The sequence below is a fragment of the Bactrocera dorsalis genome, chromosome 2, assembly GCF_023373825.1.
Source record: "Bactrocera dorsalis isolate Fly_Bdor chromosome 2, ASM2337382v1, whole genome shotgun sequence".
NCBI lineage: Eukaryota > Metazoa > Arthropoda > Insecta > Diptera > Tephritidae > Bactrocera > Bactrocera dorsalis.
The window spans coordinates 81826973-81887920 of NC_064304.1; the positions used below are offsets into that span (position 1 = coordinate 81826973).

The 60948-nt window shown below is 37.6% G+C and overlaps 7 protein-coding genes across 15 annotated transcripts; 4 read left to right on the forward strand and 3 right to left on the reverse strand.

Annotated features, from left to right (window-relative positions):
• The first annotated feature begins 36019 nt into the window (after positions 1-36019).
• LOC105226596 (abasic site processing protein HMCES) lies at positions 36020-37715 on the forward strand. Its single transcript, XM_011205562.4, has 3 exons — positions 36020-36211; positions 36283-37021; positions 37074-37715. The coding sequence occupies exons 1-3, from the start codon at positions 36192-36194 to the stop codon at positions 37515-37517; spliced, it is 1203 nt and encodes a 400-aa protein (XP_011203864.2). The 5' UTR covers positions 36020-36191; the 3' UTR covers positions 37518-37715.
• Positions 37716-38236: 521 nt separating this feature from the next.
• Positions 38237-45417, forward strand: LOC105226595 (E3 ubiquitin-protein ligase Kcmf1). Of its 5 annotated transcripts, none has more exons than XM_029550314.2 (7): positions 38237-38375; positions 40250-40862; positions 40973-41397; positions 41527-41787; positions 42065-42346; positions 42422-42633; positions 43136-45417. In XM_029550314.2, the coding sequence occupies exons 2-7, from the start codon at positions 40847-40849 to the stop codon at positions 43689-43691; spliced, it is 1752 nt and encodes a 583-aa protein (XP_029406174.2). In that variant the 5' UTR covers positions 38237-38375; positions 40250-40846; the 3' UTR covers positions 43692-45417. The 5 variants fall into 5 exon arrangements, with proteins under 5 accessions (XP_029406174.2, XP_029406173.2, XP_049305290.1 ...); XM_029550313.2 differs by having other exon boundaries at positions 38249-38425; XM_049449333.1 differs by lacking the exon at positions 38237-38375 and adding an exon at positions 38716-38855.
• A 562-nt stretch (positions 45418-45979) lies between these two features.
• On the reverse strand, positions 45980-48625 carry LOC105226593 (uncharacterized). Of its 2 annotated transcripts, XM_049449334.1 has the most exons (5): positions 48244-48625; positions 48092-48185; positions 47820-48023; positions 46566-47763; positions 45980-46351 (listed from the first exon to the last, which is right to left on the reverse strand). In XM_049449334.1, exons 2-5 carry the CDS (start codon positions 48092-48094, stop codon positions 46230-46232), a joined length of 1527 nt encoding a protein of 508 aa, XP_049305291.1. In that variant the 5' UTR covers positions 48095-48185; positions 48244-48625; the 3' UTR covers positions 45980-46229. The 2 variants fall into 2 exon arrangements, with proteins under 2 accessions (XP_049305291.1, XP_011203862.2); XM_011205560.4 differs by having other exon boundaries at positions 48092-48625.
• Positions 48626-48778: 153 nt separating this feature from the next.
• On the reverse strand, positions 48779-51531 carry LOC105226592 (E3 ubiquitin-protein ligase Iruka). The gene has a single exon (XM_011205559.4). It carries the CDS (start codon positions 51003-51005, stop codon positions 49917-49919), a length of 1089 nt encoding a protein of 362 aa, XP_011203861.2. The 5' UTR covers positions 51006-51531; the 3' UTR covers positions 48779-49916.
• Positions 51532-51776: 245 nt separating this feature from the next.
• On the forward strand, positions 51777-52596 carry LOC105226591 (proteasome subunit beta type-3). The gene has a single exon (XM_011205558.4). The coding sequence runs from the start codon at positions 51923-51925 to the stop codon at positions 52538-52540; it is 618 nt and encodes a 205-aa protein (XP_011203860.1). The 5' UTR covers positions 51777-51922; the 3' UTR covers positions 52541-52596.
• A 269-nt stretch (positions 52597-52865) lies between these two features.
• LOC105226590 (MYG1 exonuclease) lies at positions 52866-54529 on the reverse strand. Of its 3 annotated transcripts, none has more exons than XM_011205556.4 (3): positions 54184-54529; positions 53768-54119; positions 52866-53702 (listed from the first exon to the last, which is right to left on the reverse strand). In XM_011205556.4, the coding sequence occupies exons 1-3, from the start codon at positions 54245-54247 to the stop codon at positions 52952-52954; spliced, it is 1167 nt and encodes a 388-aa protein (XP_011203858.2). In that variant the 5' UTR covers positions 54248-54529; the 3' UTR covers positions 52866-52951. The 3 variants fall into 3 exon arrangements, with proteins under 3 accessions (XP_011203858.2, XP_011203859.2, XP_019845927.2); XM_011205557.4 differs by having other exon boundaries at positions 53768-54073; positions 54184-54285; XM_019990368.3 differs by having other exon boundaries at positions 53768-54111; positions 54184-54272.
• Positions 54530-54662: 133 nt separating this feature from the next.
• LOC105226589 (uncharacterized) lies at positions 54663-57947 on the forward strand. Of its 2 annotated transcripts, none has more exons than XM_011205554.4 (6): positions 54663-55218; positions 55295-55720; positions 55801-56376; positions 56448-56849; positions 56929-57318; positions 57402-57947. In XM_011205554.4, the coding sequence occupies exons 1-6, from the start codon at positions 54979-54981 to the stop codon at positions 57630-57632; spliced, it is 2265 nt and encodes a 754-aa protein (XP_011203856.2). In that variant the 5' UTR covers positions 54663-54978; the 3' UTR covers positions 57633-57947. The 2 variants fall into 2 exon arrangements, with proteins under 2 accessions (XP_011203856.2, XP_011203857.2); XM_011205555.4 differs by having other exon boundaries at positions 55301-55720.
• Positions 57948-60948: the final 3001 nt, after the last annotated feature.

Genomic DNA, 60948 nt, shown 5'->3' on the forward strand with positions numbered 1-60948 from the left:
GGTGGCAAACTTCATGCAAAGGACGGTGGACCTACCGACTGATTTCGGACATACTCTCGTGGATAGGTAGGAAACATGGAGACCTGGGCATGATTGCTTCAGAAGCTATCTATTCAAATATCGTCATGACTTTAGTCAATACTGTTCGACGTGTACAGAGTGTATAGAAGACTCTGAACACGTATTCTTTTATTGCCCACGGTTTTCAAGTATAAGGGAAATGTTGAAAACCACCCTGGGAGGTAGTATCACGGTGGAAAATTTGACTGCAGCAGAGCGGCAAATCTAATTATGACAAAGTTGAGACATTTAGAACAGATTAGGCGTCAGTCAGTCCGTGCATTAGAGGAGACTTAAGCGTCTTCTTCTCTCCCATGAAGTAATACTTTGTCCAGTGGTCCCGTGGGAGGGACATGAGGTTAGGTTTAGCGGATTAAAGTCCCGCACTCCGGCTTTCGATGCTTTCTCCTACTATAAAAAAAAAAACCGTCATTGTCATTTGGCCCGTAACGCGTCCTCTGTTATATTTTCGTTTCGTTAAAAAAGTTTCATCGATTTGAACTATTTTGCCCTCTCCCCCGAGACAAAACTCTGCGTCTGAACAAATAACCTCAACAATTTCCCCTAGGTACTGTAGTAATCCACAACAGTGTTGCAACTCAATATCGGCTCCTCATTTTTCACCAATTGGTTAATTGAGCATGCACAGTCGTCACTTTAATTTTGCTCACAAAACAGCAAATTATTGCTAAAATTTCTTTCGGAGCCAAATGACACTGACACCCATCCAAGAATGTTCCTCGAGCTGGACTTATGCACTGTCTACAATGCTTCGCTACTTTTTTTCGTTGGCTTTGAATCGCTCCTAAAAATCCATCCTAATTTTGATTTTTTACTGGGAACTAATCCCACTTCCTCAAAAAAACTGCAACGATTGCTTATTGGTTTGAACAAGCTGTCCAAAGGATGAAAAAATAGAAAAATTCTCTAATTTTGAATTTAAATCCGGATGAGGCATTTTCGCAAAAATCGGAAAAAATCTCTAGATATCACAACTACTTAATTCACTTCGCTTCACTTCACTTCAATATAAAAGAATCACCGTTAAGAAATTCCAACGGATTAGAAAAATCTAACGGAAAATTTTCTTTGTTGAAAATTTCGGAGTTTCCATTGGCAATATAAAACCGGTATTTACTAAATATAGTATTGTTGTGGAGGCAAAGTAGTTCGTAGTAAATAGTATTAAATAAATATGTACTTTAAATTACAACCATATACATACCTCTTGCAACTCTGTATTCCTTTTCTATATTCTCTTTTGTTATATCCTTTTATAAACTGAAAGAAATGTTTATCCATATTGAATAAATTCAGTCGTTATTTAACCCAATCATATGGTCGTCAACAGCTGAGACCACCTGATCGAAATATGTAGTTGATTTTTCGGCACAGAGATTTAAATAAAAGGACTTAAAAATAGTAAAGAGGTTGCAGTATAGGCGCGTTAGCAATATTTTTTGGGTGTTAGGTTCCCCAAGAGGCCTATTTGTGATAATTTAAACAAAATCGATAGATTCTTCAAATTTTTTTAATAAATTAGAAAAGATTTACCAATATTTTATACAATAAATGTAATTTTAATCAAAACTAGGTAAATTTAATCTTTATGAATTTGTCGGAATACAATGGTCTTCGTTGGACATTGTTAGAGCGCAGCGCGTTTCGGTTTCACACTTACTTCACAATAGTTCCTCACTTCACAATATTCCTCACTTCTCACTAATAACTTCACTATTAACTTTTTAACACAACTTCACTAGATCAAGTCCTCAACTCGACTGTCTCTATGTACGTCGTTTTCTTCCTTTTAAACCTACCACCGAACCACGCTCGACGATAGCGACGCCACGCTGTCGTCCCGCTATAACGGTACTCCTTGAAGAGATGACATGCAGCAAACCACACTCGACGGTGGCGACGCCACGCTGTCGCCTCGCTAAAGCGGTACTTCTTGAAAAGACAACCAATCACAGCACAACTAACGGCTGATCGAATAATGAGGAACTTAGACTTCTAAAGAAATTCCCTAAACTGTATACACATACACTCACACACGCATACCAATATCCACACACTATTAGGGTGCGCCGACACGGCCATCCTGACAATTACACGACCTCGTGCAATTTTACCATATATGCTATGTTAACTTTCAATCATCTTATTATAGTTTATTCAAATATAACTTTAAATTTTTCATCTTATAATTTCGATTGACTAATTACATCTTCATATTTCTGTTTCCTTCTTACTAATACAAAGTATTTTTCTTTAACACAGCTCATTTTCACATTGTCATTAACCACATAGGTTTTAAATTATAATATCCAATGCGCCACACACCATGATCAAAACAATTGTTTTGCACTTGTGCCCACATTATTATTACAAACATCATTATAACAAACATCATTATAAGCCCTTAAGGCAACTATAATGTCTCTTTCAACTTCCTTTATTACTGTCTCTTTCAACAGTGTCTCTTTCAACTTTCTTTATTACTGTCTCTTTCAACAGTTTCCTTCAACTTCCTTTATTACTGTCTCTTTCAACAGTTTTCTTCAACTTTTACATTACTGTCACATAATCAATTCATTACTTAATCAAATGCGCCACACGCCATGATCAAAACAACCATTAGTCTGTTTTGCACTTGTGCTTGCATTATGATCTGAGTACTCTGCCATTGTCTTTGACCAACCATTCATATACTTTGTCATTCTTATTCGTTTACTTCACTCTCTTTCGTGATTTCAACATTCTCAACATCTTCATTCTCATTTGTTTTCAAACTTCAACACCCTCAATACTTTCACTATTTTCATTTTCACTTTCCTCACCGTTCGCAACAACATCCTCATCATCACCATCAAACACATTCGGTTCCTCGGGCACTTGCGCCTCTGGCAACCTTCTCAAATCCTCGCCTGCATATCAACAACTCACCCCATTGGTCAAGAATTCCAAAATGTACCTGTCACCTTCTGCAACCTTTACTAATTCAAGTCCCTTGAATTTCAGACTTAACTTTGTCTGACGTCTTCCTTCACTTTTAAGTAACACAAAATCTCCAACTTTGTGTCTAACATTTTCTATGTCACCAGGTGGAAGTAATCCTAATGGACGTGCCACCTTTCCCAATAACATTTCTAAAGGACGGCTGATTGTACAATTGATTGCCAACCGCACCTTTTCCAACACATCCCGCCAAGACCGTGCTCCAGTTTCAACCATATAGCATTAGCATATTTTTGTTCTCCTTTTTCTTTTTAACGTGCTCGAGACTATAATTAATATTGAACTGGGAGAACTTGGAACCGCAATTTTATTCAAAACTTGGCACTGGTCGCAATCACCTTTTCAATAACGTCATGTCAAGATAAATGAATTTGAGTACTTTGCTAACAATGAATGTAGTTCTACCCCATCTCGTCCCCCAAGCCCAGCACCAATATCGGCCGGCTCGCTTCCAGTATATAATTTAACCATTTTGGTTCATGAAATTTTTAATTGGATTGATGAAATAACAATATTAAAACCCAGATTGAGTATTTTACGGCCAATGACAATGTCATTTTGCACATCATCATCGCCTATTGCATAAAACAAAATTTCAATACAATTATCGTCAATTTTTACGTTACTTAATATTTGTACAGTACTACATATTCCATTACTGCCTATATGTTCTAGTATAACAATGTTATTCAATATTTTACCAGAAAATTTTATACTTAGCTTTTCTTTCATTAACGAACTTTCCGATCCAGAATCAAAGGTGATTTCAAAACTTTGGTCTCTGTGGTTCAGGCATTCGGTACTGCACGCTGCAACGCGGCACTGTTCCACTCGCTTTCAGTAAAACACTTTTATTAAGCTTTTTCTATGACAACACTCGCAATTTTTTTTTTTTTTTTTTTTTTTAACCACTTTATTTTCTCTTTGTTTTACTTAACTTACTCACTTCTCACATATTTTATCACTTTGTACACCTTCGCTGTAAGCGCTTTCTTTTTCATTTTGCATGAACTTTAAAATATTTACCGCAGCACTTTGCACAACTATTTCACTGTTAACACTCGAAGCAGTTACACTCTATCGCCCGTCCGTCCGTCCGATCACACACACTTCTCATAAAGCCAACTCAACTACGCACATTACCTTCTTCGAAGTACTTTTCAATGCACAACAACACTATTTGCACGAGCGCATCGCAAGACAGCTTTGACATTTTCTCAACTCGGTCCATTTACTTGCAACAAGCCATCCTGCAACGCGTCCATCTACATCGCGTATCAATCCACATTTCATGCTTTGTCTGGGCCGAAGTTGGGCAGTTGCACAGACCTGCTCCGCCCCGCATCAGGTACAGCCAGATCCGTAGCCCGCACAAGCTCAATCAATCCACCACTCTATAACTCCATCATGGTACACTATAGTCCATCCAATGGTTGAGGCAAATGGGCAGATTCCACTTCTGATGTCGGAATACCATGGACATGGTCGTAGCGTAGCGAGTTTCGGTTTCACACTTACTTCACAATAGTTCCTCACTTCACAATATTCCTCACTTCTCACTATTAACTTTTTAACACGACTTCACTATTAACTTTTTAACACAACTTCACTAGATCAAGTCCTCAACTCGACTGTCTCTATGTACGTCGTTTTCTTCCTTTTAAACCTACCACCGAACCACGCTCGACGATAGCGACGCCACGCTGTCGTCCCGCTATAACGGTACTCCTTGAAGAGATGACATGCAGCAAACCACACTCGACGGTGGCGACGCCACGCTGTCGCCTCGCTAAAGCGGTACTTCTTGAAGTGACAACCAATCACAGCACAATTAACGGCTGATCGAATAATGAGGAACTTAGACTTCTAATGAAATTCCCTAAACTGTATACAATAAATGTAATTTTAATCAAAACTAGGTAAATTTAATCTTTATGAATTTTAATAATCGGAATGTATTTGAAAATTTAACAAAAACGTATTCAAAATAATAAATTGGATAGCATAACACGGCAACACACTCTTGCCTTTTCTAAGGCATTTGGCCGTTTTAGTAGTAGAATATTTAGGAAACCCTAACGATCTGTCTGGGCTTTTGCCCTGAGTCTTCCCTCATTCTATTGCATTCTTAATGTAATTTCTGTCATTCTACAAGCTTTCGCCTGTGTATGTATGAGTGAAAATGATATGATGAAATGTTTGGATCAATGAGGTGTGAGTCCCATGGCGGTGCGAAATATTTTGTGACAAGGTAGTGTGAAATATTTTTCATAACACAAAAATCACACGTACTGGATGTTTTTAAAGAATATAGAGAAAGAGAGAGAATATACATAGAAGTTGAGACATTCACGGGAAAGAAAATAATAGCGTTGCAATTGGACAACGGGCGTGAATATTGTAATAATGAATTTAATACATTTTTAAAAGAGTGCGGAATCAAACGTCGACTTACAGCACCGTATACTCTGCAGCAAAACGGTATGGCTGAACGTAAAAACAGAACTCTTGTTGATATGGCCAGGTGCATAATGAAACATGTTGTGTAACAAGAACAACGGGTGAAGTTCCATACCGAGTATGGACCAAGAAAAATTCGACAGTGGTCGGATGTGGGAATGAAGAGTCGGTAGACGCGTCTAGGTGAGGTAGGTGTAGGTAATAAACTACGGGGGAGAGGCCGACCATCGTATGTACGTACGTTGCAAAGGGGGCGACCACGAAAAGTGTATCGCCAGTTAATCGCTAATAATGATTCAGAGGAGGATGTACTGATCCAGATGATTTTTACAAGTGCAACGAAGCACGTTTTATAATTCATGATCCGCAAACTTTGGCAAAGGCATTGAAGTGCGAGGAAGCGCCTTTATGGGTAAAGGCGCTTGAAGACGAATTTTTGGCGCATATGAGAAACAAAACTTGGCAAATAGTTGAAAAGCCTTTGAATCGTAAAGTAATTGGTAACAAGTTTGTGTTCCTTACCAAAGATGAACATTTAAAGAAATTTCGACTGGTGCAAAGGGTTATGCTTAACGACCGGGGCAAGATTTTCACGAAGTTTCCTCTCCGGTTGCACGGTCAACTTCAGTACGGCTCTTTACAGCACTGAGTACAGAGCTGGATCTCCAAATACATCAGATGGATGTGGTCACCGCATATTTGATTGGAGATGTAGACGAAAACACCTACATGGATGTTCCAGATTTACTTATGAGTGTGTTGGAGAAAATTCAACGAGGTCAACCTGTGGTCAAACAGCAAGGGGGTGGCAAGCAGCTCCACAACGAGAAAACCCTGTATGCCTGGTAAAGAATGCATTGTATGGTGTGCGACAGTCAGGGTTAATGTGGTATCACAAATTATCAGCAACTCTAAACAAGATTGGATTAAAATCAACGAAATTTGATCCATGTTTCTACGTACGTCGAGAAGGTGGTAACATTATGTTGGCCATTATATACGTAGATGATTTGTTGTTAGCATCAAGTAACGAAAGTTGGTTAAAAACAACGAAGAAAAAGAAGAAAGGATATCGGTTACTTCAATCGTTGTTTGGGTAAAGATTTTCATCAGAATCTAGAGAAAGGCAAAATATTTATATCGCAGAAGACATAGCCGGAATCGATAGTGAAGCAATTCGGATTGTTAGAGTACAATCCTTCGAAAACACCAATATAAGTGAATTGCAAACTTACCATTCCTACAACAAAAAATGAGGCGATTATGGCGAAATATCCATACCAAAGCTTAATTGGCGCTTTGATGTATTTAGCGGTATCTATAAGACCAGATATAGCGTATGCCGTAAATTTTATGGTCAATTTAACAGCAACTACACCGAAGAGCATTGGAAGTCAGCAAAAAGAATATTACGTTACGTCAAGGGCACAGTACAACAGGGTTTACTGTATAAGAAGACAGGTGCAGATTTGTATGGTGTAGTCGATGCTGATTGGGTGCAAATTCAACAGACAGACGGTCGCATTCAGGTTTTCCATTTATATATGCTGGGTCGTCTATAAGTTGGGAAGCACGGAAGCAACGTACTGTTTCACTTTCCAGTACTGAGTCAGAGTACATCGCCATAACTGAAGCGGCTAAGGAAGCCCTTTATTTGAAAGGCGCTTTGAAAGAGGTGTGAACTGAGTGTGCTAGCGTAAAGTTATTTAACGATAACCAGAGTGCACAAAAGTTTTCAATATCTTAGAATTTCCACCCTCGGATGATATTGATGTACGCCACCATTTTATCCGAGACTTGTTCATCAAGAATGCAATCAAGAAGAAGAAGAATAAGCTCTCTACTTCGAGAAGAGGTGTTGTGGGGGCGGAGTAGTTCGTAGTAAATAGTATTAAATGAATATGTACTTTAAATTACAACCATGTACCTCTTGCAACTCTGTATTCCTTTTCCACATTCTCTTTTGTTATATCCTTTTATAAGGTTGGTACGCAGCTCTCAAGTAATTGCTCAAGAACAAAAATACATTATTTCTTAAGTAATTTTGACAGCTGGTTACGCATTGTGAAGGATCCACATTAGAAGAGCAAGAGAGAATAAACAAAGTAAACAAACTTTGTGCGTATGTATGTATGTATGTGTATGGTAACACAAATATTTTTATTGAGATTTAAGGAATGTTGTTGATGATTGGTTGGTTTTATACAACATTTCAAAATGGAACATACTTTATAATAATGATTTAAACTAATTTAGGATGAATTTGACGATTACTTCGAATTTCCTGCAAGAAACAATTGTTGATTTGATGTTTCTTTGCAAAACCAGGTTTGCCATATTCACATTTTATTGAAAAAAAGTATTAAAAATTAGTACTAGCTTTCTTAAGAGCTGCGTACTAGCACAAGTAACTTTATCGCAGGAACGTTTCTGGACCGTTTCTTAAGCGTTTTTTTATATGAAGTTTTTACGTTTCTTGAGAGCTGCGTACTAAGCTATAAACTGTAAAGACATGTTTATCCATGTTGAATAAATTCAGCCGTTATTTAACCTTAAACCTTCTCGGACCAAGTATAATATACTTTTCTATATTTTTTAAATAATATATGTAATATAATCCATATAAATATATGAAACAATATTTCATTTTGAATCATTTATATCTCTAAATATGAAACAGATTCTTGATTATATTTTCAGGACACAAAGTATGGCAACACTGCTATTTGTTATAAATGTAAACACACAAATCTCTTGAAACTTTGAATGTGCAAAATAGTTTTTAATGTACATTTATTTTATTAAAAAATATACAATTAGTGTAAATTTTTGATATATACGAATGTGTACAATGTAATTAAATATATACATACTAATTAAAAAAATGTGTGAAAAGTGGGTTAAACATAGTGAAATAACGAGCATTGTTTTTACAAATTTTTGAACTTTAACCCTGCTTAGATAACGTTATTTTTAAGTACTGAAAAGATAACGTACGTCTGAGAGACGTATTCAAGTTTTCGTAATTTAAGGATGTCAATGGAAACACTTTTGCAGATATTTTTTTACGTAGATCTTTTATTTAATTATTATACTTTTATTTTGGATATTTGTTCTGCAGTTAACGACTGAGAAAACTGAAAGCGAGAATATTCCATTTTAACGGTTGTGAGAGAGAGAACGAAAAATAAAACAAGTGTACGTATCGCCGACGTACGTTATCTAAGCAGGGTTAAAGTGAAAAATCTCGAAAACTATGAGTCTGAAGACGGTATATGTGTGTACATTTTTTAATCCTAAGGACCTCCACTATCCATCCGTACCACCAAATCGCGGCGCCGAAAGAATCGTACTATTGCCGAGCTCTTTATCGGAGTAGATATGTATGTGTTAAATTACATAACACCTTTCCGGCTGTAAAGCACTTTATTTGGTAGTTCCTACAAAATAAGTCTATTGCGACAACCAGTTTTATTTTACAAGACAAAAAATAATTACCGGAATAAAATTTTTGCTCGTATACAAGCCATAGAGAACTGCGACCTTTGGTCTATTGTGCCCTCTCCTGACTCACATTGACTCACTCAGCCCCAGCGCATGAATGAAATCCAACAGCTTGCCAGGTGTTAGTGAGGCAATGTGATCCCTATCCGGAAATATCGTTCCAAGGGCCTTCGTCCTGCGTCTTCAAGCTGTGCAGTCGATCAGCAGGTGCTCCGGGGTTTCAGGCTCCCTATCGCAGAACCGGCAACTTGCACCAGAGGATAGGCCTATGCTATGCAGGTCCTCCTCCATCCATCCGTTTGCAGTGGCCAGTGTACCATGCAACCAGTAACCTGAGTATGTTCCTTGGGAGGGTTATCACCGTTTTGAACCTTTTCAGGTTGTAACCCCCCATTAGCAGCTTGGCATGTCTCATAACGTGAGTTTGGTGCCAATGCTGCCCCCTGTCCACTGCTTCCTCCTTACGGAGCAGCTCTTTCATGGTATGGGGACCCACCCCCATGAAGAGTTCGGGTCCTACCATCTTGGTGGAGGCTGCGGAGCGGGCGAGCTCGTCGGCCAGTTCATTGCTGGCTATACCTCTGTGACCAGGTACCCAGATTAGGTGTACCTGGTTCTGTTCTGCATGGCTGTTCAGCCTTTCCCTGCACTCCTGCACTAGTAGCGATTTGATCTCATAGGAAGAGATCACCTTTAGCGCCGCTAGACTATCGCTGAGGATGGCTATTCGCTCATTACGATAGTTGCGATGGAGGTTAATATCAATACACTGGCTTATTGCAAAAACTTCTGCCTGAAAAATGCTCGGGAACTTTCCCATATGTATGGAGAGCTTAGTGCGTGGGCCCACAATCCCTGCGCCGATTCCCTCCGACATTTTTCAGCCATCGGTGTACCACCTTAGCGTGCTATTCCTCAGCATCAGTTCGAAGTTGGAATCATCCCATTAGTCTTTACTGCCAAGGGTGACCTTAAATCTTTTCCTGAAGTTAACCGTTTTTGTAGTGTTGTCCCACGGGAGGAGGGCTAAGGGTAAGCGGCCACTTATCTTCTCCATCCTCCGGGACAAGACTACCTTGCCAATTCCACACCCCTCCGCCGTTATTTGCAGAAGTGTGTGGTTGGCTACCTGACCGATAACCAAATGAAGCGGTGTCAGTTCAAGCAAAGCCTCCAGTGCCGCCGTTGGACAGGTTCGCATTGCACCCGTCATGCAGACACAGGCTAGACGCTGTAGCTTCAATAGTTTTGTCTTAACCGAAGTTTGAGACGCTATTGAGGCCCATGCCACCGCCCCATATGTGATTATCGGTCGCACTTAGGTGGTGGTGTACAATCAGCTAACGATCCTTGGCTTACAGCCCCAGGACTTTCTCGCCAGTCGATTTCACACCATTAAAGCTTTTGTCACTTTGACCACGGTCAGGTTTACATGCTGTTTCCATCGCAGAGTGGAGTCAAGCATCAAACACAGGTATTTGAAACTGTTGGTCATCTCTATCTCACTTCCTCCAAGTGAGAGATTCGCCATTATTACAATGTCGTCCGCATACCCCTGGCAGCGGATCCCATTGTCCGTTAGCAGTGCTAACAGGTTGTCTACGACTAGACTCCATAGTAGGGGATAGCACACCTCCCTCTGAGCAGCCTCTAGTTGTGCCGAGACGGATCCTTTTATCGCCTACTGTGGTCTCAGCAACCCTGGTGCGCAGTACGGCTTCTATCCATCTGCGCACCGGTGCTGCCATATTCCTTTTCTCCAGTGCCCTGGCTACACTCTTGTAAGACGTATTGTCAAAAGCACCTTCGATATCCAAGAACGCGCAAAGCATCACTTCCCCATGCTCCAGTGAACTCTCTATCTCAGAGGTCAGCTGGTACAGGGCAGTGCTCGTTGATCTGCCCACTCTGTAGGCATGTTGAGCCGCATGCAGCGGTGCTCTCTTCAACGCCTTCATCCTTATTTCCTGGTCCACGATCTTCTCCATGGTTTTTAGTAGGAAAGATGTTAGGCTGATTTGCCTGAAAGATTTCGCCAGTGAGTAGTCTTTCCTACCTACCTTGGGTATGAAGATCACCTTCGCTGTCCTCCATATCTCGGGGATATGCGCCATTGCGAAGCTCTCTCTCAGCAGCCGTATCAGGTGGGGCAATAAAAATTGCTCCCCCTGTTGTAACAGCGCCGGAAAGATGCCATCCACCCCCGGAGACTTGAATCTCACAAACGAGGCCATTGCCCACTTGATGGAGTCCGCCGTAAACAGCTGTTTGGCGATACTCCAATCCTCGCGGGATGGCCTGTGTTCGATCATGGAAGGACACTGGTCTTCCCGAACTCTCTCCGGGAAGTGTGCCCGCAGAAGCTCCGTGGCTCTGTCCTCTGCGCTGGTCGTGAACGTCCCAACGTTCCTTTTAATTGCTATTACTGCATCGTTTGTGCCCCTTGCCAGAGCCTTGTGCAGCCTGGCTGCTTCTGGCATAGTGGCGACATTTTCGCAGAATCTCCTGAAGCTGGTCTGCTTTGCAGACCTGATATCCTTATTGTATATAGTGAGATAGCTCCGATATTCAGCCCAGACCCCTGTACGTTTCGACTTGTTGAACAGGCTGTACTTTTTTCTGGAGGTCTGCTAGTTTCCTGGACCACCAGGGGCAGTTACGTCTGTCTCCGGGCACTTTTAGGGGCAACTGCCTTGATAGGCGTTAATCAAAGACCCATTCAGCTCGGATAACCTAATCTCCAGACCCGGGCCTGAGACGCTATTATCTGTCTGCCCAATACATAATATACAATACATACACCCAATAATAAATAAATAAACATTATCCAGCTTTATCAGCAAATAATGAGCTTTCAAAATATACATATAAATAAATAAAGTGTGATTTTTACTGAAAAACATTCGTACAACGGTAGCGGTTATTTAAATTTGGATGCAACTTATAAAGCAACATCAGCAGCAATTACAACAAAAGCAACAGCAGAACAAATAAGAGTAAGAAAAATACATATTATTTAAAATATAAATATAAAAATATATTAAAATTTTTTATGGTAAGTAAGAAAATATAAAACAATGTGTAAAAATTATCGCACAATAGTGTTACAAAAGTAGTATTAAGATGTATTTGTATTGCTGTATGCATCCCTTATTATAAACAATAGCTGTAGGTATATGGAATAGCATTTGTCTTGTTGTAAACATCTGGCGCCGCACTGTCTGCTTGTCTACTTAAACAATTGCTGAGTCTGGCGCCGCGGCTGTCTGCTTGCGTCTGGTGCCGTATAGCATTATGTTCTGGTAATTTCCAGACGCATTATTCTAGAAGGACACGTCGGCATCAGCGAGAAGTGCGTGGCTATATAAGCCGTGGCAGCGCGAACGTAATCAATCAGTGCTAAGAGTAAACTGCTATAGTGTAGACGAGTTGTGAAATAAAGAGTTGTTGAATTAAATTAAACAGTGTTGATTTTATTTGTCAATCCAGAGATACGAACCTAACAAAGTAAACTTGCAAGCAGTAAATTCGTAACAATTGGTGTCAGAAGTGGGATTGTCAAATAATCCAAATTCAAGATGGTTAAATTCGGAGAATTGAGAATTCAGCAATTAAAAAAGGAACTGGAGGAGCGTAATTTGCCGATAAGCGGGCAAAAGGCGGATCTGCAGGCACGATTACGTGAAGCAATGGAAGAGGATGGAATTAATGTCGACGAATTCGAATTTGATGGCCCAGAAACTTCTACAAAGGTAGAAGAAAAAGTAGAAGAACAACGAACATCATCAAGTGTGGACATGAACATGCTGTTAGTGGCTATTAAGCAAATGGCAGAGAATGCAGTGCAAACGGAAAATCGTCTGGCACAGCAAATAGCTGAAAATACATCACAAATAGCAGACAATGCAGTGCAAACCGAAAATCGTCTGGCACAGCAAATAGCTGAAAATACATCACAGTTAGAGTCTCGCCTTACACAACAACATCGTTTGGTACAACAGATCACGGAAAATACTACACAACTACAAAAACAAGTGCAAGAGAAATTTTCAAAATTTGAAGACGAATTAAGCACTTTAAAAAATGACGAAGAAAATTTAAAAGCAGAAGTTCTTCAATTAAGTAATCGTGTGCGAGAACTGCAATTGCATGGCCCTGCACCATCAACAAATAATCAAAGATTGAAGGCACCCACATTCGATGGAAGTATTCCATTTCAAATTTTCAAACTTCAGTTTGAGAAGACAGCAATGGCCAATAACTGGAATGCAGCGGACAAAGTGGCGTCCTTGTTTTTATCATTGAAAGGGCCTGCGGCAGAAATCCTTCAGACTATTCCAGACTGTGAACGGGACAACTATGAGGCATTGATGAGTGCGATAGAAAGACGATATGGTAGTGAGCACCGGAAACAAATATACCAGATCGAACTGCAAAATAGGGGTCAGAAGATGAACGAGTCATTGCAAGCGTTTGCAACTGAAATAGAACGACTGGCTCATTTGGCAAAAGCAAATGCACCTGTGGATTACATTGAGAGGGTAAAAATTCAATGTTTCATAAATGGAATTCGTGATGTGGACACCAAACGCGCCACATATGCATTGCCAAAAAGAACGTTTGCTGAAACGGTTTCGCACGCCCTTAACAGGAAACAGCTTCCCTACTAAGTAAACCAGCACACAAAGTACAAAGGGTTGAAATGGAACAACCGGCGCTGATGGAGGAAATATTGAAGACTCTGAAGACAATTGCTGCACCGCGAGTAAATACAACAGGCAGATGTTTCAACTGTGGAAAAGCGGGTCATTTTGCCCGAAATTGCAATATAAAAGTAAACCCATCAAAACGGAAACAACCAACAGATAACGAGGACGGAGCATCCACATCTCACAAGTCGTTAAACTAAAACGGAACAGTTCAAAGGGGCGTGAGCTGGTTCCCACAACTATTTGCCCCGCCATCTCGATATCACAAATAGGTCGCCATGACAACAATCTTACTATCAACGGTATCGTAAATGGACGACTGTCAACGCTTACTTTGGATTCTGGTGCCACACATTCAATTATCCGACCGGATGTGGTAAGAGGAACGGTTGAACCATTAGTCGGTTGCAAGCTTCGAACGGCCACCGGAGAGGAAGCAGCTGTCGCGGGAAAAGTGTTTTGGCGAAGTGATGATTGGTACCCTGGAAGTTAATCACACCTTCATCGTAGCAGAAATCACGGATGAAATTATAATGGGAGTAGATTTCATGATTGATCACGGGGTTACTTTGGATTTAAACAAGCAAATGCTGTTTTGCCAGAACATGGATATGCCTATAAACACCGGATATGTGACCAACGTTGAACGTAAGAGGGTGATTGTTGATGATAATCAGAGTATTCCACCAAAATCTGAGGCGATTGTATGGGCTAAAGTGAATGGAGGAGGTGGGACTGAAGAATTGTGGATTGTGGAACCAACAAAAATAGATACACCCATATTGGTAGGAAGAACGCTTGTGAAAATTAGAGAAGACGCCACCATTCCGGTCAGAGTAGTGAATGAATTCAACACGCCTATAAGGCTGAAGAAACACTCCTAAATAATTTGCTGAACGAACTGCATGGAAATGAAAAATTAAAAGCAGAAAAACTATTAGAAAAATACGCATCCATATTTGCAAACGAAGGAAACACAGGAAGAACCGGCATTGTCAAACATCGCATAAATACCGGAGACGCTAAACCAATCCGACAAGCTCCGCGTAGGGTTCCACTAGCAAAACGTGAGGATGCTAACAAAATTATTGAAGACATGCACAAAAATGGTGTAATCGAACCTTCAATAAGTGCATGGAGCTCACCTATCGTCTTAGTTAAAAAGAAAGATGGTAGCACCCGTTTCTGCGTAGATTATAGGAAGTTGAATGATGTCACAAAGAAAGACAGTTATCCTCTACCAAGAATCGACGATACATTAGATACCTTGTCTGGAGCGAAATGGTTTTCTACATTAGATCTACAAAGTGGATATTGGCAAGTCGAGATCGATGAATGTGACCGTGAAAAGACCGCTTTCAGTATGGGCGACGGGTTATGGGAATTCTCTGTGATGCCATTTGGCTTATGTAATGCGCCTGCAACGTTCGAGCGACTGATGGAACATGTGTTAAAAGGACTCAACTGGAAGACATGTTTGGTGTATCTTGATGACATTATCATCATGGGAAAAAGTTTTGATGATCATCTGAAAAATTTAGAGGAAGTCTTTCAGCGAATAGCATCAGCCGGATTACGCTTGAATCCCAAAAAGTGTTCATTATGGAAGAAGCAGGTCACATATCTCGGACATAAAGTGTCAACTGAGGGGATTCACACCGAGGAAGGAAAAATAAAAGCAGTCAAAGATTGGCCTCGACCCACCAACATACATGAACTCCGCAGCTTCCTTGGCTTATGCACGTATTACCGCCGTTTTGTACCTGGATTTGCGAACGTGGCTAGAAGTTTACATGATTTAACAAAGAAGAATCGCCCGTTTGTATGGCAGTTGGAACAAGAAAAAGCGTTTGAGCAGCTGAAAGAACTACTTTGTACGGCACCGATGTTAGCGTATCCAATACCTGGAAAGAAATTCATCCTGGATACAGATGCGAGCGCTTATGGAATTGGAGGTGTCCTGTCTCAGCTCATCGACGGACAAGAAAGAGTAATTGGGTATTACAGCAGAGTGCTCGGGAAACCAGAGAAAAACTACTGTGTGACGCGAAAAGAACTACTAGCTGTGGTGGAATGCGTAAAACATTTCCACAAGTATTTGTATGGACAACGATTCTTGCTGAGGACTGATCATGCAGCATTAAAATGGTTATTACACTTTAAGAATCCGGAAGGCCAAATTGCACGATGGATCGAAAGATTACAGAATTACGACTTCGAAACGGAACATCGAAAGGGGATTCACCACAAAAATGCGGATGCATTATCACGTCGCCCTTGTCCATTGGAATGTAAACATTGCTCCAAATCAGAAGGAAAAGAAGGTATAATCGACGTGCGATTACTGAATATAGAACCTGAGGATGATTGGACTCCTCAACGCATCAGAATCATTCAGCTGGGGGACCCTGATCTTGCAAAGCTGATAATAGCCAAAGAAAATGGGGTACGACCACCAAAGGAACAAATAAGTAGCGAGAGTCCAACTGCAAAAGCATATTGGGCCCAATGGAACAGCATAAACCTCGTTAATGGATACCTTCATCGTACCAGGGAAAGTGAAGATGGCAAACAGTCTCGTCTGTTGATCATAGTACCGAAGTCCATGATCCCGAAAGTGTTGAAAGAATATCACAATGGACCTAGTGGAGGGCACCTTGGAATTACAAAAACTATAGAGAAGATTAAACAACGGTTCTACTGGATCGGTTGTCGAGATTCCATAGCAGAATGGATAAGTAATTGCGTAGAGTGCATGGCAGCTAAAGGTCCTAAAGCCAAAAGTCGCGGTAGGCTACAACAGTACAACGTGGGATCACCATTTGAACGAGTCGCAATGGATGTTGCAGGTCCGTTCCCAACCAGTACGGCCGGAAACAAATATCTACTGGTTGTCATGGACTATTTCAGTAAATGGCCAGAAGTATATGCCTTACGTCGAATTACACTCAGATCAAGGCAGGAATTTCGAATCTTCCATTTTCCAAGAAGTCTGTACATTATTGGGCATCCACAAGTCGTTAAACTAAAACGGAACAGTTCAAAGGGGCGTGAGCTGGTTCCCACAACTATTTGCCCCGCCATCTCGATATCACAAATAGGTCGCCATGACAACAATCTTACTATCAACGGTATCGTAAATGGACGACTGTCAACGCTTACTTTGGATTCTGGTGCCACACATTCAATTATCCGACCGGATGTGGTAAGAGGAACGGTTGAACCATTAGTCGGTTGCAAGCTTCGAACGGCCACCGGAGAGGAAGCAGCTGTCGCGGGAAAAGTGTTTTGGCGAAGTGATGATTGGTACCCTGGAAGTTAATCACACCTTCATCGTAGCAGAAATCACGGATGAAATTATAATGGGAGTAGATTTCATGATTGATCACGGGGTTACTTTGGATTTAAACAAGCAAATGCTGTTTTGCCAGAACATGGATATGCCTATAAACACCGGATATGTGACCAACGTTGAACGTAAGAGGGTGATTGTTGATGATAATCAGAGTATTCCACCAAAATCTGAGGCGATTGTATGGGCTAAAGTGAATGGAGGAGGTGGGACTGAAGAATTGTGGATTGTGGAACCAACAAAAATAGATACACCCATATTGGTAGGAAGAACGCTTGTGAAAATTAGAGAAGACGCCACCATTCCGGTCAGAGTAGTGAATGAATTCAACACGCCTATAAGGCTGAAGAAACACTCCTAAATAATTTGCTGAACGAACTGCATGGAAATGAAAAATTAAAAGCAGAAAAACTATTAGAAAAATACGCATCCATATTTGCAAACGAAGGAAACACAGGAAGAACCGGCATTGTCAAACATCGCATAAATACCGGAGACGCTAAACCAATCCGACAAGCTCCGCGTAGGGTTCCACTAGCAAAACGTGAGGATGCTAACAAAATTATTGAAGACATGCACAAAAATGGTGTAATCGAACCTTCAATAAGTGCATGGAGCTCACCTATCGTCTTAGTTAAAAAGAAAGATGGTAGCACCCGTTTCTGCGTAGATTATAGGAAGTTGAATGATGTCACAAAGAAAGACAGTTATCCTCTACCAAGAATCGACGATACATTAGATACCTTGTCTGGAGCGAAATGGTTTTCTACATTAGATCTACAAAGTGGATATTGGCAAGTCGAGATCGATGAATGTGACCGTGAAAAGACCGCTTTCAGTATGGGCGACGGGTTATGGGAATTCTCTGTGATGCCATTTGGCTTATGTAATGCGCCTGCAACGTTCGAGCGACTGATGGAACATGTGTTAAAAGGACTCAACTGGAAGACATGTTTGGTGTATCTTGATGACATTATCATCATGGGAAAAAGTTTTGATGATCATCTGAAAAATTTAGAGGAAGTCTTTCAGCGAATAGCATCAGCCGGATTACGCTTGAATCCCAAAAAGTGTTCATTATGGAAGAAGCAGGTCACATATCTCGGACATAAAGTGTCAACTGAGGGGATTCACACCGAGGAAGGAAAAATAAAAGCAGTCAAAGATTGGCCTCGACCCACCAACTTACATGAACTCCGCAGCTTCCTTGGCTTATGCACGTATTACCGCCGTTTTGTACCTGGATTTGCGAACGTGGCTAGAAGTTTACATGATTTAACAAAGAAGAATCGCCCGTTTGTATGGCAGTTGGAACAAGAAAAAGCGTTTGAGCAGCTGAAAGAACTACTTTGTACGGCACCGATGTTAGCGTATCCAATACCTGGAAAGAAATTCATCCTGGATACAGATGCGAGCGCTTATGGAATTGGAGGTGTCCTGTCTCAGCTCATCGACGGACAAGAAAGAGTAATTGGGTATTACAGCAGAGTGCTCGGGAAACCAGAGAAAAACTACTGTGTGACGCGAAAAGAACTACTAGCTGTGGTGGAATGCGTAAAACATTTCCACAAGTATTTGTATGGACAACGATTCTTGCTGAGGACTGATCATGCAGCATTAAAATGGTTATTACACTTTAAGAATCCGGAAGGCCAAATTGCACGATGGATCGAAAGATTACAGAATTACGACTTCGAAACGGAACATCGAAAGGGGATTCACCACAAAAATGCGGATGCATTATCACGTCGCCCTTGTCCATTGGAATGTAAACATTGCTCCAAATCAGAAGGAAAAGAAGGTATAATCGACGTGCGATTACTGAATATAGAACCTGAGGATGATTGGACTCCTCAACGCATCAGAATCATTCAGCTGGGGGACCCTGATCTTGCAAAGCTGATAATAGCCAAAGAAAATGGGGTACGACCACCAAAGGAACAAATAAGTAGCGAGAGTCCAACTGCAAAAGCATATTGGGCCCAATGGAACAGCATAAACCTCGTTAATGGATACCTTCATCGTACCAGGGAAAGTGAAGATGGCAAACAGTCTCGTCTGTTGATCATAGTACCGAAGTCCATGATCCCGAAAGTGTTGAAAGAATATCACAATGGACCTAGTGGAGGGCACCTTGGAATTACAAAAACTATAGAGAAGATTAAACAACGGTTCTACTGGATCGGTTGTCGAGATTCCATAGCAGAATGGATAAGTAATTGCGTAGAGTGCATGGCAGCTAAAGGTCCTAAAGCCAAAAGTCGCGGTAGGCTACAACAGTACAACGTGGGATCACCATTTGAACGAGTCGCAATGGATGTTGCAGGTCCGTTCCCAACCAGTACGGCCGGAAACAAATATCTACTGGTTGTCATGGACTATTTCAGTAAATGGCCAGAAGTATATGCCTTACGTCGAATTACACTCAGATCAAGGCAGGAATTTCGAATCTTCCATTTTCCAAGAAGTCTGTACATTATTGGGCATCCACAAGACACGGACAACAGCGTTACATCCACAATCAGATGGAATGGTGGAGAGATTCAACCGAATGCTCGAAGAACATCTGCGGAAAATCGTTGATAAAGATCCACGGAATTGGGACAAGTGCATCCAGATGTTCCTGCTGGCGTATCGTTCAGCGAAGCACGAGACAACTGGTTACACGCCAGCAAAGATTATTTTTGGATCTGATCTGCGACTCCCTGCTGATCTTAAGTTTGGAACGAATCCTACAGCTGTAAGAAATGATGGAGATTATTGTTCTGCCTTAAAGGAAGAAATGAATGAATTGCATCTAATGGTAAGACAGCATACGCATCTGATGAGCAATAAGATGAAGGACCGGTTCGATCAAGCGGCAAATTCAAAAGGTTTTGAAGAAGGTGATCTGGTCCTGTTGTACAATCCACTTCGAAAGAAAGGCTTGTCCTCGAAACTGCAGACAGCCTGGGAAGGACCCTATATGGTGATGAAACGACTTAATGACGTGGTATACCGCATACAAAGAAATGGAAAAGCACGATGTAAAATGAAAGTAGTACATTTGGAGAGGCTCGCCCCATTTGGTTCAAGAGGACTTGTGCCTAATCGGGACGATTAGGCTTTAGTGGAGGGCAGTGTTACAAAAGTAGTAATAAGATGTATTTGTATTGCTATATGCAGCCCTTATTATGAACAATAGCTGTAGGTATATGGAATAGCATTTATCTTGTTGTAAACATCTGGCGCCGCGAAACAATAGACATCTGGCGCCGCACTGTCTGCTTGTCTACTTAAACAATTGCTGAGTCTGGCGCCGCGGCTGTCTGCTTGCGTCTGGCGCCGTATAGCATTATGTTCTGGTAATTTCCAGACGCAATATTCTAGATCGTCGGCATCAGCGAGAAGTGCGTGGCTATATAAGCCGTGGCAGCGCGAACGTAATCAATCAGTGCTAAGAGTAAACTGCTATAGTGTAGACGAGTTGTGAAATAAAGAGTTGTTGAATTAAATTAAACAGTGTTGATTTTATTTGTCAATCCAGAGATACGAACCTAACAAAGTAAACTAGCAAGCAGTAAATTCGTAACAATAGTGTAAAATAAAAATTCAATCGCGCGTATACAGAGTGTTGCAAAATCGAAGTCAAATAATAATGTTTCACTAAAACAGTGACTCCAAAAATGATGAAATTGTTAATGTGTCTCGACTAGATTTCTTTGAAACTGTTAGATAGGCGTCTTCACTACAAGAGTAGACAGTACCTCTCAAACTATACAAGATCAATAAAAATACACAGTACAAACTTCTTACATAAAACTAAGTTGAATAAAAATAAAGACGAATATTTTTTTTTTTATTATTTTCACTTGAAATAAAATTCTCTCAAAATGGAAGCATCCGCCATACCATTTTTTCAATTCACTTTGAACTGTATTAACGGAATTGCAGACTTTGATGGACGAGATCCAAACCAACTAGCAGACTTCATTAAGCAAATTGAAAAGATATTACCCACAATTTTTTGATGGAGGTAATCAAAAAATTTTATTAAATTTTCTGTAAGGAAGATGCGTACGAAAAACTAGGGAAATAATTCACAGATATGGACAAATTAGTGATTGGAAAACATTGAAACAAATACTTCTGAACAATTTCGGGGAAAAGAGAAGTTCAGCGGAACTTTGGATGTGTTGAAAACCATCAGTCTCGACTCAATAATAAAAAAATACTATTTTAAAATAAAAAAATTAGGAATAAACTACGTAATAGAATATTAGCGCATAATGCTCTAAATTTCTCAACGAATGAAGTTAATAGGACAGCACTGAAATCATTTAAGGAACATCTCCCAGAACCCACTAAAACTATGATTATAGCAAGAGACCCGGATAGTCTAGAAAAGACATACAAAATAATATTAGAAGCTAGACATCAAGGCTTCACAGCGCAAGGGCAACAAAGGAAAGATCCTAACCCTAATAGCTATCGTAGAACATATTTCAGGGATAACGTTAACAATAGAACATTTTCCAGACCCAACCAAAATATAAATAACATGTTATAATAGACATAACAATTATATGCCGCAAAACAGGTATAACGGTAGCTATGCCCCAAGGAATGTAGGTAATAATTATAACAGTGGCAACGGATCAAACCAAACTAGAATGTCAAACCAGACAACAAACACAAATTTAACCAACAGGGAAATTTCAACCCACAAATAATCTTTAATAAACAAAAATCCGCGAATCAATCGCGGAATTACAACCTATCAGGAAATTATAATCGGCCCGCAATATCAAATCGCAATAAACCAGAGCTTATGGATATTGGCAATGCAAGCAAAAATTTTCAGTGGGATCCACAAAACAATTACCCTATATAATAATAGATGCACTCATAAGAAAGTTATATTTCATCATTGACACTGGAGCAGAGTTCAGTTTGATCAACGAAAATGTTTGTAACCCGAAATGGAAGAGGGAAGTAGATGTGCAAGTCACAACAATGGGAAGAAAAACGGAAGTTAAAACACTTTGCAGATTCCCAATATTTAAAGAATTTAATGAAAAAGAAATCATATGTGAATTCCTGGAATGTAATTTTAACAAGAACTTTGACGGACTCATTGGTAACAATATCTTAATGAAGGTACATAGATGCTATAATAGACTACCCAAACAGAATTATAAAAACAAATAAAAAAATACTGACTTTTTATCTAACAAAAGAAGAAATATATAACGAAATGAGCTATAAAAACAATGAGGTGGAAATCTTCTGTAATGACATAAAAGATAAATGCGTCACAGAATTCGTTGACACCAATCACATTAACGTTATAGACGAAAATAAACTTATAAATATACTGAAAAGATATAAAAGCGTATTTTACATCGAAGATGATAATTCAACATTTACAAGTTCAACAAAACACAGAATAATAGCCAAAAATGATATTCCGGTTTACTCTAAAATCTACCGATACCCAGAAATACACAAACCGGAAATAGAAAAACAAATAGACTAAATTTTAACCCAAGGTATAATTAGGCATCCTCTAGTCCTTTCAACAGCCCTATTTGGCTGGTACCAAAGAAGCTGGACGCAACCAATGAACAAAAATGGCGTCTTGTGATCGACTACAGGAAGTTGAACAGCGTAACTACAGAAGACAGATTTCCAATTCCAAATATAGATGATATATAATTTTTGACAAATTAGGAAGATGCCAATATTTTTCCACTCTCGACTTAGCCAAAGGTTTTCATCAAATTGAAATGGACGAACGCGACATACATAAAACAGCTATCTCCACTGCAAATGGACATTATGAATTTCTAAGAATGCCCTTCGGATTCCGAAATGCACCGGCAACGTTCCAAACGCAAATGAACGATATATTAAAAGAATATGTCAGCAAAATCTGCATTGTGTACATGGACGATATTCTAGTATTTTTTTCTACAAGCGTAGAAGAGCACCTAGAATCATTGAGCAAAATTTTAACGAGAATAAAAGAAAAAAATCTAAAGATCCAATTAATTAAATGCGATTTCCTAAGACAAGAAACGAAATTCCTAGGTCACTTGATTACAAAAGATGGTATTAAACCAACCCCCCAAAAAGTGGAAGCAATAGAAAAGATTCTACTTCCAAGAAGCGTTAAGGAAATAAAAGCATTTTTAGGTATTACGGAATATTATTGGAGATTTATTAAAGATTACTCTAAAATAGCATACCATTTAATAAAATATTTAAAAAAGGCCTCAAAAATATATAATATATATAATATTTTTTCTTTAAATTAAAAATGTTGATAAAAAATTACCCCATTTTAATCCACCCAGATTTCACAAAAACGTTTACCCTTGTGACAGATGCGAGTAATTTTGCTCTAGGAGCAGCCCTTATGCAAGATAACAAAACAATTTCATTTGCCAGCCGTATTTTGAATGGACATGAGAAAAATTATAGCACTATAGAGAAAGAGTTGTTAGGCATAGTGTGGGCCACTAAATATTTTCGCCCATACCTTTTTGGTCGCAGATTCACCATTAAAACAGACCATCGTCCGTTGGTTTGGTTAAATAATATAAAGGAACCTTCAAAATTACAAAGGTGGAAAAATAAACTCAATGAATTTGATTTCGAAATTTTATACATTAAAGGTAAAGAAAATGTAATTGCAGATGGTCTAAACAGACTAAATTATGAAAATAATAATATGATAGAATGAAATTTAAATGAAATATTCAATGATGACGACATAGATACTGTACATAGTGCAGAAACGGATAGTACATACTTCATAAAAATAGCAGAAAATGCAATCAATATATATAAAAATCAACTTATAATTCAAAGAGCGCAAAGGCAATCAATAACAAAAAAATAATACATCAAAGGAAAATAAGAAACATAATAAATGTAACACTTGAAAGCGGCATTTTAAAAATAATGCAAGAGAACCTACCCGAAAAAGGATTAATCGTAATTTACTGCCCAGATGACAAATTCAACAGTTATATATACAATTTTTCGCAAACAATGCAAATCTAAAAATAATGAAATCAAACATAATTTTAAAAGATGTAACAGACAAAGGAGAACTCTTAACATTGATAGAAGAGAAACATCTGGAAAATAATCACAGAGGAATAAATGAAATATTCGAGGAAATAAAAAAAACACACTACTACCCCAAATTACAAAAAAAAAATACAGAAATACATCAATAATTGTGAAATATGCAATAAGGCAAAGTTCGACAGAAACCCTATCAAACATAGTTTAAATATTACGGAAACTCCTAAAAAACATAATGAAATTGTTCATTTTGATATTTGGTACTAGAGATGAGCGATATTGCGATTTTTAAATCACTGTGATTTTATATTGCTATTGCGATCGCAACTAAGTCGACGTTCAAACGTCGTTGTTGTTGTTGTAGCGGCAGATTCTGCCAATTTGACACTGTTTGGCCGAATAAAAGTCCGGGTCTGTTCCACTTACCACTTACGTAGGTTTTCCGCCTTTCTTTTCACTACATTTTCGCAAATATTGGAGCGGTTCGGCTACCTGACACTTAGAGCGTATTGCATAGTTCATTTGTATGTTGGTATGATGGTTTCACACATTTCTTAGAAGGAATTACCATTAGTGTGGTTGATAATTTGTTTGTTTAGAATACCAGCGTTTAATATTTTCAAGACCAAATAATTAACGCGAGTTTCCTAACCTTTGGGAAAATATTAAAAACCCGTAATTTTTTTATTCCATCATTTTTTCTGAAATTAATTAGTTACAATTCTTGTTTTCATCACAAAATGCTTTATATAAGAACGTTACACTCAAAACTTCAAACCGCTATGACGAAAAATAGCATATACGATATATACAATACCCTGAAGAAAGTTGTTACTTTTCTGCTATTTGCTATTGTGATCGTAATTCACAGGTTCGAACTGCGATCGCAATCACTGGTTCGAACTGCGATCACAGTTTCGAACTGCGATCACAATCACTGGTTCGAACTGCGATCACAGTTTCGAACTGCGATCGCAATCACTGGTTCGAACTGCGATCACAGTTTCGAACTGCGATCACAATTCACTGGTTCGAACTGCGATCACAGTTTCGAACTGCGATCGCAATCGCAGTTCATAGAAGCGAACTGCTATTTATAAAAAGTGATCGCAGTTGCGATTTGCGATTTTTCAATCACAGTGAAAAAATCACCGGTAGTGAAATATCGCTCATCACTATTTGGTACCCACAAAGAAGCATAATGTACCTTACAAGCATCGACAAATTAACAAAATATGCACCAGCCAAATCATTAAAGGACAGAATTTGGATATCAATTGTAAATGCCATAAAGGAAAGAATTCAATATTTAGGCAAACCGGAAACTTTAGTAACAGACAATGAATTAAATACAGTACCAATAAAACAATTCTTAAAAGATAATAAAATAAACCTACACCTAACGACCACTTATAATAAAACAGGAAACGCAGATGTTGAAAGATTACACTTAAGACTTTTTAATGCTGATGCAAATAACAACGACAATCTGAAAGAGAAAGTATTCAAAGCAATAACTGCTTAACATACATACTTACATTCTACGACAAAAAAGATGCCAATTGATTTCATAAATAACTTACTTTCCGAATAAGAACTAAACAAACTCGCGGAAAAATTATAAAAGCAAAAAGAAAATATAATAAATAATATCAATAAAAAAGAAAACAGGGTAAACATACAAGATTTTCAGAATAAATATATAAATAATCATAGAGTTAACAAAACACAATCAAGATACAAGGGAGTAGACAACTTTAAAGAAGAGGGAAATCATTTAATATCTAAAGATTCAAAATTTAAAAAAGCATACAAGACTCAAGTTAAACGAAAATTTAAATTTCAGGATTAATATGGCGAAAATTACGATACTTTTAACGATAATAACGGCAATCAATGGACTTCTACAAATAAACAAGCTTGAAAACCAATCGATATACGCTAAAATAAGAATCAGAGAGATAGAGATAGTGAATCAAACCGCAACGGTAATCCATAAAATACACCCCAAAAATTTAAGCAGATTATAAATAAAATTGAAAATAACTTAGAAAATAATTTCAACCAATATAACAGGAATGACAGGGAAATATTATACGAAGAAATAAAGTCTCTTAAAGCAAAAATAAACACATTAATGTCTATAGGAAATAACAGAAAACGCAGAGGACTATTTAATGTTGTAGGAACTACATACAAATGGCTCTTCGGAACAATGGACAATGAAGATAGAGAAAACATACTACAACATTTAGAAATAATAGAGAAAAACAATCATAAGATAATAGGAGCGGTAAATCAATAAATATAATTATATAAATGACAACTTCAATAAATCCATTAATACATTAAAAAGAACTATAGAAGACGATAGGACAGAAATGCTAAAAACCTTTGAAAAAATAAATACGTTTTTAAATTAAAACACGTAGAGACAGCACTCCTTTCATATACTTAAATATGACGCATTATTTTTAGCTATAAAAATACCAATTACACACGTTAAAGCAGATCTAATAGTAATAACGCCATTACCTAATAGGCAACATTTTGAAATGATAGGAGAACAGAAATATGCAATTACAATAGGAAACAAAGTATATAAATATACAAAAGGAGCCCTTTTAAAAAACTTAAAAGAAATTAACGTTTGTCCGTTTAACCAATGTAAATACTGTTACGAATTTACTCTTGCTAGTTTACTTTGTTAGGTTCGTATCTCTGGATTGACAAATAAAATCAACACTGTTTAATTTAATTCAACAACTCTTTATTTCACAACTCGTCTACACTATAGCAGTTTACTCTTAGCACTGATTGATTACGTTGGCACTGCCACGGCTTATATAGCCACGCACTTCTCGCTGATGCCGACGTGTCCTTCTAGAATATCGCGTCTGGAAATTACCAGAACATACGGCTATAGCCACGCACTTCTCGCTGATGCCGACGTGTCCTTCTAGAATATCGCGTCTGGAAATTACCAGAACATACGGCTATACGGCGCCAGACGCAAGCAGACAGTCGCGGCGCCAGACTCAGCAATTGTTTAACTAGACAAGCAGACAGTGCGCGCCATATGTCTATTGTTTCGACAAGCAGACAGCCGTGGCGCCAGATGTCTACAACAAGACAAATGCTATTCCATATACCTACAGCTATTGTTCATAATCAGGGATGCATATAGTAATACAAATACAACTTAATACTACTTTTTGTAACACTGCCCTCCACTAAAGCCTAATCGTCCCGATTAGGCACAAATCCTCTTGAACCAAATGGGGCGAGCCTCTCCAAATGTACTACTTTCATTTTACATCGTGCTTTCCCATTTCTTTGTATGCGGTATACCACGTCATTAAGTCGTTTCATCACCATATAGGGTCCTTCCCAGGCTGTCTGCAATTTCGGGGACAAGCCTTTCTTTCGAAGTGGATTGTACAACAGGACCAGATCACCTTCTTCAAAACCTTTTGAATTTGCCGCTTGATCGAACCGGTCCTTCATCTTATTGCTCATCAGATGCGTATGCTGTCTTACCATTAGATGCAATTCATTCATTTCTTCCTTTAAGGCAGAACAATAATCTCCATCATTTCTTACAGCTGTAGGATTCGTACCAAACTTAAGATCAGCAGGGAGTCGCAGATCAGATCCGAAAATAATCTTTGCTGGCGTGTAACCAGTTGTCTCGTGCTTCGCTGAACGATACGCCAGCAGGAACATCTGGATGCACTTGTCCCAATTCCGTTGGTCTTTATCAACGATTTTCCGCAGATGTTCTTCGAGCGTTCGGTTGAATCTCTCTACCATCCCATCTGATTGTGGGTGTAACGCTGTTGTCCGTGTCTTGTGGATGCCCAATAATGTACAGACTTCTTGGAAAATGGAAGATTCGAAATTCCTGCCTTGATCTGAGTGTAATTCGACGGGCACTCCGAATCTTGTTATCCAATTTTCTACAAACGCTTCGGCTACTGTCTTCGCTTCCTGGTTTGGTAAGGCATATACTTCTGGCCATTTACTGAAATAGTCCATGACAACCAGTAGATATTTGTTTCCGGCCGTACTGGTTGGGAACGGACCTGCAATATCCATTGCGACTCGTTCAAATGGTGATCCCACGTTGTACTGTTGTAGCCTACCGCGACTTTTGGCTTTAGGACCTTTAGCTGCCATGCACTCTACGCAATTACTTATCCATTCTGCAATGGAATCTCGACAACCGATCCAGTAGAACCGTTGTTTAATCTTCTCTATAGTTTTTGTTATTCCAAGGTGCCCTCCACTAGGTCCATTGTGATATTCTTTCAATACTTTTGGGATCATGGACTTCGGTACTATGATCAGCAGATGAGAATGTTTGCCATCTTCGCTTTCCCAGGTAAGATGAAGGTATCCATTAACGAGGTTTATGCTGTTCCATTGGGCCCAATATGCTTTTGCAGTTGGACTCTCGCTACTTATTTGTTCCTTTGGTGGTCGTACCCCATTTTCTTTGGCCATTACCAGCTTTGCAAGATCAGGGTCCTCCAGCTGATTGATTCTGATGCGGTGAGGAATCCAATCATCTTCAGGTTCTATATTCAGTAATCGCACGTCGATTATACCTTCTTTTCCTTCTGATTTGGAGCAATGTTTACATTCCAGTGGACAAGGGCGACGTGATAATGCATCCGCATTTTTGTGGTGAATCCCCTTTCGATGTTCCGTTTCGAAGTCGTAATTCTGTAATCTTTCGATCCATCGTGCAATTTGGCCTTCCGGATTCTTAAACTGTAATAACCATTTTAATGCTGCATGATCAGTCCTCAGCAAGAATCGTTGTCCATACAAATACTTGTGGAAATGTTTTACACATTCCACCACAGCTAGTAGTTCTTTTCGCGTCACACAGTAGTTTTTCTCTGGTTTCCCGAGCACTCTGCTGTAATACCCAATTACTCTTTCTTGTCCGTCGATGAGCTGAGACAGGACACCTCCAATTCCATAAGCGCTCGCATCTGTATCCAGGATGAATTTCTTTCCAGGTATTGGATACGCTAACATCGGCGCCGTACAAAGTAGTTCTTTCAGCTGCTCAAATGCTTTTTCTTGTTCCAACTGCCATACAAACGGGCGATTCTTCTTGGTTAAATCATGTAAACTTCTAGCCACGTTCGCAAATCCAGGTACAAACGGCGGTAATACGTGCATAAGCCAAGGAAGCTGCGGAGTTCATGTAAGTTGGTGGGTCGAGGCCAATCTTTGACTGCTTTTATTTTTCCTTCCTCGGTGTGAATCCCCTCAGTTGACACTTTATGTCCGAGATATGTGACCTGCTTCTTCCATAATGAACACTTTTTGGGATTCAAGCGTAATCCGGCTGCTGCTATTCGCTGAAAGACTTCCTCTAGATTTTTCAGATGATCATCAAAACTTTTTCCCATGATGATAATGTCATCAAGATACACTAAAACATGTCTTCCAGTTGAGTCCTTTTAACACATGTTCCATCAGTCGCTCGAACGTTGCAGGCGCATTACATAACCCAAATGGCATCACAGAGAATTCCCATAACCCGTCGCCCATACTGAAAGCGGTCTTTTCACGGTCACATTCATCAATCTCGACTTGCCAATATCCACTTTGTAGATCTAATGTAGAAAACCATTTCGCTCCAGACAAGGTGTCTAATGTATCGTCGATTCTTGGTAGAGGATAACTGTCTTTCTTTGTGACATCATTCAACTTCCTATAATCTACGCAGAAACGGGTGCTACCATCTTTCTTTTTAACTAAGACGATAGGTGAGCTCCATGGACTTATTGAAGGTTCGATTACACCGTTTTTGTGCATGTCTTCAATAATTTTGTTAGCATCCTCTCGTTTTGCTAGTGGAACCCTACGCGGAGCTTGTCGGATTGGTTTAGCGTCTCCAGTATTTATGCGATGTTTGACAATGCCGGTTCTTCCTGTGTTTCCTTCGTTTGCAAATATGGATGCGTATTTTTCTAATAGTTTTTCTGCTTTTAATTTTTCATTTCCATGCAGTTCGTTCAGCAAATTATTTAGGAGTGTAGGACTTATCTGCTGAGGCTCAATCGTAGGCTTCTGTTGTGACCGTTCGCATCGTGCTATTGCACTTATATTCTGGCACTGTCCAATTACTGCTCCTTTCTTCAGACTTATAGGCGTGTTGAATTCATTCACTACTCTCACCGGAATGGTGGCGTCTTCTCTAGTTTTCACAAGCGTTCTTCCTACCAATATGGGTGTATCTATTTTTGTTGGTTCCACAATCCACAACTCTTCAGTCCCACCTCCTCCATTCACTTTAGCCCATACAATCGCCTCAGATTTTGGTGGAATGCTCTGATTATCATCAACAATCACCCTCTTACTTTCAACGTTGGTCACATATCCGGTGTTTATAGGCATCTCCATGTTCTGGCAAAACAGCATTTGCTTGTTTAAATCCAAAGTAACCCCGTGATCAATCATGAAATCTACTCCCATTATAATTTCATCCGTGATTTCTGCTACGATGAAGGTGTGATTAACTTCCAGGGTACCAATCATCACTTCGCAAAACACTTTTCCCGCGACAGCTGCTTCCTCCCCGGTGGCCGTTCGAAGCTTGCAACCGACTAATGGTTCAACCGTCCCTCTTACCACATCCGGTCGGATAATTGAATGTGTGGCACCAGTATCCAAAGTAAGCGTTGACAGTCGTCCATTTACGATGCCGTTGATAGTAAGATTGTTGTCATGGCGACCTATTTGTGATATCGAGATGGCGGGGCAAATAGTTGTGGGAACCAGCTCACGCCCCTTTGAACTGTTCCGTTTTAGTTTAACGACTTGTGAGATGTGGATGCTTCGTCCTCGTTATCTGTTGGTTGTTTCCGTTTTGATGGGTTTACTTTTATATTGCAATTTCGGGCAAAGTGACCCGCTTTTCCACAGTTGAAACATCTGCCTGTTGTATTTACTCGCGGTGCAGCAATTGTCTTCAGAGTCTTCAATATTTCTTCCATCAGCGCCGGTTGTTCCATTTCAACCCTTTGTACCTTGTGTGCTGGTTTACTTAGTAGGGAAGCTGTTTCCTGTGTGAGGGCGTGCGAAACCGTTTCAGCAAACGTTCTTTTTGGCAATGCATATGTGGCGCGTTTGGTGTCCACATCACGAATTCCATTTATGAAACATTGAATTTTTACCCTCTCAATGTAATCCACAGGTGCATCTGCATTTGCCAAATGAGCCAGTCGTTCTATTTCAGTTGCGAACTCTTGCAATGACTCGTTCATTTTCTGACCCCTATTTTGCAGTTCGATCTGGTATATTTGTTTCCGGTGCTCACTACCATATCGTCTTTCTATCGCACTCATCAATGCCTCATAGTTGTCCCGTTCACAGTCTGGAATAGTCTGAAGGATTTCTGCCGCAGGTCCTTTCAATGATACAAACAAGGACGCCACTTTGTCCGCTGCATTCCAGTTATTGGCCAATGCTGTCTTTTCAAACTGAAGTTTGAAAATTTGAAATGGAATACTTCCATCGAATGTGGGTGCCTTCAATCTTGGATTATTTGTTGATGGTGCAGGGCCATGCAGTTGCAGTTCTCGCATCCGATTACTCAAATGAAGAACTTCTGATTTCAAATTTTCTTCGTCATTTTTTAAAGTGCTTAATTCGTCTTCAAATTTTGAAAATTTCTCTTGCACTTGTTTTTGTAGTTGTGTAGTATTTTCCGTAATCTGTTGTACCAAACGATTTTCTAACTGCGTATTATTTTCAGTCATTTGTTGTGTAAGGCGAGACTCTAACTGTGATGTATTTTCAGCTATTTGCGTCATTTGCTGTGCCAGACGATTTTCTGTTTGCACTGCATTTTCTGTATTTTCAGCTATTTGCTGTGCCAGACGATTTTCTATTTGCTTAATAGCCACTAACAGCAAGTTCATGTCCACACTTGATGATGTTCGTTGTTCTTCTACTTTTTCTTCTACCTTTGTAGAAGTTTCTGGCCCAACAAATTCGAACTCGTCCACATTAATTCCATCCGCTTCCATTGCTTCACGTAATCGTGCCTGCAGATCCGCCTTTTGCCCACTTATTGGCAAATTACGCTCCTCCAGTTCCTTTTTTAATTGCTGAATTCTCAATTCTCCGAATTTAACCATCTTGAATTTGGATTATTTGACAATCCCACTTCTGACACCAATTGTTACGAATTTACTCTTGCTAGTTTACTTTGTTAGGTTCGTATCTCTGGATTGACAAATAAAATCAACACTGTTTAATTTAATTCAACAACTCTTTATTTCACAACTCGTCTACACTATAGCAGTTTACTCTTAGCACTGATTGATTACGTTGGCACTGCCACGGCTTATATAGCCACGCACTTCTCGCTGATGCCGACGTGTCCTTCTAGAATATCGCGTCTGGAAATTACCAGAACATACGGCTATAGCCACGCACTTCTCGCTGATGCCGACGTGTCCTTCTAGAATATCGCGTCTGGAAATTACCAGAACATACGGCTATACGGCGCCAGACGCAAGCAGACAGTCGCGGCGCCAGACTCAGCAATTGTTTAACTAGACAAGCAGACAGTGCGGCGCCAGATGTCTATTGTTTCGACAAGCAGACAGCCGTGGCGTCAGATGTCTACAACAAGACAAATGCTATTCCATATACCTACAGCTATTGTTCATAATCAGGGATGCATATAGTAATACAAATACAACTTAATACTACTTTTTGTAACAATACGAATATAAAATGACACAATGATCGAAGATATCGAAGACGATACTATCCTGATTAAAAATGCATATAAAATAAAAATGGAACAAGACTGTGACAATAGAGAAATTGTACTCGAAGGAAATGCATTAATAAATTTTTATAATTGTAAAGTTGAGATAAAAAATAAATCATTCAAAAACCAAAAAGTTATTGTAGAAGAAAGATATATTTTCCCTGAAAAAGAAACTGATGTATTACAGTTTGAAAAAGTAATACATTTCTCAGAGATAATAATAAATCAAAAAAAAATATTAACAAATTGGAAGAATTAAAAATACGCAAAAATGTAAACTATGGCATAAGCATACTAATAATATTATTAATAGCAATAGGAATATTGGTAAAATGTATAATATATAAGAGAAATAAAAATACGAATTTAAATGTAGAGCTACAAATTCAACCTCTTTCAAATGAGGAATACACAAGAAAAATAATTGGTCCAATGTCAAGCTCAAAACTATAACTGTTACTTACTAACTGTGATAATGTAACAGTTTTCCAGTGCTGACTAGTATTTTTCCAGTGCTGACAAGAAGATTGTGCAAAATCAGAGTCGCACGGACAGATTTAGCGTGGATCAGTTTCAAATCATTTCAATGAAGTGATTTGGAACTGTCATTTTTGTATGGCGAAATCTTGATAAATTTTTAAGATTAGTGGGATAATCCATTCAACGGCCGAAATCGTGTGATTAAGTGTCGGTCTGAACATAGTATAAGCTGCACAGATTGAAATAAAGATTGGTTCAGTTGCAGCAGGAATAAAGGGATCTTCAACTTATTCCAGTGTAAAAGTACCTCAAAATTAGCGTTTTTTATAACATTTTCCAATATGGCCAGATTGAACGAAATAATAATTTTTGGGCATTTATCAACCCAACCCCCAACATTTAGTAGGAATAAAAATTAATATATAGTGGTTATTTATTATATGGAGAAACTATTTAAAACTACTTTATCTTTATTTATGGCATGTTAAAACACCATATACCATATTAATATGGTATACCCATACCATATACCATAATAATATGGTATACCCGCACTACAATCGCATTCACCTTCGGGATCGCATATAACGCTCTCACCATCACAATCGATGGGACACTTATGCTCTTTGGGCAATTCTAAGCGCGGCTTCTTTAGTACGTACCCACTGACATTTGTACGGTCCCTGTCCACATTCAACATTTACAACACCGGTCTCCAGTTCCACATCACAATCGCATATCAAACGTGAGCAGTTGCATTTATAACAACGTGGTAAATTTACAGACGTACTCGAAACGGTGCCATCATCCATTCGGAAGCCTTTAGTAGACATACCCATTCACATCACAAGTCTGATCTAGGTCAATGCCGCTTACAACGGGTAAAACTCGCAAGTTCGTGAAGTCTTCTTCATTGATGGGACCATGTAGAGCATCTTGTAGACGCATTTAAATAAAGATTCATAATTCTTTTCTGCTGTAAAGAACATGCCTCCGTAACTGGCATAGATTTGCGCGGTGCGCTTGGCATCGTGCACCCATGAACACTCCTGTGAGTGCACCATTTGCGCCTCCAACATCGGATTGCGTATGCCACCATCACTGGTGCCATGATAGAAAGCCTTTAGACAGAGAAATAACAAAAAATAAAAAAGGTTAACAAGATTTTTAGAGTAACTAGATCGAGCACTTTTCGTTTTTCTTTACCTTGAAAGCACACTTGATGATAGAGTAAGTGAATTGCGCCTCCATTCCACTCATTAAGCACTTGCGTCCGAGATCATGTATGAGATCCTCCTTACACATACATACGTATAAGTATTACATACTGATATGCGTACACATGTAAATATGTGCGTATGACATTCCAACAAACATACTTATATGCGTTCACATGTAGGTATGTCACCCGCAAAAATTACAAATATTGTTCTACAAAAACAACAATCGTTTCAAGTAGCATCAGCAGTGTCACAAGCCAATAGCCATGGCAGCCAAATAGTTGATGCCCAAATTTGTAAAAAAAACACAACAATAACTTTTCATAAACCCAAGCGCACTTTCAACAGGCAAACTCGCTTCATTCATAAAAACAAACTCCATTACATCTCACCGAGTATGCCTTTGCAATCAAGCGTCTTTTCGCGACGATGACAAAAGCTAAAAATCATAAATTGAACAACTTTCTGATGCAAACTCATGCAAAACGCAAAAAAACACGGAGTGACAAAAGTGGCAACATAGCAGTTGTCGATTTATAATATTTGTCAATTCTAAAATATTTTTCCGCAGATCGCAAAAATCTGCGTCGATATGTATGCACGCTCATACATCTTCATACATATTTACGCAAGTTTGTTGCCGAAGCTGTTACAGTGGCAAGGGAAGCGGTGACAATCGGCGATCGTTCGCTTATTTTTTCGGCACAGCTCGGATTTTCTACCAACTGTTATGGTCTGTTATATTTGTTTACATACACACATACATAAATTCATTATATACATATGGGCACATGTGCGACTGCTTGATCTTTTAAGAACTTTTAATGTAAATATGTAAATTTAAAATTAATCACAATAAACCTATATTAATTATTTGGGTAATAATACATACCTTACTCTATTACTTATATATTTTTAATGATTTTATGGAATCATCATGAAATACATATGTATGTATGTAGGTAAATTTTAACATACATATGTACATACTTATGTACTAAGTATATGCTTTGATACCAAATATATACGAATCATATATAAATTATATGCCGAATTGGTTGCGCATAGGAAATAGACAAATCTGTAGGCGTAAATTTGTCTACATTGGAATTAACATTATTTTTCTCATTTAACACTGAAAATGCTCAATTCTGCTATTTTCGTGGTCAAACACGCTTATAATATTCCTTATCTCTGCCGAGTACCCCTTCGAAAAGTTACGATATTTGAAACGTGAACCTTCTCTATGATAGACGTTCTCTGTACAAACCATTCGATTATGGAAGTGTCATCACTTCACAGCTGTTCATATTAAACCGATTAACAAAATAAAATATATCGATAAAATGCGGCGTTTTGCAAAATCCAACGTATTCATTCGAAGAAAAATATTGTACATGAAAAAGTTTGCAATTATAGGCAAAGAATATACATGTTTGATGTTAAAATAAACGTTACTACATACGTAGTTATTTGGTATAAGCAGGAATTATTTCGATATGTGTGGAAGAACTTGCTTGTAAATGCTTACAACCAATACATATATATTTATACGGTATATTAAACAAATTTATTTTAACATTTTTCCAGAACATTGGAACCAAAGGATGTATTGTGCGCTTGTAGATATAAGTCAACAAAATTAGTTAATACTACAAACGAGGAAAAGACCGAAAGAAATGTTGCACCAAAAATTGATGAACAAAGCTCTAATTCCATTCTTGAAAGTACATTACTTACTCCAGAGTGGCGATCTGAGTTTAACTGTGGTCGAACCTATCAACCCTCATATAACATGACTCCTACTGATATTACTCCTGTAATAGTATCTACTGATCATTTTTGTGACGATAGTAATAATGAAGAATTCAATGCCCAATCTCAGGTAGTTGTGCCTATGATGTGGGGTATGATACCATTTTGGCACAAAGGTGACTATCGCCGACATGGTTTATCAACCAATAATTGTCGGTTAGAGCATATGCTGGAATCAAAATTATATCGTGGCCCATTTCGAAGAGGTCAGCGATGCGTGGTTCTATGCGAAGGCTTTTATGAATGGCAGACCACAAAATCAGCTAAACCCTCAGAACGAGCAGCACATCTATTATATATGCCACAAGCGGAAGGTGTAAAAATGTATAACAAATCCACATGGACTGCTGATAATGTCAATCTATTGAAAATGGCTGGTCTTTTCGATATATGGGAGGATGAGAATGGTGACAAGATATATAGTTATAGTATAATAACATTTGAGTCTTCAAAAATAATGTCTTGGCTACATCATCGCATGCCTGCCATACTAGAAACCGAGCAACAAGTGAATGTAAGGAATTTGCTTGAACTTGTAAACACTACTAAACTCGTCTCTTTTTCAGGATTGGCTTGACTTTAAACGGGTAACAGACGATGAAGCCTTAGCTACTTTGCGTCCTGCCACTAAATTGGAGTGGTATCGTGTATCCAGTTACGTCAACAATTCGAGAAATAAATCAGAGCAATGCAATAAGCCCATAGAGTTGATTCAGAAAAATGATTCTCCTAAAGATTGCAATAACAAAGGTAAATCCTTATTAAATTGGTTGAATGTGCGAAAACGTCGAGAGGAGCAAGCAAAACAATTAAGTGAGGATGAGAGTACCAACGATTGTGGAGGTGGGAGCGGTGGAGGAAGTACGGCGAGTGAAAGCGATGCTGAAAACCCGCCAAAGCGACCGCGTTTTCGCGATTACAAAAAGGCTGTTAGGGAAGCAGCTCTGCTCAACACTGTCCCATCGACAGATAGTGCAAGTGAAAAGCATCAAACTTGCGACGAAAGCTAATTTAATGAAGTCGTTATTATATTTTGCTATATTAGCTATCTTTGAATTACTAAATAAACAATATTTTCTTTTTTTAACCTAAAACAATGTAAATTACCATTAAAAGTAATAGTATTCAACATCCGCTAATTTCATTTAAAGGTTTGTTTGTTAACCAATTTAAGAAAAGAAAAATAAAGAAAACGTTTTTCATTTTCATATGACGGATTTTTTTAATAAAAGGTATTAGGCTAAAGTGTTCTAACAATGTACCGGTTGGGCCTGTAAAATATATTTTTTGGCGCGTAATGAGTTTTAAAATATTTGAAATTTTTATCTGAGGAAGTTATATATGTGTTAAATGATATTCTTACTGGCTTTATCTTACAAACTTATTTCACTTTTGAAGTTTTTACATATAAATTAATAGAGCAAAATTTAAATACAATTTTATTAAATTTTTAAAGTAGGTTCTATATCGATATCTCTCGATATCAAATAAATGTTCATCGGTTCGATTCCCATTGGAATACGCACAATTTTTCTTTATGAGTATTAATTAACTTTAATGAAAAAACTTAAATATGTTGATGACATAATTAAAGATGTATTATTTTATTTAAACTGGCAAGTTAATCTTTATTCGGTTAAGTTTTGTCCTTAAACTTAAAAAATAATAATTTGATGCAATAAGGTAGAGCTAAAGCATACATTGAGATTCAACTCTGTAAAAAGGTAGAAGAAGGAGACCGAAAATTGAAGACAAAAAACATAAAAGTCTGAAAAATTATCTCCTGTCGCGAAATAAATTGTTTTTCCTTCTATTCTAAATTTTTGTTAAAGTGAATTTTATTTATTTATTTATTCGATAGATCGAGTGTAATGGAAATGAATATATAAATAGTATATAAAGATAATACCAAAATAAAGTAATTGAAAATCAAAACTTTCGCCATCTGAAATTACATATATGCGGGAAGAGTAAAGAATGGGAATTTTTCCAATTGTCATCGTTTGCATTGCTATTGGTTGCTAGATTGAAAGCTAAATATATTAGTGCATTGATGTTGCATCCAACCGTAGATCATATATATGCACATATATATATTAATTCTACGATGCATTATATTTCTCAGGATTGTGAAAGATAGAAATTTATAGTGAATAAGTATATTTGCAACTATGAGTTGGCTCAAGAATAGGTTAACTATAGACCAATAAATGCCGATGGGTCATAAGATGTGCAACTTAATACTGTGATCCCATTTATTACAACGCAGTAAAAAGAAAAGCAAAACATTATTGTGACTAGATATTTGAATGTATTTTACTGACATTGTAATATCAACAATTCAAAAGGTTAATTGTGGGGAAGGTTAAATTGGCATATTCATACTTTATAAAACATGTTTCTTTGAAACAATCACTATATGGTCTCGCTGCACTTTCGTTTCCAACCACTATGAGGTAGAATTTAAAAGAAAAAAGTTATTTATTAGTAATGAAAGAAAATTGTTGGATCACTGTTTAAGTGTTACATAGTCGGTTTCCTCAATTTTTCCAAACCTTTAAACATAACAGTGTTGTAATTGTGGCATTAAGTAGTTTTTATAATAATATTTTTTATATTTATCCAGTTTTAAATTGACTAAAAGTATATTTACAAAAGATTAAAATCACCTTAATTATTTGTTGAAGTGGCAAAGAATATAAGAATATTTGAAAGGAATACTCCAAAATTCATATTAACCGTTAATGTATATTTAGGATACAAAAAGACTAAATAACATAAACGTGTGAAGAAAACTCTAAAATTATAAATATAATATATAATAAAACAATTCTGCAGTCATAAGCTTTAATGTTTGAAAAAGAAGTATTTTATTCAGCTTTTTGAAGCTGGCAACATTGCATTGGCCGATGAAGATTACACGATGTTTAACGATTTAACGAAACGAGTGAACGGGCAACGGGCTGAATATTTTCCTTTTTTTCTTACTTCCCTTGGTGAGGAGTTAAAAATAAAATTTTCGCAATGGAATATATTGCTGAAGTGAAAACAAGAATATCATAATTAAAAGAAAATTATTTTTGAAAACAAAGAACTTTGCGATTCTTTTGTTAGATTTGAGTTTTCCTCAAACACAAAACAGAATACATAAAAAAATAAAGGAATTTAAGTGAAGGTAAAGCAAGCGTAATGAATCGTTTTTGGTACAAATTTTAATCGTTTCTGTTCGAGTGAAATACAAAAGACGAAAAGAATAAAATAAGAATAGAAATACAAATTTGCAAAATATCTAAGGGAATTTCGTTGGTCTAATTGGAATGCAATAAGAGGAAAGGTATCTACAGAGAAAGATATAAAAATGAAAAAAAACGAGATAAAGTGGATTGAAGGTTCATTTGTTTAGAGAAAGAAAAAAATAGTGATTCCACTGTTATATTCAAGGAATAGAATAGCTAAAAAGATCAGAATCAGGAAATGCTTGGTGAAAAACGATTTAACAATATTAAAGAAGTTATACAACTCTACATTTATAGACAATGAGAATTTCTTTTACAAAGTAAAATTTAAATTCACTGTTTGCAAAATAATACATTCTGCCGGTATAATCAAACAATTACCGTGGATAAGTTATATAACTCGTTGCCGTATCTCATCGCGGTGTCTAATGATGCATTCCTTCCCCAATTTTGTATTCATTACCAAAACATGAACTAATATATTATATGTGTTTCTCTATACCCAGTTGCTGCATTATTACAACAAACGACGATTACGATAAAAAAATAAAGATACTACTACTATTTCTTCAAATAACCAATTGAATTATTGGCCACGGTCTATCATTCGGTGCAGCAACGTCCTGCTGAAAGAGGAACTAAATAATCATACCAGCGAAAGTAAAAAATAAGTGGTTCTTTATTGATAAAATTGTAAAAGGATCTTCGTATAAACGTTTTAATCCTTTGTTCAACGCTAACCTCTATTAAAAACAGTACTTGGTGGTCTATAGTTTTATAAAAAAAAGTTATAAGTGCAAACGCTGTGGCGTTCAATAAATATCTATATTGGGATATTCTGCCGATATAAATAAAAACTCAATACGAGAATTCGCATTTACGAAGAACGTTAAGTTGTGCGAAAAGAAAACTTATTTGATGTACATTTTCGACTATAATTCGTATTCTGCTTTGTATCGGCGGTAGCTACAAATTAAAGGAACGGGTAAACACATAAAGGATTATAGTAAACAGAAACGTGTTAAAAACACGCAGTGACAGCATCGTAAAGCGTCAAAACAACGGAGGCAACATAGATATTGGTACACTTCGACTTGTGAATAATGAGCCGCCATGAAGGTAAACATTTTATTTGAAATTTTTGACAAGCGTGTCAAAGGTTTAAGAATTGCAATAATTAATTTTAATAACAAAAATATTAACACTAAATTACTTTAAATTGTAAATAGGAGTCAGTTGTGATTCTTGTCTCAAAAGCAACTTTAATGGTCGCCGCTACAAATGCTTGATATGCTATGATTATGATTTATGTGCTGATTGCTATGAGGATGGCGTTACATCTACCCGTCATTTGGTCGATCATCCAATGCAATGTATTCTTACGCGTTCCGATATAGAATTGTTTTTCGGTGGCGAGATGCTCAACTCAGAGCAACCACAAAGTTTCACATGCCCCTATTGTAAAAGAATGGGTTTTAGCGATGCTACGTTACTGGAGCACGTTTCGGCCGAGCATACGGAGACCAGCCTCGAGGTGGTGTGTCCAGTATGTGCCGGACTACCGGGAGGCGAACCGAATCTAGTCACAGACGACTTTGCCGGTCATCTAACATTGGAGCATCGAACGGGACCACGGGAACTAATTTCATTTCTAATATCCTTTTTGAATAATACCAAATTAAACATAACACACCATATAAGCTATATACATACATAGGTTTTTTCTATTTCTTGTTTTTAATATATTGAATGGGTTTCCTTAATATGTATCTTTGAAATATACGATGAGCCATCAGCAATTCGACATGGTGGTGGGGTACGTCGCATTCCTGGTCGTACTCTTGGAGGTCCTCGTGCACGTCGTTCTAATATGCACTTTAGTTCATCGAGCGGATTATCTGCCCTTTCTCCATCCGGAAGAGAATCAGTAGATCCTATTGCGGAACTACTTTCACAGTTATCGGGCGTGAGAAGAGGTGGACCACAAACGTCTCAGCTGCAACAATTGCAAATGCAAATACAATTGGAACGACAACAAGTGACGGTATCTAATTTTGTGTTTCTTATGTTTATTTACAAGTACATATGTATTTTAGAACAATATTTAAATGGACCTGGCTACATACATACATATGTATGTATATTCATGCTACAGTAGAAAATTGCGCAGTTGTACAATTTTTACAGGAGTCAACGCGGTGCACATACATCCGAAAGAATGACGAAATTATTTGTTTATGTTTTTAATTTCATTGAATTTTTTTTTTGCGCCATCTTTTTATATACTAGTTAATGCCATTTCTTTGTTCGTTTTTGTTTAGGCAACTCGCCAACAGTTGGAGCGTTTGCCCCGACGGGCTCATCCGATGGTCTCTTCATCGAATTCGAATGCAACCATGCCAGAGGTGATAAGCAGCGGTCCGATATTAAGCGGCAGTGGTTCTGGTGGCAGTGGAGGCAGTGGCGCAAGCGGTTCTGGTAGTCTCAATGGTGGTGGCGGTAGTTCATGTCGCACCAACGAATGGACTGTTAATCCATCATTAGGAGCTCAGCAACAATCGCAGTCAGGTCTGACAGGCAGCGCCGGAATCAACAACAGAGAAGTAGGTTTAATATTAACATTACATCCGACAGCCGAATGTGTATTTCTAATTTGTTGTTCTGATCTTTCTGAATAGAGTGGCGGCGGAAGTGGTAACGTAAATGGGGGTAGCGGCAGCAATGCTAACAATATACTCGGCATGTCAATTGCTGGCGGTGCAGTGGGTGCGGGTGTTAATAGCGCAAGCAATGGGGCTGACGTTCAATCACAGTTTTTGCTAACAAAATTCATGCAGCCAACATTGAGTGATACAGAATGGGCTGAAATGGAAAGAGAACGATCTGATCGGTATGTATTTGGAAAAGTGTTTTTTTATACAAACTTATCATTTGTTAGGAATTGAATTATACATATTTAAAGAGATTTCATATCAAAAGCGTTATGGGTTTCTCTTTGAACGCATACATAGCTATCAATGCAAGCAAAAACTAATTTGTAAATATAAAAGATATTATTAATTTAAAACAATCCGGAATTGACAGCTACTGGAAAGTACCCGATTATTAATGTCTTTTTTAGTTTTATTTATTTAATTTTTTTTTAATTTATTATTATTAATAAATTTATTTTTATATACAAAACGTTCAAATAGTTGTGTTAAATGTCGGAGAAGCAATATAGAAATACACATAAGTATTTTTTCAAATTAGAGTCATCTATAGTGAAATATTGATGTTCGCGATAATTTTCCGTCAAGTATTCTATTGAAAGTACAATTCTTGATGCCGAGTTCGGCGCGTTTAGATTAAAATCCTTAACTAATAATTTATCTTCTTTCTCTTCAATGTAGATCACAATTTGTACAAGCGCTTGTATTGTCGACTCTTTCCTATGACTCACTCGACACCATTGCAATGGGTGGTGGCGAGACGGAGCGCGATAATCGTGGCGAATCGCAGGAAACCAATAGTGATAATGTAAATAATGAGAAAGTCTCAGCAGCGAACACAAAAAGTGATGCTAATGCGAGGGAATCGTTGATGAACAACAACACCGATGCCTCTGCACAAACTACAAACACCAGTGGTAGCAGTAGCGTTAGCGCCGGAACTATGCCTGGTAGCGGCCGCCAGCAGGTACATCAGCAGCAACAGACCACTCCGGAGGATATTGCCGACGAGTACAAACAACTGCAGCAGCAACAACAACAACAGGCACAGCAGCAAACCTACGCATCAAAGAAGAAATCAACGAGTAACAGCGGTGTGAGTGGCGGCGCTGGGGGAACAGGCGGTAAACCAACAGCTGACAGAGGCATTGAACGGCGGGGCCGTCCACCACCTCCACCAGTTGGTGGTGGCGCAGCAGCTGCTGGATCACAGCCCCAACAACAACATTCTAGGTAGTGCTATCGTCCTCATCAGCCATGACATGAACATAAACAGCAAATACTAATAAAACTGCAACATAAACACAAACAAAAGAAACATCAATTAGGAAAACCGCAGCAAAAGTACATCTACAATCACAACAACAGCAATTCCACATTTAGCACATGAACACTGGAGACGAACGATGCCGTCGACAAATGAAAAAACATAACGCTGTAAACACAAGTGGGGGCAGTTAAAACCAAAATAAAAGTGCTTTGAAACCGTATGCAACGTGGCTAAAGGCTAAAGGATGATATAATGGACACATATAGAAGCAGCAGATGCAACAAGCAGAGTAAAACATTATAAATATGGTTTATTAAATATATTATAATTATTAAAATTTATATAATTATAAAAAGAAAAAACAAAAACAAAGAGAAGGCAACCCAACCAACCAACACACCTATTGTAATGAAATGAACTAATTATAATTTTAAAGAAATTGAATATTTAAAATTAAAGGAAACACTATTAAAATATAAATAACCAAATTATCTGTAGCATGACCAATTTGAATATACACTACACGTTTAACTGAATGTATGGAGACAAAGTATGTTTATGTAAAATGAACGCGCGCAACTATGTAGGTCGAAGGAGGCATGAGGTGCGTAAAGAGTAGAGTTCAAATTGGTTATTGTGGTTAAATTGTATGCAAAATGCTACGATTTTGATATAATACATTTTAGTGTGAAATTTCGGAAGGTTTTTAGCGCGAAAAGGTTTTCAATTATTCTCTATTTATGCAACCTGCGTTCATGTACATACGTCCTATTGCAATATCAATATAATTACATATATTTATTTCGATAACAGTTAGATATTTGTTTTCCGCACAGCTTATTTCAAGAAACGTTTTGTCATGTGCAAAAATAGTTCGATCTTAAATACGAGAAATATGCCTTCTTCCATTCACCTTTGTTCTAACGACTTTTCATGTGATTTCTCAATTATAAATTATTAGCTAGTAGGGTTAATTTTGTTTATAGATCCATATAAGTGTAATTGAAATACTTTTTATTGGTGACATGGTTTTAAAAATCATGCAAATGTCTGTATTGAATTTGGCGAGTTCGTAAATATATAGTACATCATCGACCAGCATTATTTCTTTCTATTCTGTTTTAGGATCTGTTAATTGGTAATAAATTTTGGTAATTTGTCAAAGCTTAGGTATTGTTATTAAGGCAAAAGAAGAACTAGATGTCTGCTTAAAGTCATCTTCGGTTAATGCTTCAAAAACGTATTTTTGTTTAAAACGTCAGAAATTACTATACGCATACTACGTTAGTGGAAACAAAAATGTTACTACGGCAGGCGTAACTATGGATGCTAAAATTTCGAAAAGCCAAAAATGATTGTTTTTGTTTTTTTTTTTATTCGCCGAAACTAAAATTTATTTATATACTATATGTATACGTAGCGAATGCGTAAAAACAACGGGTTTATATAAATTGTATAATTTCAAAGAGTAAAAGATAAAATATTCAATGTCTATAGAAAGTAGATATAATAACGAAAATATTGAATTGCGGGGATTGGTTAGCGCAACTAATACACATCTAATGTTTAAATGAGTCCCTACGAAACTGGTAATGAGTTCTTGAATTTGTGAATGAAACGTTTCAAATGCTGAAAATGATGATATGATTGTATTGTAAGAATATTTAATAAATTTAAAAGTATTACAAGGTTATTTTAATTTGTTGTGCCTACATAAATCAGTTTTTAAGCAAGTAAGAAAAAGAAAAAGCGTCGTTTTATTGTTTTTTAAAAATATTCTATTGTTTGTTGAAAAAGCCTGTTTGTGATCCTTACTTTTACCCAGGTATAAATGTGGGAGACCCAATAAAGTAAATATGTATATGAATAATCAACGTGACGAGCTGAGTTGATTTAGCCATGCCCGTCTGTCTGTATACACGCGAACTAGTCTCTCGGTTTTTGCATACGTCCCTCCCAAAAGCTGCTCATCTGGCGGAATCGGCGGTAAGGGACCACTATATCATATAGCTTCTTTACGAAATTTGGCTGCAACCGAAGTTGACGTTTTTCTTATTTTATTTATATTGAATGCAAACATATATAATTACTGACAAATAAATGTTTGTTTACCATTCTTTCAAATTTAAGCAAAACTCTCATTTTTTTAGCCTGGTGCTTATTAAAATCTTCGAAACGCTAATTAGGGCTATCCACGTCTTTTTGTCAACTTTAAATAAAAAATCAGATAAAACAAAGTTAAAAGTTTTGCCATATTTTTATATCAACATATATGTATTTAATATTTTAATTCTTATCTAATTTTATATAATTTTCAATAAACATAACTCACTTGTCACATTAAAAGCGCAAAATAGTAAAAAGTAGTGTCTACAAAATTTTAACTGAAATTTCGTATTATATTTCTTTATATATTTATATATTCAATTCGCTTCATTTAACAGGAAATAATATAGCAAGGATCAATTATCTGTACCCATTGTGTGGTTTTGTTATTAATATGTTCTAAAAACTTAAATTATCATTGATTGTGTTTAGACTGGGCATACTGGCCAAATCCTCCATACTGACGACAGCGTGATGCAAGCAAAAGTACTCCTCCACTGCGTGTTTAATAAAACGTTCATCTGAAATTAGTTATTTTATCAACAAAAATTATTTGATTAAATTTCTTTTTTATTTAGTTAAAATGTCTATGGAGCGATTGTTTCTACACAAATTTTTTACTTCCGTTATGTATGAATTTATGTCAATTTAAATACCAACAAGAGGTTACAGTAGCTCTACCCTTGTTTTTCGCATACAAATTTCAGTTCATAGACAATTGATTTCCAAGCTCACCTGGGTATTGATTTTCTAAAACTATAGAATGTGCCAAACGTTTAGCCAGTTTTTTAAATAAAAACCGGTTGGCTATGAGACCAGCACGCATTGGTTTCATTAAATGTTTCACCATCCATGGCGAGATGCGACGAATGCAACTGCATATGAGCACTTCGTTTAGTTCAATCGATGGACTGCACGTCGCGAATTCGTCATCGCTATCGTCACCAAAAATTGTTTGAAATTTCCATTTAATGAGATCATGCCACCGAAAATCTTCCTCAAGTAATCGATTCAACGACTCCGATAAACGACGCCGTTGCATATACAATTCACAAGGCCATAAACTGTGCCGCATATTTGAAACTGGTCGTTCAGTATGACATGGTAAGGATACGTGTTGCTGCGGCGAACTATGCACGTTAATTGGCGATGCTTCATTATCCGAAGAATTTATAGTTTGCTGATGTTGATTAGAACTTTGTTTTAAATCGTGACCTAACGTTGCACTTTTAATCTCTTCCAATACACTGCGAACCTGTGGATCATCCACTTCCGAATTCGAATTGAGACCCAGTAATTCCTCTAACTCTGACTTTTCCTCGCTAAATAGTTGGTCTAATTCCTTAGCAATTTCATCATCTTGTTCTAGTCCAATGCTATCAGCATGTAATTGCATTGTCGGCGTGCAATTGCTTGTTTTGGAACATATACTCATTGAAGTCACCTCCTTAAGCTTTGTCGGACTTGTATAATGTGTCATTTTTGAATCGTCTCTAGTCAATTCTAATTTTGAGCCTTCGCCCAAGCTCTTCTGATTTTGCTCAGGGCCGCTAATGTCTCGTAATATTTTATTACTTCTGCTCTGAGTTGGTTGATGGTTTTTTGAAAGTTTAAGTAGCATGCGTCGCGAAGTTTTTGGTTTGCACATCTTATGCGTGGCTGTCACTTTAGCTACAGTTTCTTGATTGAGACGGTTTTGAAACATTTCGATTTTTTGTTCCAATGATAAAGCAGAAGGAGTACTAGAAATATTGCTCGGGGCTTCTGTTGTTGAACTTTTAGGATCATAATCAAAGGAAAACATGCTTTCGTCCGTTTGTGTCGCTTTTGCCTTGTGACTGCATAATACCCAATTTTTTTCATTCGCATCTATAAATTTTTTTAATTTACCCTCTAAACGATTTTCTTGTGTATTGCGGCGAACTTCTGCTATCTAAAAAGTTAGTTGCGTATATTGATTTAATACAATTTGTCCGCTGGTGAACTTACAATCTTTAGCATAGTGCGTTGATAGCGGCGTGCATGCATACAAGACTTTAATGCCCTATCCTCCAGCACACGACAACACTCCTGCAAGGCCGCCTTCTCAATCGGAAGCTCAGAGTTAGAAACCGCATCAGTTATGTTTGCGCGCCAAGCATGTATATTTTCAAGCAGTTGCTTCTCCAAATAATTGCAGTAATGCTTACGAACCTTATTAAATTAAATTTTTTAAAAGTGTTAATATGAATATCTCTTTTAAGTATAAAATATAAATGTACCATATCTGTCAGACGGATAAATAGTTCGGAGTTGGTGTTTTCGTCGTCGTTGCTGTGTCCTTCAGAATCATTATCATCATGAATGTCTTCTTCCCTGCCGAATCCAATATTATGATTATTGTTCAAATGATTAGCGTTGTAAGATTCCGTACAATTCATTTTAATATTATATTCTAAAATTGTATGCTTATTTGTTCCTTTTGCTTACTTTCCACGTTCGTATCGAATTTATTTTGACAACGAGTAGAAAAGAAATAAAAAGGAACTACGATAAAGGAAGTGCGCACACTTCATACATTTGTACATATACATACATCTAAACAAATCATTGGACTTTACTGAATATTACATAGTTTTTTTTTAATATTTAATAAAATATATTATGAACCACAATGCTTGTATCAGCCATTTTTCGTAGGGGAAGAATTTTTCCTGATTTATAAAAGAAGAAATGTAATTTCCCCCAAAACTGTTTGCGCTATATTTAAGAGTTCCTATGGGCATTGTTGTCGTATTTACAAGCACATTTCAATATTGAATATCACCCTTCTATGAAATTTGAGAGGTATTAGGTGTACGAAGTAATTAAAGGTAAGGAGCTCATAGGCATGGTTTTGCAACAAATTCCTTTAAATTACAATTGAGGAAAGACTTCATTAATAAAATTCATAAATAACAACAATAATATTTGTTTTTTCTTCTTTTATTTAAATATCGTTAAGTATATTTCGTTTTAGTATCGCACATTTTTTATTTGAGTTGAAAAAGAAACAACGAAACGATTTATATGATTTTTTCAGATTTTTTTTATAAATATACATAGGTATATGTTTTCCTAAATTATTAGTTAAAAATGAAATAAATATTTATAATATTTAATTCGCACGTATACATACAATTTAATACACAAATGAGTAACTGTAGCAACCAATTATTGACGTTTATTTTTTAGCAAGTACAATCTACTATTTTACTCGCTTTTATTTATATGTGTCCTATGAAATCCGCTAAAAAAATGTGGATGTTAGTATGTAATCTTTTGAGGATTTGTTTTACGTAATTATTAATATTCTCGTTTTACGAAATCTTTAGCATTATTCATTTCATTACAATAATTGCTCTGCCGATGCACTTAAAATCTATTTTATACAATATTAATAAATGTATTTGCAATTAGTAAATATGTAACTTCGATAATACATTGTAAAGTATGTCAACGCTACCAACATCATTACTATCACTATTTTTTTAATCCTCAATTACATATGTATATTTATTCAAAATTTGTTGCATTTATTAAGCTTTTCGTTTACCCAACTTCATAAGAGAATTTAATAGACGTGCTTATCCATATTTACCTTTTTAAATTTATTAAATGGTTTATTATAACCGAAAATTAAATAATTTACGATGAACAACGCCTGTTGATACTGTGAATGCATGCATATTTCAAGTTTGTTGTAATAATGTGTATATTTTCCACTTCTTCAACAACATCTTTTATTTTATTTTGTCTGCATACATTTTCTCACAAGTTATTTATTAAATCTATTTTCATCACTACATACATATAAAAAGATCAGCTAGCATTTACTAATGCTTGTTACTCTGTTCTAAGGTTGACTTAAGTTTCTTAACATCTTATACATTCCATAGAGATGCTGACATGTAGAATTATTTTCGCAAGTATGTATAATTTGTTTAAGGTGTGTATAATAATAATATTTTTTTAGCAATCATAGCTACGTCTTTTGCTATAACTCAGACACCTATTTATTATAAAAAGCCATACAATAGGAATTTGAAATCTGCCCAGATGAAAAGTTTAGTCTAAATCGACAACGCTATCATCAAATCCAAACACGTTGCCTTGTTGTTGTGGATGTTGTTGCTGGTTTCCAGTTTGACTAGCATCACCGCTGGTATTAGTGTTTGTTTGTTGTGGATCATTATTGTCACTACTATGAGGTTCAACATTTAAGACATCACTTTCCATAACGTTGTCGTCTGATTGTGGTACTTCTGTCATACTGCTGTCCATTACACCAACATCGGTGTTTGCCAAAACAACATCATTTATATTTTCTTCATCGCTTAAAGATTTACGACAGATTGGACAGGTACCGTGCAGGTCCAACCACGGTACAATGCAATTTTCATGATATATGTGCAAGCATGGCAGCCTTCGTACTATTTCATTTAAGCGAAAATCTTCCCAGCACACCGAGCACTGTGTTTTGCGTTCTACATCTTCGGAGGTTACATGTACTTTGGGAATTTCATCTATTTTGTCCTTTGGCAAAGGTGGTGGACCGGATGTTTCCATTTGATTAAGTAGTTGAGTAACAATTGTATCAATACCTTCACGACCCCAGGCATAGTCTCCAGGATTTCCCATAAAAAACATTGGTGTAGCTCCAAAGTAACCATCTTCACCTCCGGAGAGAGATTGTAAAACATCAAGAAGCACAGTATCTAAACTTCCAAGATTGGGTGGATGTACTCGACCTCCCCCAGGACCACTGCTTGCACCGCTATTATTTCCTGAACTGCTAGCCCCTCCTCCACTTCCCAAAAGCATGCTACTGCGTCTATTCGCCGGCCCAATGGCAATTTCTATGGGTCCGTTGCGGGACATTAAAAGAGTTTCTATTTCCCCCCGTATTGCATCTAAATCAACCATACGATTTAAGCCAAGTGCATCAGAACTACTATTGCTGGGTCCGTCAGCTAAGCTTGATGCACTACTGCTGCCGCTTGCAGTATTCGGTACCGATGGTAGCTCTTCCACAAATCCACCAGAGCAATGAGGGCAGGTAAAATCTGTATTTGGAATGTTTACTTCCATACTGCACACATGACAATAGAATCGTGTCGGCAGTGGCGCACGTTCATCAATCACAGCTTCGGCCATTCTGGTTTCGTTCGATGTTGCAGCCAATCCAATTGAAGTAGGTAAGGTGTTTTCTTCAGAGCCGCCTGCAGTATTGCCCGTTGGTATGGAATATGAAGGTGATTTTTTGTTGTGACTAATTTTTACTTATTTTATTTAAATTTTTGAAAATCGAATTATTTGTTTCCCTCTCAATTAAGCTATTTATTGGGACCTTGCTTATTTTCTTACGGTATTGAATTCGGTGTGCTCACTTTTAAGTTCCACTACCTTCAAGACAATTTGACAATCAGACAACCGTTGTCCAATAAGTCGAACGATTTTGTTGTTTTTGTATGTTGAAATTTACCGATTTTTCCTCTTTTCCATACTAAATCTTGATTTATAAATTGTTTAAAATATTACATATGAGGTTTCACGTAATGTAATTGTAGTATTTTTTTGATGCGCAACTTGTAACGATTGATAGATATTTTTAATTTAAGACTTTTATGTTATAAAGCTGAATGAAAGTTCTGCTAAAATAATCCCATTGAGTTCCACTTAGGAAGTGTTCGTAAAGTATATAATGTCAAAAGCCACTGCTTACTGACCTTTCATCGAAACTCTTTTTAAGAAACTTTACATATTGCATATTATTCAAATATTTAATAAAAATTTACCAAGCTTCTATTTCTAGGTATAATCCAGTCGAGCCTTTTTAGCATTATTTTAATAAAATCGATTAAAAAATATTTTTTTGTTTAGTCTGGCACCTCCTTTTAACCTCACTTTATTTTGACGAGTTGAGTCTGTCAGATAGAAACAAAAAGTCATCTTGGTGTTTAGCTCAGTTTAGCTGGTTTTGTGTTGGTCATTGAGAAATATTTCATTCTTCTCCTTGGAATATAATTTAATTTTTATTTATTTGGATTAACTTGAGAAAAGACAGCTGCAAAATGTCTATTATGGCTTATAACGGTGGGTGTCTCGTCGCTATGCGCGGGAAGAATTGTGTAGCCATTGCAACTGATCATCGGTTTGGTATACAAGCTCAAACTATTAGCACAGACTTTGAGAAAGTTTTCCAAGTCAATCCCCGTACATTCCTGGGGCTTGTTGGTTTGCAGACAGATATACTAACTGTGCATGATCGTATCATGTTTCGCAAAAAATTATATGAAGATCGAGAAAATCGGGAGATGACACCGGAACCTTTTTCTGCTATGATATCTAATTTTTTATACGAGCATCGATTCGGACCATACTTCATTGAACCAGTAATTGCCGGATTACATCCCAAAACTTTGGAGCCATTTATATGTAACATGGACCTTATTGGATGTCCAAATAAGCCGGATGACTTCGTAGTTGCAGGTACTTGTTCGGAACAACTGTATGGTATGTGTGAAACATTATGGAAGGAAGATCTAGAGCCGGCAGAATTATCAGAAGTGATATCTCAGGCTATAGTTAGCGCATTTGATCGTGACGCTATTAGCGGCTGGGGTGCGACTGTTTATATTATTGAAAAGGATAAAATTACTAAAAAACAAATCAAAACACGTATGGATTAGAAATATGTTTACCTTTTTATGAAATAAAATGTTTTATGAAATTAAAACAAAAAAAATATGATTTTAAATATTTGTTATAATTTGCATCAATTTGTAAATGTAAATGACACCGGTTTGTTAAATTTCTCCAATTTATAAATCAAATGGGTTATGTGTTTTCAATAACAGCATTTAATAAATATTGTTTTCTGGAGATGCATATAAAACATACAAAGTGATTTATAATATACAAATATGTAAATAGCAAAAAACTGTCTACAAATTGAGAAATATAGTCAAGAAGCCAAGTTCGTCGACTAAATTTAATTAATGCTGTAAATAGATGTCAATTTAAATCATTATAAAATTTATTAGCCATTGGTTTATATTATTTCTCAACACAATATATCTTATAATTTATACATGTATTAATTAGTCATCTTTCCATTGTACACTTTTTATAGCCATTGCCAGAGCAGCTTCTTTTGTCTTTGCCCCACCTATAAATCCTGTTGAGTGTACAAAAATTAAGTCTGGTATATTCGCTGTCGTTGAAAGCTCTTCATCTCGTAAACCTCGCCACGGTTGGGGTAAAAATTTTCGCCCCAAAAAACTGCTAGGAGAGACAGGAACGCCAGCAACTCGCCAACTTTGTTCCTTTTCCGAAAATATTACTAATTTAGGAATACCCACAACATTATATTCCTTCTCGAGATCAGATAAATGTGCTTTCCAAGGACAGAAACGTTCCAATATCAAAATTTCACCAGTCTTATAAACAGATTTAGCTTGTTCTAAGGCTTCCCGAACATATTCTCGTGCCTTTATCCAAGAGCCGGCCATATCTAAAACATTTTCTACAAACTCTTTTCCAACCAATTCTAGAGCTAGTTCAAAGCGTTTTTGTTCAATTACACATCCCTGTTCGTCTTCCCAAGAAGGATTTAGTCTGTGCACGCGTGAAGCGAGGTGTGTTGATATTTTATACAGTGGTTCACCCACATTTTCGTACATTGGAATTCCGTTATCAATAGCGTCCATTTCGCTAATAAAATTACGATATATTTGAATAAAACTCAACTTTAAATTTTTCGGGGATAGTGGAGACTTTCCATATTCTCTTAATATATATTCTATTACTCGTTCGCCATAATGAGCATAAATGAGACCAGCACTACTGAGCCTGTAAAGAAGTGTTGTTTTTTTGTTTTGAGTTTTAGGATTTGAAAACTTGCCGTAAAAAATTACCTAATCTTAAACTCGTCCCCAAGTTCCGGTCGCAGGGAACTAAGTGTTTCCGTAAAACTTCTTTGATGATGATCATACCATTTTTGTTGATGATTAAATTCGGCTCCTACATCAACTATTATATCACATTTGTCACGCAATAATTGTTCGTCTCGGCTCCTAAAAATGCTAGCGTTCTTGTATTCAGGCAGTTGTTTAAGCATAAAACATGCCAACACTTCATCGCAATGGAATGTTCCACTGTGAGTGCCAATTACAGGAACTTCGTTACGAGGGCGCTTAGGGGATTCACAGTCGGAGCTCATTCTAAAGAAAATACCTAATTGAGTTCTTTGGACACGATGCTGAAAAACTTTATAATATACCATACATACGTTAATTTATTATTTAAGAATTAATTTTTAAACTGTGTTTACCTTGATTCCAAGCGCGTTTTGTTGCAAAGGTAATCAACTGGCACGTGAAATGGTTTGCTGTCATTTTAGTCAAATGAGAGTTGCCATTTACATCGCGTATTTCCACAAATATTGGAGCTAAATTCAGTATTTAGCGTATAAGTTGGTAATGTGTTATATATTTTTTCAAATTTTCTGTATCAATCCATCAATTAAAGGGATGTCCAATAATCCCGATTTTGGTAAAATTATACCGCGATTGCAATATTAATGTTCGATTTTCCTAAACCTGGTTTTATGCAAAAAAAAGAAATATTCAGGACAGTGCCATCAAACGTACATGTATGTCGGAATGACCACTTTTGACAATTGCAAGTAATCAAATATTTCCTATAAGAATGTGAGGTAACTCTAAATGCAAAGTTGCCGAGAGTGAGCTACAAAAGATTCCTATGTTAACAGAGTATAATTAAAACATATGTTGGGCTACTTTGTTTACGGTAAATTTTGCGGCAAACTAAAGTTAAGGAACAAATTTCGCACGGCAAGGATGTTTTGCCATAAATAAGACAATTAAGCATTAACAATAAAAAAAAAAGAAAACAGAGTATTTTTGAAAGCAAACATATATTTCAAACAAGAACGAATTTCGGAATTTTGCTATGCAGAATATTCCGTCGAATTTGGTTTGACTACAGAGAGTAGACCTCAGCGGCAGATACGCTCAGGATGAAAAGAGAACCTATGGTCACAGCTTACAATAAAGGTTATAAAAGCAGTAAGCTTTTTTTTCATATATAGCTTGATTTTCGTAAAATGGCGAACGTATTTAGAAAGGTAGAACCTAGCCAAAAGAAATTTCAGTCGACGGATGGACGAAAAAGTACAAAATCTTGTGAAAAACAAATTTTTATTGACAGAAGAATTTGGACTAAGGCGGAGACCAGAGCATTTTTGAATGCGTATATTTCTAGAAAGGATGAATTTCGGAATGTACGGCAAAACAAATTTGCAATGCAGAATGTTTTGTCTGATTTAGAAAGTCAAGGTGTTTTTGTAAGTTTCCATTTAAATATTTATAGATATCAGATATTTTTTATATACATATGTATTTATTTCTTTGCCATTGAAGTACCAGACTACTACGGTGGACATGCTCTCAACAAAATTTAGAAACTTGGTTAAAGCATACAGACAAAGTATCGGGAAACGAAAGTTTGCTGTTCCCTGTATAGCTCCGTTTATGGATTTGATGGATGAAATATTTTCAAATAATGCACGTGTATCCAAAACCCGTTCCATTATGTCTGGGCAACCGCCGAACAATACCATCTTTTTAAATGAAATGCATCAAACAAATTTCCATCTGGGAGCAGAATCGGAAGAGGCCCATTCCCGAGAAAAGCAAATTTTTAGTAACAGGAGAATATGGACCAGCGAAGAGATCGAAGCATTTTTAAATGCCTATATTTCCAGGAAGGAGGAATTTCGAAATAAACGTAAAAAGAAGTTTGCAATGCAGAATGTGCTACATGAATTGGAAAGTCAAGGTGCTTTGGTAAGTTTTAAATGTACATACATTGAATCATTTTTCTATTTTATTGCATGGACATTATTGACTATTTGCTTTCGTTGCAGAGCCAGCCTACAACGGTAAAAACACTCTCAACGAAATTGAAAAATTTGATCAGAGCATACAAGTATGGTATCGACAATAACAGTCCGACAAATTCTTTGTGTAAATCTCCGTACGAAGCTTGGATGAAGGAAATTTTTGCAGATAATCCAAATATCTCTATAAACATCCCCTCCAATTCGTATGAGCAATCATTAAGCAATACACCCACATTAACCGAGGACCAGTTATTATCCAACTGGGGTACAAATGTAGAAACAGACTATCAAGATTTCTCGCGACAGTCCGCTCTGTGCAATCGGGATGAATACGGAAGCGGACAGGAAAATATAACTTCTCCAAAACAATTGGGCAAATGTTTTACACCATTACCACAACAAAATCGGCCAGCGATGAAGTCAATAGATAAACTACCCGAAAAAACGCAAAGTTTTAATGACAAGAGAATTTGGACTAAGAGGGAGACCAGAGCATTTTTGAAGACATATATTTCGAGAAAGAGAGAATTCAGTAAAGTCCGGAAAAAGAAGTTCGCTATGCAGAATGTACTACAGGATTTGCAAAGAAAAGGCGTTTTGGTATGTTTGAAATATTTACTTGGGTGGACCTCGTTTAAGTCTACATAATTTGTTATTTGGTTCCATTGCAGAGTCAGCATACAACGGTAGATATGCTCTCAACAAAATTGAAAAACTTGGGGAGAGCATACAAGCAAGCTATCGAAAATAGTAGACGAACGAAAACTCCCGTGATAGCTCCGTTTGGGAGTTTAATGGAAGAAATTTATAAAGATGACTCAATCAATTGCAATAATCACACAATATCCAAGAAACAGCAAAATAGTGTAAAAAAATCACAAACAGCTGAAAATATAAAAGATAAACCATTATACGAAAAAGAAATTTTTAGCGACAAGAGAATATGGACTAACGAAGAGACCGAGGCATTTTTACATGTCTACATTTCTAGAAAGGAGGAATTTCGGAATGTGCGTAGAAAGAAATTTGCTATGCAGAATGTTTTGTCCGATTTGGAGAGTCAAGGTGTTTTGGTAAGTTTTGACTAATGATTTATTTGAAAACAAGTATCAGATCCTTTTAATAGAACTATATCTATTTAAACCATTACAGAGCCAGACCACAACAGTGGATATGCTCTCAACAAAATTTAGAAACTTGGTTAAAGCATACAGGATAAGTATCGGTAATACCAAACGAAAGGCTGCCGTTCGCTGTATAGCTCCGTTTACGGATTTGATGGATGAAATATTTTCGAATAATGCTCGTATATCCAAATCGCCGAACAATAGGACTTCATTAAATAAAATTCGCCAAAACGGATCAGAAGAGAGACATTCCCAAGATAAGCAAATATTTAGTGACAAGCGATTTTGGACTATTGGTGAGACCGAGGCATTCTTATGTGCGTATATTTCTAGAAAGGATGAGTTTCTGCATGTGCATAAAAAGAAGTTTGCAATGCAGAATGTGTTACTTGACTTGGAGAGCCAAGGAGTTTTGGTAAGTTTTAAATATGTATACTATTTGCATCCAAACAATTATATACTACTCTAAACTTAATTTGCTCTTTGGTTTTATTACAGAGACAACCTACAACTGTACATATGCTCAAAACAAAATTGAAAAATTTAGCCAGAACTTACAAACAAAGCGTCGACAATAAAGTGCGTGACAGTGATAGTGGTAGTGGACCATGTGCTGATTTGATGGAGGAAGTATTTGGAGGGAATCCAATTGCTTCCAATGAACACATTATTTATTTGTGTGGTCAACCATTGAGCAATACATCCATAGTATCTGAGGAGGAGTCATAGGCCAATTGTTTTATATACTCTGTGAAAACAACAACAACATATAATACATATAATATGAAAAAAAAGAAAAAAATATTAGCTGATGAACTAGCCCATATAACGCCACGCTTGAATTATATGTACATACTTGATGGCTGTTGTTATGTAATAATTATATCATGTATGGTTTCAACGTGGTGTTTTCCTCATATACCGTTCAAAATTAAAATTTGAATAATTTTTTTGTAATCGATTTGTAATTTCGAAAATTAAAATTAAAAATAATTTTTAAACTTTTTGTCCTAAATATCGGATTTAAAATAAAAAAAAATTAATCCCAAATATGGTACTAAATCAAAATTAATTGGATTAAAACTTTATTTTTATTTGAATCCCAACTACTGGATTAAAAAATATTAAGTAATATAATTAGTTATTAAAAAAATATTCCAATTTTTGAGTAATTAATTAAAAATGGATGGAGTCATGTGTAGAAATTCACGCAAGTGAGGAAAGTTCTCTGATCGCCATTCACTTAGGAGTGGCCAGAAACGATTCTTTTACATGTGACTCAAGCAGCTCACGACTTCCGGTCTTTGACCAAGTATCCTCTGGGTAGCCTAAGATGAGAGACCCCCCTTTTGATGACGACCATGGCAAACGAAATAAGGACTACGAATTGAGGGCATGCACCTGGAATGTCCGGTCCCTTAACTGGGAAGGTGCCACTGCCCAGCTGGTTGATGTCCTCGCGAAAACAAAGGCTGACATCACCGCCGTCCAAGAAATGCGATGGACGGAACAAGGACAGAGACGAGTAGGTCCTTGTGACATTTACTACAGTGGCCATATAAAGGAGCGCAGGTTTGGTGTGGGATTCGTGGTGGGAGAGAGACTCCGTCGCCGAGTACTATCATTCACTGCGGTGAATGAACGTCTAGCCACAATCCACATCAAAGCGAGGTTCTTCAACATATCGCTGATTTGCGCCCACGCCCCGGAAGAGAAGGACGATGTGACCAAAGATGCCATTTATGAGTACTTGGAGCGCACTTATGAGAGATGCCCCCGCCACGATGTAAAAATCGTGCTTGGCGACTTCAACGCCAGGGTGGGCAAAGAAGGTATCTTTGGTACTACGGTCGGTAAATTCAGCCTCCACGAGGAAACATTCCCAAATGGGTTGAGGCTGATCGACTTCGCCGGGGCCCGAAATATGGTTATCTGTAGTACTAGATTCCAGCATCAAGCTACTTGGCTGTCTCCGGATCGAAAAACTACCAACCAGATCGATCATGTTGTGATAGATGGAAGACACGTCTCCAGTGTTTTAGATGTGCGTGCGCTCCGAGGTCCTAACATCGACTCGGACCACTATCTTGTTGCAGCTAGGTTTCGCACTCGCCTCTGTGCAGCAAAAAACGCACGCCAACAAACACAAGGAAGGTTCAACGTCGAGAAGCTGCAATCACAACAGACAGCCGAACGATTCTTTACTCGGCTTGCACTCCTGCTCTCTGAGAGCACTCGTCAACAACTCGGTATAAGGGAACTGTGGGACGGCATTTCAAACTCCTTACGTACAGCTGCAACCGAAACCATTGGTTTTCGGAAAGTGCGAAAGAACAGCTGGTACGACGAGGATTGCCGTGTCGCAGCGGAGAGAAAACAGGCTGCCTACCTCGCAACGTTACGATTGACCACAACACGTGCGGGATGGGATAGATACCGAGAGTTGAAGAGGGAAGCGAGACGTATTTGCAGACAGAAGAAGAAAGAGGTCGAAGTGAGTACGAACAGCTTGATAAGCTGGCCGACAGGGGTAATGCTCGAAAATTCTACGAAAAGATGCGGCGGCTTACAGAAGGTTTCAAGTCCGGAGCATACTCCTGTAGAACCCCCCAAGGTGATCTAGCCACCGATGCCCAGAACATACTTAAATTATGGAGGGAACACTTCTCCAGCCTGCTGAATGGCAGTGATAGCACAACACCGGGAGAAGGCGAACCCGATTCCCCAATCGATGACGATGGAGCAGACGTTCCATTACCCGGCCATGAAGAAGTTCGAATAGCAATTGCCCGCCTGAAAAACAACAAAGCGGCAGGGGCCGATGGATTGCCGGCCGAGCTATTCAAACACGGCGGCGAAGAACTGATAAGGAGCATGCATCAGCTTCTTTGTAAAATATGGTCGGATGAAAGCATGCCCAGCGATTGGAATTTAAGTGTGCTATGCCCAATCCATAAAAAAGGAGACCCCACAATCTGCGCCAACTATCGTGGGATAAGCCTCTTCAACATCACATATAAGGTTCTGTCGAGCGTATTGTGTGAAAGATTAAAGCCCACCGTCAACAAACTGATTGGACCTTATCAGTGTGGCTTTAGACCTGGTAAATTAACAACCGACCAGATATTCACCATGCGCCAAATCTTGGAAAAGACCCGTGAAAGGAGAATCGACACTCACCACCTATTCCTCGATTTCAAAGCTGCTTTCGACAGCACGAAAATGAGCTGCCTTTATGCCGCGATGTCTGAATTTGGTATCCTTGCAAAACTAATACGGCTGTGTAAACTGACGTTGAGCAACTCGAAAAGCTCCGTCAGGATCGGGAAGGACCTCTCCGAGCCGTTCGATACCAAACGAGGTTTCAGACAAGGCGATTCCCTATCGTGCGACTTTTTCAACCTGCTTGTGGAGAAAATAGTTCGAGCTGCAGAACTCAACAGAGAAGGTACCATCTTCTATAAGAGTGTACAACTGCTGGCGTATGCCGATGATATTGATATCATCGGCCTCAACACCCGCGCCGTTAGTTCTGCTTTCTCCAGACTGGACAAGGAAGCAAAAGAAATGGGTCTGCCAGTGAACGAGGGCAAGACGAAATATCTCCTGTCATCAAACAAACAGTCGTCGCACTCGCGACTTGGCTCTCACGTCACTGTTGACAGTTATAACTTTGAAGTTGATAATTTCGTCTATCTTGGAACCAGCGCAAACACCACCAACAATGTCAGCCTGGAAATCCAACGCAGGATTACTCTTGCCAACAGGTGCTACTTCGGACTAAGTAGGCAATTGAGAAGCAAAGTCCTCTCTCGACAAACAAAAACCAAACTCTATAAGTCACTCATAATTCATGTCCTGCTATATGGTGCAGAGGCCTGGACGATGTCAACAACAGATGAGTCGACGTTGCGAGTTTTCGAGAGGAAAGTTCTGCGAAAGATTTATGGTCCTTTGCGCGTTGGCCACGGCGAATATCGCATTCGATGGAACGATGAGCTGTACGAGATATACGACGACATTGACATAGTTCAGCGAATTAAAA

Excerpts from the sequence above, each read along its gene's own strand:
- LOC105226596 (XM_011205562.4), top strand. The coding sequence starts at position 36,192 with ATGTGTGGAAGAACTTGCTT. Across the intron at positions 36,212-36,282 it reads ATGTGTGGAAGAACTTGCTT|AACATTGGAACCAAAGGATG; the intron begins GTAAATGCTTAC and ends ACATTTTTCCAG. Across the intron at positions 37,022-37,073 it reads AAACCGAGCAACAAGTGAAT|GATTGGCTTGACTTTAAACG; the intron begins GTAAGGAATTTG and ends TCTCTTTTTCAG.
- LOC105226595 (XM_029550314.2), top strand. Across the intron at positions 41,398-41,526 it reads GGGAACTAATTTCATTTCTA|GATGAGCCATCAGCAATTCG; the intron begins ATATCCTTTTTG and ends TTTGAAATATAC. Across the intron at positions 41,788-42,064 it reads TGGAACGACAACAAGTGACG|GCAACTCGCCAACAGTTGGA; the intron begins GTATCTAATTTT and ends GTTTTTGTTTAG.
- LOC105226593 (XM_011205560.4), bottom strand. The coding sequence starts at position 48,250 with ATGAATTGTACGGAATCTTACAACGCTAATCATTTGAACAATAATCAT. Across the intron at positions 48,024-48,091 it reads TTATCCGTCTGACAGATATG|GTTCGTAAGCATTACTGCAA; the intron begins GTACATTTATAT and ends TAATTTAATAAG. Across the intron at positions 47,764-47,819 it reads AACGCACTATGCTAAAGATT|ATAGCAGAAGTTCGCCGCAA; the intron begins GTAAGTTCACCA and ends CTAACTTTTTAG.
- LOC105226592 (XM_011205559.4), bottom strand. The coding sequence starts at position 51,005 with ATGGCCGAAGCTGTGATTGATGAACGTGCGCCACTGCCGACACGATTC.
- LOC105226591 (XM_011205558.4), top strand. The coding sequence starts at position 51,923 with ATGTCTATTATGGCTTATAACGGTGGGTGTCTCGTCGCTATGCGCGGG.
- LOC105226590 (XM_011205556.4), bottom strand. The coding sequence starts at position 54,247 with ATGACAGCAAACCATTTCACGTGCCAGTTGATTACCTTTGCAACAAAA. Across the intron at positions 54,120-54,183 it reads AAAACGCGCTTGGAATCAAG|TTTTTCAGCATCGTGTCCAA; the intron begins GTAAACACAGTT and ends TATATTATAAAG. Across the intron at positions 53,703-53,767 it reads GGGGACGAGTTTAAGATTAG|GCTCAGTAGTGCTGGTCTCA; the intron begins GTAATTTTTTAC and ends ACTTCTTTACAG.
- LOC105226589 (XM_011205554.4), top strand. The coding sequence starts at position 54,979 with ATGGCGAACGTATTTAGAAAGGTAGAACCTAGCCAAAAGAAATTTCAG. Across the intron at positions 56,377-56,447 it reads TGCAAAGAAAAGGCGTTTTG|AGTCAGCATACAACGGTAGA; the intron begins GTATGTTTGAAA and ends GTTCCATTGCAG. Across the intron at positions 57,319-57,401 it reads TGGAGAGCCAAGGAGTTTTG|AGACAACCTACAACTGTACA; the intron begins GTAAGTTTTAAA and ends GTTTTATTACAG.